The sequence below is a fragment of the Pholcus phalangioides genome, unplaced genomic scaffold (genome assembly GCF_987345545.1).
Source record: "Pholcus phalangioides strain wild (caught in Gottingen) unplaced genomic scaffold, Ppha-v1.0 ptg000015l_1, whole genome shotgun sequence".
Lineage (NCBI taxonomy): Eukaryota > Metazoa > Arthropoda > Arachnida > Araneae > Pholcidae > Pholcus > Pholcus phalangioides.
The window spans coordinates 10,729,133-10,801,221 of record NW_028301608.1 but is presented as its reverse complement, the minus strand read 5'-3'; the positions used below and the strand labels follow the sequence as shown (position 1 = coordinate 10,801,221).

The window sequence follows — 72,089 nt, the reverse complement described above, 5'->3', positions numbered from 1 at the left end:
AATTATTCTAAAATCCAGAGCTGTTCCATTTTCATCTCGAATATGAATATAAAATAGATATTTCATCTAGAATAACTGGAAACGAAAGTTATTGGTAATTAATGTAAAACGACTTCAATTATCTCAGTTTTTGAAATAAAATTTAGAATTCGTTTTCTGAATATTTGTGTTCTTTTTCCTTGCTTTTTCGTTTCATGGAAACTTGATATCTCAATAATTTTTAAAAATATGGAACGTTATCACTGTTTAAACATTTATGACTGCGCAATTAACAAAAAACTAAGCAGCATGTTCGTAACCTTTGGATTTACATGATTTTGCGTTGAGAATATCAAGTATTTTTAACGAAAAGTAGGTATTTTTTAAAACATATATTTTTTTACACATATATATAATCATATATCTCGAAAAGTTTTCATACTAAAACTTTCAGTTCATTGTTCAGAAAAATGTCTTTGTAATAATCTGTCTGAGAAGCATGTTGATACAAGCAGTATATTTTAGGGTGCAATGTCTAGCAGATCTACTGAAAATATGCTAATTTTACATATAAAATGAGAGACATAAATGATTTTGCCAAAATATTCATGAACTGACATTTATTTTCTTATATTTATGCCATATCCAAACAAAAACTCCGTGCGCTTTATCGAAAATGACCTTTTTTTAACAAAAGGGTTCCCGAACTAGGGCAGTTGCCTTAAAATATCCAGGTCGTACAACTTCGGATTTACTGACAATATTCTTAGTCAGGCATTTCCTAGTAAAATGTTCTATAGGAAAATGTCCCATCAAAAATATGCTATCGATGTCATTGTGACAGATTTTCGAAAATTAATGACCATATTACACACAAATTTTATATATGATTACTGGCTTCTCAACATATTTGAAAAGTTTGGAATAAATTAATAATATTGCATATATTTATTTTTTATTAATGTAACTTTCCAATTAGTTTTCATTAACACAAATAAATTAACTTTATTAAATTAAAATAATTATTAATTATTATTACGGAAACCCCTTCGCATCATTTAATAAAAAATTTGAAAAATACAATTTCTTTTTCAAATTTCTGTGTTCATGGTGAGAACAAAAAACAAATTCCTATTGAAAATCAGAATAAAATTTCTAAAAGTTCAATATCGGAAAAATCATAAAAATGATTTTGTAAAAAAAGTACAACGGCACTTACAAAACTTTTTAACTTCGAAATATGTATATACAACTTGCATATAACTGTTTCTTACAAAAACTTGTATGAAGATTACCTAAAAATGTTTTCTAAACATTTTAAAGATTATAGGCAAACGTTTTGAACATGTAATGTTAATAAGAATAACGTGATCAGCACGTATTCCCAAGAGATCGTTACGATCTGTCCAGGGAATTTGTTAGTAGACATCCATGCCCGACCCGGGATTCGAACCCAGACCTGCACAGTCAGAAGCTAGCTCCCTAACCACTGGACTACAGGTGTTTGCGCAACGCTTTCTTAGAAAAAAATTCGTGTAATTTTTATACACATTTTTGTAAGAATCTAACTTTTGGAAATCCATCATTTTTCAAAACTGAAATGTTTAATGAGTGACTTTATTTTCTTGAAATTTCTGTGTTCACAAAGAAATTTAATTTCTTTCAGAATTTTTCAAAAATTAACAATCATATCCTTCATAATTTCTTTTAAATCGCGTCCAGTTTTCGAATGTATTAGTTTAGTTCCAAAGTAGTTTCACACGAAATATTAATTGAACATTGCCGGAAAAATATTTTTATACGGTGTTCCCTAAGCACACGACCTCAGTCAGTACTTTTTTTAGGGGGGGGGGGCGAGCCAAATAAGTAATTTTAAAATCTGAAGCTCACCACACAACAAAATTAAATAACTCAATTTTTTTCAATCAGAATAGGAGATTTACAAAAATCGGAAAATAATAGTTTTTCTCAGCACAGGTTTATGTCAGATTTCGACGTAGTTTTTTTTTTTCACCAGAGCTTGGAACAACCACAGAGCTTGGAACAACCACAGAGCTTATTAAATTCATTTCAGAGCTAATGAATATTGGTAATTAATAAAAGAAATAATTTCAGAATAAATAAAAGTCTTTTCAACATGGCCTCCTATTGGCACCTTCCACTAAATATCAACATAAGTCGGTGGCTCGCGGGCATCGTGGGAAGTTTGAATTTGGTCTACCGTGTCTGTAAGGTTGAAACCCCCGGAGTAGAATCTCATTCCAGAAATTCGCATCGCAAAATGATGATGAATCCAAAATTACTTCTTTTTGGATCCAAATTTTTCACAAAGTAATTTTCATTGAATTCTCTTTCACTATAACCATATGCAGTAAAAGTCCGTTATAACGACAGTTCGCAATCAGAGGGGAAGTTGTCATTATAATGGACTTTATAAACGAATTTTAGTTTTTTTACAGTGTAGAAATGTATACATGTGAAATTTGCTTTTCTTTTTTCCTGTTATTTTGAACTACTTTTGCTGCATTTATAATTAGCTGCTTATGCATTTACAATGGTAATTGCATAACAAAATTTCGCAACTCATTGAATGCAGCAGTTTCTGCAACTTGAGTATTGGTTGCAGAATAAAAGTTTTCAATAATATTTAAGGCAGAGAAAATGAAATAAATTATTTAAGACCTGTTTGCCCGTATACAGTTTTACAGTTTTGAAAGATTCCAAGAAAAAGGGGAGGATTTTTCAAGGGAAATAACAATGATGTCAAAACAAGAAGTCTTGCCCCCCGCCCAACCAATACACCTACAGATAAAATTGTGTTTTTCCACTTCCTATATAGATAACAAGAAGATAAGATACAGCATGTGGTTTCTTATCTATGAGGATGTACTGACATGTCCCGTTTATAAACACTTATGAATAGTGTAAACAGATTGAAAAAGAAAAAAAAATGCCGTTCTATCTAGTCCATTTTATGCACAGTATTCTGAAAGAGAGAGAGAAAAACATGCTTTTCGAGAATTTCTTTGTCGTTATAGTGAATGTGTTCTGATTTTCACCCATAAATAACTCTGTGTAAGCGAATATTTTTTGTGTCTTTAACAATCACTTACGAACAACTCGTAATATAGCGCGATCCTCGCTATAACAGATTTTTACTGTTCTTCATCAGATGGAGAAAAAAATTGAACGTCAAACATACTTTCAAATTCTTATTCTTTGTAGATAACGGTGACAAATATGTGACAGAGTGCCATACAAAGGAACAGCTCGACAGATGATGTCACACGTAGCCGTTAATGTTAAAGCAAATTTGGAAACTTGCCTAAGAGTTATCAATAAGAAATTACGTAGGAGATATTAAAAAATTCATACTCTTGCCAAAGGAGGGGGGGGGAAGCTTCATGTTATATGCAGCAATCTATTTATTCCGAGCGGTTTGAGTTTTCATTTCGATTAGAAACAAAAAAATATCAAAACAACAGTTGACCCCGATAAATACGTATACAGTAAATCATTGTACTTTTTTTTTGGTTTTACTGCCCACGCTACACTCGTTCCAAGTTTACATCGTTGTCCCACTGGGTCATATTTATTTCATATACACATAACTGAAAGTAGAAATCTTTACTAAAGGGAAAAAAAGGAAAGAAGAATAAAATCCTCCTTAAAAAAAGCAATAAATCAAAAAATTGGTTTCTTTGGATTTTTGGAGATAGAGGGGGTAGCATAGCATTAATGTTTCATAGCTTTCTTTGGAGTTATGTCCTATTCACATTATTTTTTGCTTCTACATAGCTACATCCAGCATTGAAAAAAAATATTTAATAGAATACCAAATTTCTCTTTCAGTATATTTTGGTCGATATGAATGAAGTATAATGCAGAGATAAATGTCTTGTAAGAAAAATTACTATTGTGCTCGGCTTTCTTCAAGGGACGAGAGCCCAGTGTTCTTATAGTTATTATTCTATGTTTTCAAGCCATTCATCCGTTGGATAGAATTAGTTTTGGATGAAAGAGATAATAATTGGAATCGAGGAGCTTATTTTCAAAAGGGAATATCTCCCAATTTTTTTTTCCCGAAATGCACTTTTTAACGTTTTCTGAATCTTTGGTATGAGCTCTGTTGGATTATGCAACTGAGTTTATTCGAACGGGAATATTTGTGATCGATATTATAATGAAAATCTAATCGTTTCCACCAAAAGGGAACATATCCATCTTGTTGATTCACTGCGGTATTTTTCGTTCACAACGGACCATAGTAAAGCGATTGTCTTATTGGAGTTAAGGGATTTTTTTCAAAACGGAACTTTTTTAGAAGCATTTTATAAGTCGAATTTTACAGTAGAACCTCTTGATAACGAACAATCTCATGGGGCCGACAATTTTGTCCTCAAACGAAGAGTGTCCGTTAATGGATAGTCATTGATACATCATAGCCATCAACACATTGAGTAACGTCGACGTGATTCAAAAAGTGTCCGTTGGCGGAGGTGTCTGGAAAAGGAAGTGTCCGTTATAAGAGGTTCCACTGTAGAATGATCGTGTTTTTTATGTTATTCCCGAAAGAGAAGTACGAGCACCTTTGTTAAAAACGTGAAACCTGCTGGAATCAACGGGGTGGGAGGAGAGCATTTTCGGGGCTGGGAGATGGAGAACATGGTGAATGTGATTTTTTGGAAAACAAACTTTTGAAATTACTTTTTCGAATTTTGGAAAAATACCAATCATTCTAACATTTTATCGCCAATCATTTTTAAGTTTTCACTCACAGAAATGTGTTACGTTTAATTTGAATTGCTGCAGTTTAAAGAGATTTAGAATACACGCACTCTCGTATACAGTTTTCAGATGGTTTTACAAAAGTTTCTATTTCTGTTACCAATAGACTTATGGTGAAATTTAAATTTTGTCAAAATTTCTAAGATTTAAAAAGTTTAAGTTCTGTTAAATTCTGTTAACAAAAATAATTTGTTCAGAGTTCTCTAAATCTGGAGTCTTATTTAACTGGATTGTTCGTGATATACATGTTAAGATCATGGTTGTGTGTCAAATTCATCACAGAATTTTAATCAATTTTTTTTCGAACTTGATTCTATGAACGATGGTAATTTAAAAATATCCAACTAAGTTCGAAGGCACTTTACTATCAAATGGTAATGACGTGAACTTAAATAATATTATTTTGGTAGAAAGTGTCCCAAAATGTAAAAATAATAATAAATTTTGAACTACCTATTCAAAGTGAACTGCCAAATTCTGTGAAAAAAAGTAATTTTTATATTTGTTATCGGCAAAGTATGAAATCTAGGCATTCTAGGCACCCAAAGGGTCCCTGACTGCTAGGAGGTATAGAGAGTAGATTTTATAGTCTGTCCTATATTCGACTTTTCAGAGGCGCAGTTGGCCCTCGGTTCCTGTTCATGAACGGCAACGCTCGTTCACATCGGGCTCGTCTAGCCAACGATTATCTGGGAAGTGAGAATATTCGGCGTATGGATTGGCGATCTAGATTTCCTGATCTAATCCCTATAGAATATGTCTGGGACGCTCTTGGGAGGCAATTACATCTCGTCATCCTCCTCTGAGAACCATCCCGGAGCTGAAAACTACGTTGCTGCAGGAGTGGGACCAATTGCTTCAGGGATTCCTCAACTGCGTCGTGTGCAGTATGACGTCACGCTGTGCGCCCTGTCTGACTGTGAGAGGGCATTATACCACATATTAGACTCATTTTCCGTTCGATATCGTAAAGTGGATTTTGGACATTCCTGCAATGATGGGCTTTACTGACAATCATGCCTGCGTACTTACTATGACTTTTGTTAGGTACATCTCTTCCTCTGTTATAACTTTCTATTCCTACCAAATTTCATTAAATTAGGTTTTCAGATATTCGACATAATGTGCTAATTCTCTTAATTTTGCACACGAGTGTATTATTTCTTAAATTTTTAGTTCAAAGTTTTGCCTTTTTGTACCACACAAAACGCCGAAGTTTAAAATTGAATATTCACTTTTGAAATGAAATATCCAGCATCTCCGCGATGGGGTGATGATAACCAAAATCGGGAATGCACACACGCATTATTAAGAACTGGAATTATATAGGTAGCTTATATTGATGATTCTGGGGACATCGTTCCGGTTCGCAAGTCTCAAAGGATATCCGTGCAGGTCTCAGAAGAAAGACAGAAAATATATTGCTTCAGAAACCTTTTGCATAGATAACATCGTGTAATGTTTTCCGCAACATATTACTTATTACATGTACAGAATAGGGTTTTGCATGCATACATTCATTCTGTACCAGAAGTTCTCACTCCCTAATGGTTACCGTCCTCCATCTCTATATATACCCAGCTAAATATTATTGATGATTTTATTTTTTTCTGACTTGGTTTGTGACATTTTGGTGTGGAAAAGAGCGTTTTGAATGAAGCAGCTACTTTAATGTACGTACCTTGACTATCCAATGGGAAATGTACCTATGTTGCTCCTAATCTACTACTTAACCTGCATACAGCTCGCAAATATTCCTTTGCTGAATTTGTAAAGAAATGCTGCATGTTAGAACGTGTGTTTTAAGCAGGTCCAAGATGTTGATGACATCAGCATTTTTTGCATTTTTCTGTCTTTTTTTTACACTGTTAGATCTTTTTTTGGCATGTTCTCGATATTTTTTTTCACTTTTTAAATTTATTGACAACGCAGAAGATTAAAAATTAAAAAAAAAATTGTATGAATACACTGATTGCATTGAGAACGTATGAAAAAATATGCTTTAATTTGTCGGAAAATGAAATAAAAGATGTTTTCTAGCTTCCTAACCATAGACATGCGCATGATTTTTTCAGGGGTAGGTGGGTTCATATTTCGCTTTTTACGGCAAAAAATCATATCTTCCCTCCCCCCAGTACGCCAGTCTTGGGTCCTAGCATCTAGCCCACAACAGGGCTCGCCGGTCAGATTCTTCACGGGCCTCTCAATATGTAATTCCTTGTGAAAAGAAAAAAATGATGAGTCGTCTCAGCACTGGTGGGGCCCTGTCAGCCCCACCATTGGGGGGGGGGGCGATCACACCAGTGTTCCTAATGGATTCATGAATTGTAACTCGCATTAGAAAAATTGTGATTTTTGATGAAATCTAAAAGAAAGAGAGAGAAAAATAAATTACATATGATTTTGAGTATGTCAAAATTTTTTCTTTGGAATTTCGAACATAACCGGTTTTTTTTCTCCAGGAGAACTTCGTTTTATTATTTTGATGGCATTTCACCCAATTATTAAAGTATTTTATTTTATTTTTTTATACAAACATTTTTTTTTATACAGCATTTTAGGACAACAACATCAGGGGCTTAGTTAAAAGTGTATGCGTAGCCCTGACATATTTATGTTAATAGAATTATGAGTAATTGTTTCGTATTATTACTCGTGGTGCCATCTGTCTTCCATATATTAAAGTGAAAATGAGTGCCTGAATATTTCTCTCACGTAAATATCGTGTTGTCCTGCCAGCCTTCAGTGGAGGGTCTTTTCAAATAGGAAAATGGCTCGAAATTGGAAAAACGCAGAAAACCAAAATGTATTTGTAATACCAGGGATATTAGAATTATATTCTTAGCAAATTTTTTCGAATTCATTTTTTCTTTTTCTCTCAGAGCTATTTCGAGAAAGCAATGGATGTATGGTATCTGTACTTTTATTGTTTTCGTGCTTTTTCAGTGCAATAAAACTATTAATGGCTTTATTAAATACGGTAAAAGTCCAATATAACGGGAATCGTAGATATTTGAAAAGGGATTGCCAAATTTATAATGTTAAAGATCCAAACAAATATTCGGTTTTTCGAGTTGAAAATTAGGAAGCTTCTGTTATAATGTCAGAAAAATTCTCAAAAACACCAGTTTTTCCTCACTTTCTTTCAAGAATAGAACATAATGACTTATCATTACATGTGCCTTTGAGATAGTTCTAACAAAGAATGTCACAAAAAAGTGTACGTATATGAGAAATGATTCGTTTTGTCACCTCTAAAATCAGTCACTCATCTCCAATTGTTTACTCATGTACAATACACAGCTGAGCATATTTTACATGCAGAAGAATTCCTATTTTATGTAAATAAGAAATTAATTAAATCAAAAAACGATTAAGAAAATTTACTCGCTAACTGATGGACTGAATTTGATTGGAATTTATTTAAATATCTTAATACCTATATATTCCATCTTGTTCATAGTGAAAGATCCAAAAGAATAATCTTATACTCGTTAAAATTCCACAAAAACTAAAACTTTAATGCAAAGGAAACGAATGAGAATCAAACATTTCATCTTCAAATAGTTCTGTCAATTAAATGATGTTAATTAAAAGCCATTTATCGATTCTTTTCATTCTTACATTTTTTTTTAAAAGTAGCGATATTCAAGCTATAAATTGATAGATATATCGTTTTATTGTTGGCACTTTTTCTCTAATTAATTTGCAGCATCACTGCTTGGCATTTAATGGTAATATTCAGTAATTAACGAAGATAATAGCTTAATTATGATCCAAGAAAATGGTTTCAAAGTTAATGTTTACATTTTCTCTGATTTATGATATCTTCTTGACCAAAGTATGAGATTTGATTTTAGGAACATTCGTGAATGAAAATTAATGAGCTGGTTATTATTTAAACAATATCAGACAACGATGAACAGCAACGTGCAATCACACCAAAGAAGAATGTTTATTTCATTACTTAACTGGAATAATCAATCAAAATGATGAACAAACGCTTGAGAAATTAGACTGGATGAAATATTAAAAAATGTGTTGCAAAACCTCGATACTTCGAGGCGCAAATGCGCGCCGATTTCCCTGTTAGAAAAGTCTCGACGGGCCTATAACGGTACAGTTATTAAATCACTACACTTCACTCATAATTAGAAATTTTCATGGTAAATGGCAGCCGACACTACAAATCACAAGCACTACATTCAAATAATCTTCACGCTTGGTTAACAATATGTACACGCACATTCCAGAATACAACAATTCGTTAGAAATTGCGTAGAGGAATGTGTAAGAGGTGCATGCACGGTTAAGTATTAGTAGTAGTAGTAAAACCTCCATATAACGATACTCTGCTGAAAACAAAAAGTATCGTGGTAGAGAGGTTATCGTTATATTGAGAGGTAGCATTATCATCAGTCACCACCAAATTTATGCTATTATTGACATCTCTTCTGAATTGGCGTTATTCGTACCACTGCAAATTTAATTTACAAGCATTTATTTTCAACAGAAAAATATAATTGATTGGTTTATTAATATAATATTCACATCAGTTTTTTTACACAGAAAGTAGCTTCACGGCAACTTCATTTACAGTGAAACCTCGCTACAACAACACTCGTTATAACGATATATCCCTCTGCAACGATATTTTTTCGAAGCTGGTTTGCAATTGCCAATAATCTGATGTTAAACTCCTCTCGATACAACGACATCCTTTACTACGATAATTTCCGAGGATTTTTCGAAACCGCTCCAACGATATTTTTATATTTTACTCAAAATCGCCTTCAAAATATTTTTATGGCGTGGTATCCCAGGTCAATAACATACTCGCCTAAAGTACCAAAAGATGTTCAGAGGTGTCGCGAGTTCCATACCCAGTTCGTTCTTGTCAAAAAATTTCTTGACGTGGAAATACGGTAGAAATGGTGACAGCATGATTACAGGAAAAGATTGCTACTGCAGGGAGCCCCACACCAAGGGGGTTAGCACACCAACTTCTCGGAGAGTATAAAAAAGCAGCCTTTCGGAATCGGCAACAAATTGTAGGTCCCGGTCGCCCTCGGGTGCATAAAATGATAATCGCCAGTGCTTGTTCTTCCGAAGGTGTTCAATAGCATCGGTATTTTGCATGATCTACCCTTTGAAAGCGTAATGAAGTTGTGAAGCTCTTTTCTGTGTAGTACACGGGAGATTCGCGCAAGAAATAACTTCACAGAATGAAACGAAAAACTGAATTTCATTCATCAACTAATCAATATAGAATTTATCGCTGCGAATAAATACTTAAAAATGCATATTTTATTGTGGTACTGACAACGGGAATGCAGAAGAGATGACAACAACACCATGAATTTGGTTGTGACTGATAATGAAACCTCTTGATATAACGATAATTCCTCTACAACGATATCTTTTCTTGAGTCAGCAATGAATGAACGCCAGAACTTCGAGGCAGAGTCCGGAACACTTCATTTTGTATCAAAAAAAGAAAAAAAGAAAAAAACATAACATACCAAATTTTTACAATATATTTCTACAATTTTACAACCATATTTCTTGCTGCAGAGCATCGTTATATCGATGTTTCACTGTATATAGTTTCGGAGGGTAGAATAGCACAGAATACCGATTATATTGCACATCCCTCCATAAAATAACACTTGGTTAAGAATTTAAAAATCTATTGAAGTTGATTTTGAGCGAAATATATAAAATACCGTTGTAGCAGTTTCAAAATATTCAAAAAAATATCGCTATGGAAGAATGTATCGTAATTAAGGATATCGTTGTATCGAGAGGAGTTTAAAATTAGACTAAGCAATTCCAGACAATATTGGAAAAAAATATCGTTGTGGAGGGATTTATCGTTATTTAGAATATCGTTGTAGCGAGGTATCATTGTGTGTTTGTATATCAAACTTTATACGTACATTTTCAATAAAAAGAAGTAAGTTGTATATGTACGGTTTTTCATAATCGTCAATGTGTATAAAATGTTGTTAACTTCATTGTGATATATACAATACACATTAAATTAAAAGGTTCTAATGTGTAATAACGTAAATCATTGCATCATAAAATCCGTTGTATAAAAATGATTTTCAACCAAGATTCAATCAAGGATAACATTTTCGTTTCGTAGGGTAGATTTAGCGTAAGGTATTGTAGGGTAGATATTTTACAGGGTATTTATTTAACTTCGAACTTCAATAAGTCTCTATCATAATAACTGCAAGACCTGACTGACACAGCAGTATCATGATATAATTTTCGTCATAAATACACACACACAAATTAATTTTTTCAATTCAACTAATATGTATTTTAGCAACAAATGTGAGCTGAAAACCAATTACGCAGCCGATCATTTTTGTAACGATTACAGCCGTTAAAAATTCTCGAAAAGGAAATTTGTTATAGAAAATTAAGTATTGATGTAAATTAACACAAAAATATGAACGTTCTAAAATAAAACCACTTACACGAAGAAAGAATGGTTGTACAGAAACTGTACAGGTTGTCTCAAATTGTCTCTGTACAGTAGATATCACTACAACCGTTAAGTTTTGAAACATATACTTCCAAATATAAAAGTTTTCAAATCAATTGGAGTTACATAAAATCTCAAAATCTATTTGAGAGATCGTATACATAGAAAAATAATCAAGTGCGAGAAAGAACATCTGGATGAAAAAATCAAGTGCGTGAGAAACAACATTAGGGTCGTCTTAAATCGTGTCCGGAAAATTCACCGCCAGCAATTCACCGACAACAATTCACCGCCGGAAAATTCACCGACCAACAATTCACCGCTAGGAAAATTCACCGACCAACAATTCACCGCCATGCAATTCACCACTAGGAAAATTAACCGCTAGGAAAATTCACCGACCGACAATTCACCGCCATGCAATTCACCACTAGGAAAATTCACCGCTAGGAAAATTCACCGACTAGCAATTCACCGACAACAGTTCAATGCGAGGGAGTGAGCGATTGAGTTACTGAGTGAGTGACTGAGTGACCGAGTAAGTAAGTGATTGAGTGACCGAGTGAGTGAGTGACCCAGTGAGTAACTGAGTGACCGAGTAAGTGAATGAGTGACCCAGTGAGTGACTGAGTGACCGAGTAAGTAAGTGACTGAGTGACCGAGTAAGTAAGTGATTGAGTGACCGAGTGAGTGAGTGACCCAGTGAGTGACTGAGTGACCGAGTCAGTGATTGAGTGACCGAGTGAGTAAATGATTGAGTGACCGAGTGAGTAAATGATCGAGTGACCGAGTCAGTGAATGAGTGACCGAGTGAGTGAGTGACCCAGTGAGTGACTGAGTGACCGAGTAAGTGAATGAGTGACCCAGTGAGTGATTGAGTGACCGAGTGAGTGAGTGACCCAGTGAGTGACTGAGTGACCGAGTCAGTGATTGAGTGACCGAGTGAGTAAATGATTGAGTGACCGAGTCAGTGAATGAGTGACCGAGTGAGTGAGTGACCCAGTGAGTGACTGAGTGACCGAGTAAGTAAGTGATTGAGTGACCGAGTGAGTGAGTGACCCAGTGAGTGACTGAGTGACCGAGTAAGTAAGTGACCCAGTGAGTGACTGAGTGACCGAGTAAGTAAGTGATTGAGTGACCGAGTGAGTGAGTGACCCAGTGAGTGACTGACCCAGTGAGTGACTGAGTGACCGAGTAAGTAAGTGATTGAGTGACCGAGTGAGTGAGTGGCCCAGTGAGTGACTGAGTGACCGAGTAAGTAAGTGATTGAGTGACCGAGTGAGTGAGTGACCCAGTGAGTGACTGAGTGACCGAGTAAGTGATTGAGTGACCGAGTGAGTGAGTGACCGAGTAAGTAAGTGATTGAGTGACCGAGTGAGTGAGTGATCCAGTAGTGATTGAGTGACCGAGTGAGTGAGTGATCCAGTAGTGACTGAGTGATCCAGTGAGTGACTGAGTGACCGAGTAAGTGATTGAGCGAGCGAGTAAATTGGTTAGTGAGTGAGGGAGTGAGTGAATGGTCAGTAAGTGCGTGAGGGAGTGAGTGAATTGGTTAGTTAGTTAGTTTTTAACCTAGTAGTGTCACAAATGATTAAAAAATCCGATTGTTCCGATAACGAATTTATGATGAAGTATAGATTTGAAGACACTTGGATCGGGCGTCCTCTTCGTCGTCAGCCGCGCTTTGACATCGACATTTGGAACTGCTTTCAAGGAACGCGTAACGATTTCCCTAATACCAACAATTCTATAGAAGGATGGCATCGAGCGTTCCAACAGCAATTATCTGCTCACCACCCAGATATACGGAAGTTCATCGGTGCCATAAAAAGAGAACAGAGTTTGAATGAAGTTCGGATGGAGCAAATTGTAAGTGGACAAAACCATCACATTGATTAGGAGAAAGAAACACCGGGACTCCGCGCAGAGATTAACATACCCCCTGTGAGTGGCCACGAAAATTTTTAATTTTTATCAATTTTAAAACGAATAAAATCCAGGGCCCACATCCAGTAACGGGGACCCAATACGCAGATATTTAGTGGGGCACCCATACACTGGATTTATCTCGGACTTCCGCTGCTGAAAATTCTACAATGTTAAACGACAGAAAAGAATGAGATTCATCCAGTGCCCCCAAAATGAAACGAGACCCCTGACTCGGAAGCCAATCGGGCATCCCCCTGTGAGGGCCACTGCAAATATTAATTTTACCAACGAATAAAATCCAGCCCCCCCCCCCCCCCACGCAATTACCCTTGACCGAATTCGCAAATTTTATGGGGTCCCAGACTGGATATACCTTGGGCTTCCACTATCGCAAGGACCCCTGGAAATGAAACCTTTTAACTTCCCCATGAAGGTATATGTGCAATCCCCCGGGTACCCCGACCCTGTATGTTGGGAGCGCTGGTGATATATGTATATTTTACGTATACATACCTCTCGGCATGACCCCCACGAGGGCAGGGCTGGCAGGGGCCGGAACGTTTCTTATCGCTTTTTGATATTTTCACACTATAAATTAAGCACAGAGGGGCCCGTGAAAAAGCTGGTTTGGGGGCCGCCATCTATTTCAGCTTAGGGGACCTGCTGTAGGATGTGGGAAACTCGGGGTATATGCACATTACTTGGTCCCGATGTGTCAAATGAGTCCCGATATATCCAAGAGTTAAATGAAAACTTGATCCCAAAATCGTAACCGACTTCCGTAACACAAAAACGTAACAGATTTCCATCACTCAAAAAATCACCGACTCCCATAATAAAAAAATCGTCACTAATTTCCGTTGCATAGGAAGTATGTATATACGTATATAGTAAATATAGAGTACATATACTAGATACGCACTAAGGCGGGATTCCTGAAAGTTCATCACGTGAAATCGCGGGTAACAGCTAGTTCATCATAAAAAAAATCCATTGGTTACTGATGATCAGCGATGTTTTTTATAACATCAAAGTGATAACAGGAGATGATTTTAAGCATTTTTAGGAAGTTAATTAATCGCGTATCCACCTACTTTATTATCTTTTAATTCTGTTATTATCCCTTTTAACATTTCATTAGAAGTTTCTGAGTAAAACAGAGTTAATGGAATTTTGTTCAATATACTATCTTGTATTGGGCAACAGCAATTTGTAATTTATACAAATACAAGGCCACAACAGGCAAAACGCCCAGCGAGGTGGCTGAGAAAAATATGCCCACAATAAATATGGATGTCATATATTTAAAAAATACAGCAACCCAAATCCGTATCATCTGAATTTCTTCTCATAAAGTCATTATTTAAACTTTCCGCCATGTCTTTATGATATGGCACTTATTCACTCAATAGATCACTCACTTACTAGATCGCTCACTCACTTAGCAGCTCGCTCGCTCGCTCGCTCACGGACTGACTTACTCGCTCATTGAATCAGTAACCCACTCGGTCACTCAGGGCCGTATTCACCGACATGGTTTAAACAGTAGTCACAATTTTTGGATGAGATCACCATAGATTGGTTAAAAACCTGAATTTAACCAATCCGCGTCGATCTCTTATCCAAAAATTGTGTGTGTGTGTGTGTGTGACTACAGTTTAAACCATGTCGGTGAATACGGCCATCAGTCACTCACTGGGTCACTCAGTCACTCATTCACTCACTGGGTCACTCACTCACTCACTGGGTCACTCACTCACTCACTGGGTCACTCACTCACTCACTGGGTCACTCACTCACTCAGTAACTCAATCGCTCATTCCCTCGCTAACTGACTCGCATCGAACTGTCTTCGGTGAATTGCATGGCGGTGAATTGTTGGTCGGTGAATTTTCCTAGCGGTGAATTGCATGGCGATGAATTGTTGGTCGGTGAATTTTCCTAGTGGTAAATTGCATGGCGGTGAATTGTTGGTCGGTGAATTGTTGGTCGGTGAATTTTCCTAGCGGTGAATTGCATGGCGGTGAATTGTTGGTCGGTGAATTTTCCTAGCGGTGAATTGCATGGCGGTGAATTGTTGGTCGGTGAATTTTCCTAGCGGTGAATTGCATGGCGGTGAATTGTTGTCGGTGAATTTTCCGGCGGTGAATTGTTGGCGGTGAATTTTCCGTAAACCGTCTTAAATACTTCTAACATAGATTAGAATTCGCATATTCACACAAAGAATAGAATGCACGAGAAAGTCAGCATCACTCACGTCATAATCCTTTTCTTTTCACGAAACAGTCTTACGTCACAATCTCGGGTCACAATCCTTACTACAGGTTGGTCCGTTACACAGCCAATGAAAGTTGCCAAAACAGTGATAGGTTGCCAAAATCGAATTATTTTATGTTTTAGATATATTTGAAAATTACATTCAAAATAAAAATATATATTTTTGCGAATGACTTTTCAGAGCGGTCTTTCTACATTTCAATAATTGGAAATTGTTGCATACTATTTGTAGAGTTCCCCATTTGAATGGCCTCAAATGAAAATTTCATAAAAAAATCTAATAAGAATTTTTTGTGAAAATTTTTGAGTCTTTACTATTCCTTACTTTCTTTCTTTCAAGATTCTTAACTTTTCTTTCTAATTGAATGCTTGGCCAAATAAGGTGAAAGATTTTCATGATTAAAATGACTTCAACTGACCTTCATGGAAAGATTAGCTTGTTAAAATGAAATATTCTCTTATTGTAAATAAATTGAAGCAAAGAATGGCTGCATCTGGAAAGAATATATTACATAATGAGAAAAATATTATATATGGAAATAATAAAAAATGCATTATTATCTGCATCCAAGACGTACATTTTTCTGCAACTTATCCCCAGAAATACCGAAATAAAAGAAGAAAATATCAAAAAAGATGCGACAAAACGGTGGAAAAAAAGGGAAGGAAAAAAAGAAAGGTTTATTCCAAAGGTCCTGCAAACACAAGAAATGGAGTTTTTCTGTCTTGAGTCAGAGTCAGTCCTTCAACGACAGAAACATTTTCCTTTTTTATATTCAGAGATACCTTTTCTTTAATTTTTTTTCCTTGATCCTCGTGGACCTTGTTTTCGTTTTTCCAGTTAAAGGAAAAAAAAAAGTCCCAAAAGATTAGTGAAAGGAAATGTTTCTTTTGAGAGACATTCCACGTTTGACGATAACTATTCTTAATAGAAATACTAATAAAAAAAAAATCCTACTCGTAGAAAAATAAAAGTGTCGGGATTCGAACATCACTGTTTTGTCACTCTCACAAATGAGACTTACATGTTTTCTTTAGATGAACAAAATTTACTTAATTATCTGTTTTTTTAATGAAAGATTTTACCATTATTATTTGATTTCTCTTTGTGTATGAAGTACCAGGGGAGAAAAAAAAAGAAATCTTGGGAAGATTTTTGTTGCTGTGCATATATATATATATATATGGCATGTGAACCGTATATTTATCATACATATAATCATGCAAATATGTATCCAAGAAAAAACATTATAACGGTCTAATGACTTCCTTAGGAATTGTCTGGAAATAATTCTCATCCCATACATTATGCGAGTCTGGATCAAAACTTATGAATACATATTTTAGTTACCAAGTTATTGTATGATATTAATTATTATACTTTATAGGCACAAATGAACGCAGTAGAATATACACAATAGGTATTAAAAATAAATATTAATGACAAATGGAAATTGCTTGCAGGATTTTCAAGTATGTATATGTATATTTTCATTAATTCAAATTTCTCGGTATATATATATAATCACAAATATTTCATGTGTGAACTTTTAATCATGTAGTTTTGGTTTAATACATCGAACGAGACTGACACGAAGTTAGATTTTTTCGTATTGCATCCCAGAGAATGATGGACAAAACCAACTTCTGTAAGTCATTTTCATATTTTATATACATGGTAGTAAGGAAAGTCCCTAGGCCAAATTTCACCGGCGAAACATTGACCCTAGATGAATATTTCTAATTTAAAAAAAGTGTACAATTATAGTGAGTTTTCAATATATAGTGAGAGGCCAAATATATATTGTATAGTGCGTATCTGAGTGTATAACTCAGATACGCACTATACAATATATATTTGGCCTCATTCATCTTGCAAGAGGTTGCATAATTATAAAAATATACAAATTAATATAATATAAAATATACAAATACAAAGGCAAAAAGAAGGGGGGGGGAAAGAAGCGTAGTTCGTCAGTTTATGTTGTTCTTTCTCAAGTTTTTTGAATTCAAATATCTCAGTGAATACTGCACTTAGAAACGTGGAATATTTTTGTTGGCCTCAGGAGAGATAGGGCAACGACTAATTGTGTTTTTAAGTACTATACAACCCCCTTGCAACATGTATGACGTATCTGAGTTCTACATGTTATTTATATACTTTTTATAACTGTAAGTATGCCTGGAGAATCAACGTTTGCCGTAAAATGTAACCAAGTGACTTTCCTCACTATCCTGTATATGCAGCGTGTGTAGAAATTCCTCACTCAAATCTTTTCCTTCTCAGCCGTTCGTCGTCAACAAAAACTTCCATTTGCAAAAATGTTCAAAATCAGGTAAATAGTCATATTGGGGGTTCATTTTTATAAACAAATTTATTTTTCAGAAACTTAAAAATTTAATTTTATATTTTTCCCATGGCTATATAGTCATATTTAGAGGAAAAAAGCACTGTCAATGCTGTAATATGAATTTTAAACAAACAAAAGAGGTTTGAATACATAAAAATAGAATAATTACGCGAGATATTTGATTTCAAAGGTTGTGATATTTTTACAGTATTTCGTACTTGGGAGTCATCTTTTCAGCTGTAATTGAGGAGTGAATGTACAAAATATGAATTAAAGTAATTCAGACGTCCAATGCTTCTTTGTTTATGTCACTCAGTTATTTCTTTTCATGTTACTCTTTTGCGATTTCTGATACATGAAAATTTCTAACAATTTCGATAAACATTTGGTATACTTAAAGAAACAAATAAAAATGTTTGCAACATGTAATTTATTAAATTTTATTGATAATTTTTTTTATTTTTGAACTTACAGTAATACCTCCACTAACGAAAATAATTCTTTCCTGAATAACGTTCGTTAGTCGAAACGAAATTTTCTATGGGAAATCGTTTAATACAGGGTGGGCAAAAATACCGTAGAAATTTTAAAAATGAATAAAAACCGGAAAAATAACCGAAATAAAAAACGGTTTGCAGGATTAACATCGGTAGGTCACGGGAATTTTTTTAAGACAGGAAAAAAGTAACACAAAATCAGCCGATAGGTCACGCTGGTATGAGAGACTTCGGTGGAAATATGCAAATGAAACGGTTATAATAACTTGCGCTCCTAATCCACAATTAGTTCATCGCTGTAAACCGCGTATGCGGACCTGATGCACTCTGCCGTTGCTGGATTTGTGACTCGCCTGAAATGTGTTGATCCCTGTGGTGATGGTCATGTGGAACACATATTGCTGTAATGAACGATTTGGAGACATTCTGTTCGTCATTTGCGTATCTTTTCTTTGAATTGCGTACGTCAGCGCCACTCATCGGCTGTGCTTGTCATTTTTTCTTTTGTTTTAGAAAAAATCCCGTGACCTAGCGATGCTAACCCTGCAAACCGTTTTTTATTTCGGTTATTTTTCCAGTTTTTATGAATTTTTAAAGTTTCTACGGACTTTCTGCCATCCTGTACTTTATTTCAATCCATAAAAAGCCGAATTGTTTTTAAAATACGATATTAAATCACCATGTAGCGCTATAAAAAGACAAAAAGTTATTGACGGTGGAGCTAACAAACTTATAATTTGACGAAAAATAATTCAAAGGAAGATGAAAAACTAACATCTTTCCGAGTTCACCTCAGCAAAATATCCGGAAATAATTGTTTCCTTGATATCTCGGGCTGAGAAAAAGCCAACTATCTCACACTAACATCTTTCTATTTTACTCTATGTAGGTTATACAGTCGAGTTCGTGAGTCACGTTAGAAGAAAAAAGTGAGTTGTGTTATGTGAAGTTAGCTCATTTCTCTCTCACGCACATACAGATCTAAAAAAATGTATATTTAGTGTTCACTTAGGTTTTAAAAGTCTTACCGTATCCATAGAATCATTCAAGTCTAAGTATTTTTTGCTCTTTTTTGCTTTTTTCTTTCAGCTTAATTATTCATTTTACGAAAAATTATTAAAAATCTTTCTGAAAAAGAGAGGTACAGCCTATATACATATATGGAAAGAAATTATATTATTAAAGTAAATTAATCATGCTCAAGTGACAGTTATGCATTGGAAGCATTCTGATTGGCACGAAAAATTAACTCGAGACACAGCTGTTCTGTGCTGCCACGAAGTTGGGTTGAAAGAGATCTCGGCATCGGGATAAGTCCAGTGTCAAAATTCTGGCGTTCATTCATTCAGCTGTTCTATGAAAACGCATGCATTCATATCAATTGAAACGTTCATTAGCCAAATCCGTATTTGTTAGTCAAGGCAGAAAAACCTCGGTAAAAACCTCACAATTCAAAATCTCAGCTGCATTCGTAGTATGCGATGAAACTTGTTCTGTTTTACAGATATCCAAAAAGGGAAAATTTTTCTTAGGTATCGATGTAGGGATAAATAACCAGGGAGGTATGAAAAATTAGGACTTTCCAGCTGTGTATTTATAAAATATCTATATCTATATATAATTGTGCAATATATTTTTTCCTATACAATGCTTCAAGTGTCCTCTATTTTGTCCTTACCCTGTATCTCGACTGCATTATTTCACGGCATTTCCGTAATTGTGTTTATTGTTGAAACTTGATCGTTTAGTAATTAACCCCATGAAACGCGTCTCTATAAAGTGAAAAGAAAAAGAAATCGAATGCAGCAAAGAGAATCGATAACCCACTTCAATGTACAAATGGGAAGTCTCACAATCCGATAGAACCGCAAAAATTGCTTTTTCGTGTGTACGACAGGTGGGTAGGCGGTCGAAAAACAAAGCCATTGTTGAAACATTTTATCGCTGTTATGGGAATTGTAACACACGCAAAGGGAACAACAAACTTGTGTCTCTCTCTCACGATGTCCGTCTTTTAGTTTCCGCAATTCTTCGTCGTGGATAACTTAGCACGCGAACTTATATGTATCATGGATTTTCTCTGCTTGCCCCGAAGGTTAGAAGTTTTCGATTTCCGATTCTCCTATGTGACGGTTTCCTTCAAATAGCGTTGGGATATTTTCCACCCACGATGTACTCCGTCGCGAAAGTAAAACATGGAATTCACTGCCAAAAACTAAAATATCGCTATTCTTGCTCATCATAAATTGGAATTGCCGACAGCTAAGTTCCATTATACCAGTCGAGAAATGATATAAGGGGTATATTCATTTCAAGGAATACATCAGTCGAAGAGAAGAAGAATAAACCATCATATCATATAAAGTAGTTATTTGAAATGGTATTTTTTTAATTTGTAGAATATTGAATATAAGAGTTATTATTTTAAATAATCAAACTCGAAATTATATCACTTCTTGAGTCAACCTGAGTACACTTTAGTCGATGTCAGTTAACCATCGCTAACACGTTTAGTTCTTTAGCCACCATCATCATTTTATAACGTTCTCGGTCAAAGCCATTTTTTGCTTCATGACATTTCTAACGCACAGGTCAAGAAATAGTTTAAGAAATGATTCTCTCACTGCGGCAGCGTAAAAACGATTTTCCCCTTGTTTTTGCAGTTGTTTTTTATGAAAGATAGATGTCACTCAAACTCATGTGTTGCAGATATAATACAATCTCGAAAAAAGGTGTGATACAAACAGAGAATCTGATTCGAAACTTGCGAGCACGGGGCAAGGGGAGCCACCACTATAAATATTCACTGACTTTTCTGACACAACTCTTCCTCTTTTTAGGTACTTTGCATCAGTCCGGGGTTGTGACCGGATCTATCTATCTATCTATTGGAGGAAGGCGGAAATTCTACAACTACGAATGTACACCCATTCCGTAAAGTACAAGCAAACCTGTCAACGAAAGGTTTGCTAATAATATCATGTCAAAAAGAAAAAGAACTCTAGGCCATGATAAGTACCTCAGTGCAAACATTGTGTCTTTATGCCAACTGGTTGATCTATTGTCAATAGTTAAAATCTGTTCAGGACTTCTCGCCCTCCTTATATTTGTTTCCTTCTTCCTAGAACAGCCCAGTTGCAGTATATGATACCATTTTGAACCCAGTTGCAGTATATAAGAGCCCATGACTGCACCAAGCTACTAAATATCGGAACCGTAATAATAGGTTAAATTACGTTCACTGCATTTTCACTATGGCTGTCAAAGAAAGCATTTCTGTGAAATTTTACGTATGCGTCTAGGAACACTTGTACTGTATTATGATCGATGAAAAATTTAAAAAATAAAATTCCCATAAATATTTTTATATGCCCCTCAAAAATAAAAAAAACATGTCCCGGCCCCTGGCAATAGGCATATACTTGGCCAGCCCTACTATTCGTGTTTTCAACTTCAGTCTAGAGTACGTTCTATTGCTCCAAATGCGACAAAGTTTGAACTACAGATAGTTCAAATGATGTGCTTGTCATTTCAAATAAAGAAAAAATATTGAATTCGCTCGAACGTGTAAATTTTTAATATGTAGCACTATAAAACTGCTCAATGAGTTTCCCTTCATTTTGAAGAATTTTCTCTAATCGCACAGGACAAAATTCGCGCCACGTTCTGGATGTTTCGGCGGACTCACTACGTTCAGGTGAAGGAAATATGGTTTTTGCGATTATAACGCATTGTTCGAAACGTATGGAGACATACTGAGAAGTTTTAATGCTGCATATATCAGACCCATATATGTGTGTAAGCATTTTAAAAATTTATACGTGTGCTCCAGTGATACCTATGAACTTTTGTACTATTTTTGACACGAATACGTCTTTTAAATTAACTGACAATGCTGGGAGTATTCGCAAAAAATTGCGCGATGAAGATATTCAAACGTTTATATCTGAAGTACTTGACGCAAGTCACACACACACACACCACCAGCGGTGCCAGATGAAGATCAAGATAAAGAAGTAGAAGACAGGTTCACCATGAGTAACATAGCGCGAAGGCTTCGCACGTTCAAATAAGCAATGGATTGTGTTCATGGCATAGATCCCCATATGGTACGCTCTTCACATTTAGCAAAATTGGTAGAGGAAGCCTTGGCATGATATTACAACATACTTGATGATATGAAGACACGACAAACAGAAACACACACACACACACACAAAAGCAATGCCATCGTCCGATGCACATTGCAAAGGTGCATTCACCGATATCATTTCGGTTGGGTTTTTAATATATCTTCCGGTCTGTTCACCAGGCCCACTGCCCTGATTCGTAACAAATTGTTTTTCCGCTATATCTCAAGCAGTTCGTAACAAAAATAAACGAAACCAGTATTGTTTGTTAACTATTTCAAACACAAAGCCGATGGTAATGACAATGTTATTATCCTCGAACAAATTTGACTACACTATTGATGCAGTCTCAATCGGTCGTGTTTCTGTTACCGAAGACCTTGCCGTTTTCTTTGACTCCAAGCATACATTCACCGAATACATACGATCTCACCAATAAGTGCTTAAAACTGTTATTGCTCTGAGCAGCAGCAAAAATTTCAAATCAATTGTAAGAATTGCGGCTTTTTTCAGGATTTATGTGAACCCGAAACTGGAATATTACGGTATTATATGGAGTCCACACAAAAATTTATTTTCACTGATGCTAGAACGAGTTTTCTACGTTACATGTTTTATAAGCAATTCCAAGTTTACATTAATGATATAAGTGTTACTGAACTGCGATATATTTTTTAATTTTCAGTCTTTGGAATGCCGAAGAAGGTAACGATCTTATTCAACTTGTAGAGATCTCTGTACCAGCTCGAAATACGTTTGCTCGATGGACTTTCCGTCTGCCTACACCTCGAACAATATTTTGCGATCGTCCCCTATTTTCGAGATGTGTAATGTACATAATCAATGCCCTGTGAAACCCGATATGTTCAATTCAAGTATAAGAAAATTTCTTAAAAGTTATGATATATGGTTATTGAGTGTTTGAATATATGCCATCCCGTTCGCCTATGTATTTGTATTTAACTGTATTTCTCTTGTCTTGTCCATATCTATAACTATGCAATGCTTGCCTGTTTAGATGTTTATGAATGAATAAATAAATTATATCGGGACCTACCACACAATTCAAGCCATAAAAAACGTATTCACGTCAATATTTGCGTAATTACGTAAGACTTACGTAATCACGTCTATGACACAGCCTACTCACATTTGTTATTCAATAAGTGGCAAGCGAATGATTTGAGCTTTTGAGCTATCCATAGTTCAAATTTTGTCCAATTGCTCGGTGGAGCAAATAAACTTATTTTTCGCTAACCCTGTATCTATTTCTCTTGTGTCCAACATGCACAAAATGCATTTGATGAAGATATAATACGACACACTTAAATAGATTCAAGATATTCCACATTCGTATATGAAAGTGGAAACGTCAAAAATTTTTCAGAGAATTTTTCAGAAATGTATGAGTGAAACCCACCATTAAAATTATGAAGCAGTCAATTAGGAAAAACTGAACGAGAAAAAATAAATCTAAATAAAGTAGCAGAAGTCGATGTACGTTGCCGATGATACGTTTTACGCAAATGATTCTTCTTTGGCACACAGCGTTACTTTAACTGCGCATAAGTCGAGTACGAATAATAAAATGGTGTTTTATTCGGCCGATCACGTATTAGGAAGTCCGGCGGAAGACAAGAAGCGGAAAATTATTGCCCTCATCAGAGCGGATCCCAGCGTTTGCGACAGGTAGCGATGCAATTAGCGAACTGGAAGTTCGTTCTTGTGCTGTGCAACCACGTAATACAACAAGGAGAAAATAACTAAGAATAAAACTAGAAGAATAAAGGAGCTTGTCTTTTATCCTTATGTTCTGCGAAGCCTCTATTCTCGTTAATAGCCGTTGACTTTGACTCGTTGCCGAAGCACGTGTGCACATATCGATTGCATTTAGCGCTTATGAAGCTACTTTTCGAGCAGAAAATCGCATAGAAGGATATAGAAAGAGCAAAACGATCTAGACAAATTAGCATTTCGTTTATGAGAAAGAGAAGGTTGGGATATTGCACAAAAGTGTGTTTTTATTTCATTTTATTTTAATGCAGTAGTTGCTCCTTTTCATTATCGAAGGTATTTCGCTGAAGTTTGTTCAGTTTGGTATCGAATACCAATTGAACCGAATGCATTGAAATGTTTGAAAAGAATTGAGGAAAAAGAGAATTTTTTTTGTTAATAAGTAATGAAGTGAACAAAGCATATTGTTTTTTTTAAAGTGTGTGTATTTGAATTCAATAATTTCATGGTCAAAGCACTTCCGAAAATTTCTGGAGGAATTCTGAAAAATAGCTGAAAAACAAAATACGCCTATAACATTTTTATGTAAAATTTGTTTAAAGAAATGCCGTGTTTATTTGGCGAATGCGGTTTACTTCAATCTACAGTAAGGCTGAGCAAATTCTAGGTATCAGGTCACCACGCCGACTAAAAAATTGGAATTGGCGCCTAAAATTGTCTTTGTGTATTTAATAAATTGCAGGCTGATAGCAGCACAGGATGTTTGAAATTTATGGCAGCACATCTGCATACATGCAAGGGGGGGGGGGAAGAGTCGGTACGTATTGAAAAAGTCAAAAGAAATATTATTTTGGACCTTTTTCTTCGGGTAAAAATTTTTTGGTGCCTAAAAAAGTTTTCTGGCAGATAGATTTTTTGCGATTTGTCCATCCCTAATCTATAGGATTGTTTTTGTGGTGGAAGAAGACATTTCACAAATGTATTTTCACCGATTTACGAACTATTAATTTATGCCTCTGATGTATGCAGTTTGCCCAAGGAAACGACTGAGCTGCTCAAATGTTGTAAATTGCACGATTCCTGGGTCGAAAATTCCTATTCGGCCTACTTTTTAAGCACTAATGCCGGGACTGTCGTACGTGTTCGAGAAAGCACATATTTATGTCTATCGCGAGCATGTTATGTATTCCAAATACAGCAGACTTTCGCTAATCCGGCACATATCAGACAAGGGTGTACCGGATTATTGAAGTCATCAGATTACTGGAAGTCAATAGAAAAAGCCAATCTAAATAATGTCTATATATAAAATTGATTTTCCGTGTGTGTGTATATTTTCGATACAAATCTACAATTTTAGATCCACCAAATTTTGTATATATACCAAACTGGACCCGCCTTGAATGATAGGCTACATTAAAGTTCGTCAGAGGTTGAGGGAAAAACATTGTAGGGCAACAATGGTTTTTGGGCCTCAACAATCACTTTCAGAATGTTTACTTTGTTATCGTGGTCCCCTAGCACTACGTTTCAGACATGCATGTGGCTTTAGAATAGTTTGTCACTTGAATTTGGTAAATTAATCTGCTAGCATAGAAATATATATATGTCACAGAATACCGTCGAAGGTTTGAATATTCGTCATTTTTAAACTTTAAAACCAATTCTCGTTCCCGCTCGATGCATCCTAAAACGGATGAATATCTTAACATCAAAAATGCGATAGAGAAACGACAAGATCGAAATATCTTATCTCAGCCGCCCAATACAATGAAAAAGACTTTTCCCAGATATTATGCCGAGGTAAATCGCTATTATATTCACAAAAAGTCTGTTTACTCCATGTATTGGGATGAGAAAAATCATCTCACTGAATTAACTCGTACTTTTTACATTACGTGCTCAATATTACATTAAGTTGCAGAAAAAATGGTACAAACGAGTGTTTGCAAATAAAAGAGAAATACAACGAAGTAACATAACTCGATGTTGTCAGCAGCAACTATATCAGACAAAATGTAGCTAGGGAAGATGTTAGATCGGGTTTTCTGCTGCTGAAGAGGCAGGATATCACGATTCTGTGACTTTGAACGTAGCTCATTAGTATTAGTAGTCGGTGCTCGTGATATGGGTCACAGCATTTCCAAGGTAGGGTTCAAATTCGGATTTATAAACACAACCATCGCAAGAACGTGCCTTAAATATACAGAATCCGGAAAAGCATCAAATCCTCGACAAAGCTGCCAGGAAGAAAAGACCCTGAAGTCCACTGACGCTGACAAGAATCGTTTCACAAGATAGACGTGCAACACTGCTTCAAATCTTTACCGATTCCAATGTCGGGCATCAACGAGCGTCAGCATGCGAACTGTACAACGATCTCTTCTTCATATGGGTTTTCGGAGCTGGAGGCCTACTTGAGTACCTACAAGACGAATACAAGTTACAAAACTTTGCACCTCGCCAGCACCGACATTGGGCTGTTGACGGCTGAAAACACGTTGCCTGGTCTGACGAGTCACGTTTCAGTTGTATCGGGCTAATGGGCGTGGACGAGTATGGAGAAAAACTTCATAAAAACATGGACCCCGCACGTGAACAGACGGGTGTTCAAGAGGGTAGAGACTCTCTCATGGTATGGAAGACATGTAGTTGGTATGATACGGGACCCGTTATAAGGCTACAAATGACTGAATTCTCATTCTCATTCAATGACAGTACGTAAAAATCCTTTCCGATCATGCCCTGTCTAAATTCCGAAGGGCTTGGATAATACCAATAGGACAATGCGATGCCTCACAAGTTGGAAGTCGGTACTAAGTGGCTTCAATAAGACTCTTGTGACTTGAGCATCTTCCGTTGGCTATACTACCAGACATGAACATTATTGAGCACATATGGTACTATATATAATACCTTGCTACGCGCTGTACAAAATCGTTTCGCGTCGTTTTGGAATTGTGGACTAGGGATGTACCATTTTTTTGCTACTTCAGTGTAATCCACGAAGGTGTATGTGACCTTCATTTAATTGGCACAAGAAGAACGTGGATCACAAAAGGTCAACAGCCCCTTTCCTAAAAGCTTCAGCTGCTATATAGGAATGCCCGAGTGGCGTGGTGTTAAGATGCTCGTCTACCACCGTTGAAGTCACTGTCCCGGGTTCAAGCCCGAGGGAGGATATAAATAAGATATTTTCCCAAACGAACTTCAGGTGACCAATAGACAGCAAATGACGTTACAGTTGAATAACTAGATATTTCATTACATGGGGCCTGTATAAAAAGTTGACTAATTTATATTTTTATATATACGACCCCTCAAATAAATGTTGAGATTTTAAATAATTGCACGTCATTTGAAAACACTTTCATACTTCAAATCATGCTTCTTAAGTCAACGGTTACAGAGATATATCTGCTGTGCAAATAATTTGGGACAGCCTGTATAGCCCTTTGAAGTTCAAGTTTGACCGCATGTGTTCGAATCACCCCCATAATAACTCGTACAAACAGCGTCACTAGAATGCACATTAAATAATTTTTTTATTTTCTGAAACTTTCTGAAAACAATTGGTTTAATGTATTTTACCAAACATAAAAAAAAATAACGATGCTCCGCTAAACATAACCGAAAAATACTTACTAAAATAATAGTGTATGCATAACAGCTCTTGAATACATTAGTCAGACTAGACACAGACATTAGAGAGAAAAAGAAACGTCGATAAGACATCAATTAGTTAGACTGAATATGTACAGACACTATGCATTTTTGTAGAGCTATTCGTAGATGAGAATAGCCATTTTCGGCTTACTTACCGATACTCATGGTGAGTATCAATTATCTTAATCAATATCAGCATGTTCTGAAAATAAAATCTCTTTTATCATGTTTTTCTTGTTCAAGATATTACTCTATACACGTTGAAGTTTTTGATGCCTGAATTTTTCATAATTAAATAACAGACTTTAGTTAGTAAACCAAACTTTGGGCTGTAGTTTGAAAGTATAGACTTTTTCGGTGTATAATCGTCTCTTACTTATAAACTTATAATTCTATTTGAGAAAGATATTTCATGTTGCGTGCAAGTTAACATTAATGAAGTGTGATGTATATTGCGTTGTACAAAAATGAGAAAAATAATGTATCTGGACATTATTATGATGGGCTTAAAATTTAAAGCTTTAATGATCTTTTTAAAATCTTTTCCCAAAGATAATTATAGCGTAAAACGCGGAAATGATGGTGAATATTTTCATTACTCTTTATTTTTTATGTTACTTTTTTTTAATCATCGCCTGGAGATTATTTCTTGAATTTTCATCCTCTCTAAATTCCAGGAAAAGAATTTCCTTTTTTTTTCGAACATTTATTTCTCATATTTTATTATTGATGAAAATACATCAAAGTTAAACATTCATAGAGCCTAGAAAAATTCAATAATTAATATTTATAAAAATTTCTTTGAAAACTTGACACCACACATGTACTCCTTTTCTTTCCTTTCTTTTTAGAAAGACTCAAGAACTTTCAGGCATCGCGTTATAAGAACAAAATATATGCAACCCAACTATAGGGCTGATGGTCTATTGCATGTTTTTCAGTGCAGAATTAATGCTAATACCCGGAATTGAAATATTTCTTGTATTCCTGGATTCACTCATAAGTATTTCATACTTTATAACTCATCTAAAATAGAGTATACTCTGGTTTTCAGGTAAAAGAAATAGTCTTTGCCTCTAACTAATACTAAATAAAAAAAATAAATATACCATCGAGATTTCTTACTGTCGTTTATACAGGGTGATTGCGTAAGTTGTTTTGCCACATTTTACTGGTGAACCTAGAGCCAGTTGATAATAGAGGCATACTTCCAATTGAAAAAAAAAAAAAGAAATCTAAATAACGTGTAGAACTCAGATACGTCATTCATGTTGCGAGGGGTTTTTAGTTATTAAAATAAAATAAAAAATATTTTTATACGGTTCCCCTGTATTGTAACTCCCGATTAGAAAATTGCTGCCATTCGTCTTCTGAGGCCAACAAAAAAATTCCATGTTTGTAAGGGAAAAATTCTCTGAGATATTTGAATTCTAAAACCGGAGGAAAGTTGAGGAAGAACAGTTTTTCCCAACTTTTAGTCATCCGTTTTTGAATTAAAATATCTCAATGAACATTGCACTTATAAACATGGAATATTTTTCTTGACTTCAAGAGAAACAGGGCAACAACTTTGCAATTTGAAGTTATATGATATAAAAATTATATGATATATAAGTTATCATAACCTAAACTATAAAAGTTTAGATTTTCTTATTTTGTGACGCACTGTATTTTCACTCACAGAGAGTGATTCCTGATAACATTTTTAGAATTTTTTAAGTTAGAACCACACCTATAACGGCTAATGAGATAAAGGCCGAATCAGGACTTATGGGACAGTCTGTATAGGATTCCTTTCGATTCCATTATTGATGAATGGAATTTTCATATGTGGGTTGTACGCTACTGAGCGCTATACAATGAGACTTTTTCTCTAAATACCGAGATTTGCATTCGTGCGGATCGCATTAAATTGCGGTAAAAGAAAAAAATTATTTGTAATTTATGGAAATTTTCCGTGACGCTTACAGCGGCAATCTCGAGATATTTCGTTAATCTTGATTATGTTTATTTCAGTTACTACGAAATATCTCGGGTTCTTGGAACGTTTTTATTTGGGCATCGGGAAGCCCAAATAGGCGTTGAAGTTGTTTTTATAGTCAAACATGTCTTCCAGTCAATCTTCAAACTTCTTTAAATGGAGATTCACATTTTCACAAAAGCTAATTAAAATATTTTGAGAACAGCATATCAGAAAAGAGCTAAAGGAGCTGAAAGTAACTTTTAAATATTGTAAAAAGCACGATTTTAGTATGAGAGATCATGATAGTTAATATCAATGAATCGGTTTAACATATAGGAAAATAATCGTATATGTAAGTTCTGTTGAAAATTTACACATGTAGAAAAATTCAATATGTTAGTCCGTTATGCACAAAAATCCAAGCAAAATAATGTAAGATTTTGATTATGATAGGGTATCATTGTGTATAACACTCTATGACTCTATAACATTTATTTTCAATGTAAACTTGACTTTTTCAAGGAATAATTTTCCATTTTGTCCGAAAACTTAACATTTTTCTACCCGGCATTGGAGTAAATCCTTTTTCATTGCCGAAGAAATGCAAGGGTTACGAGCAATCTCTGGCTGTCGGAGAATTTCAAGTTGCTGTACTGCTTGTGTATATCTGTTACCTTAACTTCTTCACGATCAAGGACGTAATATTGCGTCCAAACGGGAGTGAAATAAATTCAAACAAGTTCACTGTTTTCTTTCCTCTCACCTCATCATCGCTGAGCTTTGAGGCAACCCTATAATTTTTTTCTCTTGGTTTTTTTTTTTTTGTATGCCCTGATAGTGATTCTCCCCCCACATATGTATCTTTCTTATAAGAGTGGAAAGAAAGAACAGGTGGGGTGAGGATGAAAAGGGAAAACTGACTTTGTACCTACATTCTTAACTTCTCTATTGTAATATTTTACTGCTCAATTTAATTTTTTTTCCTTCTTATCCTCTTATACTTTATTCATCTCTCTTTTTTCTAACGTGCGGCTAGGTTTCGACAAGCTTACCATATTTATTGCCGATTCGTCAAATAAAGAGCATCCGAATTTCTTGCGAATTACTTGTAAGCGTAGGGGTTAATGTTTCATTATTGATGAATAGGTTATATGCTTCTATGGACTATACGATGAAATTTATCTCAAACTAGCAAAATTTGCATTTCTGGATCGCGCGAAATTGCAGTAAAACAAAATCATCATTTGTAAGTTATTGTATTTCCCAGTTAATAGGCCACTGTGATGTCCAAAAGTCCAAAAGTCGCATGAAAAAAATGACCGAATGAAAAATATAGTTTCTACAGCACAACTTCGTATAAGCCCAACGTAATTTTCATATTCAAAAATATATACTAACATTTGAATAAAAACAAATACCTTTTAGGCCTTCTTTGAGTATTTTATTACATTACTGATTTGACATTCGACAGTTTTTTTGGAGTGTAAAAATAATTTTTCCACACTGCATTAAATAGATAATTATAACGTTGAATTAGTATGATTAATAAATTAAGTTCATGATAAAATTTAATAGTTACATAATGAAAATGTGAGGTTTTTCGTAAAAATTACGCTGGGTAAAAACTTATCGTATGAAAGTCGGTTATATATACTATATGATCATGAGAAATCCTCAGCAACACACGATAAGATTTTGATTATGATAGGGCACTGTAACATTCCTTTTCCATATAAACTTGATACTTTTGAAGAATAATTTCTTCTTTTCTTCCAGAGATACATCTTTTTCTGTCCGACACTGAAGTAAATAACTTTTTCATCGTCTAAGAAATGCAAGGACTACCAACAACCACCACCACCGCTGCTCTGGTTGGCGGAGAGTTTCAAGTTGCTGTACTGTTGTGTGTATAGGTTGGTAGGTAGTACTACTTCCATCTTAAGCCGAAGTGAGTTTGATGTTATCGTTCTTTTTGAGGCAGATGGGCGAACGTGATCGTTTTACGTCTAGGACAAGGAAAGAAAAAATAGAAATCGATGATCGAAACAAACTCTTGAAGACAAAAAAAAAAATAAAGAAGTCTCTCTATCACTAGTGATCTTTATATTCTTTAACAACACGAAAGATAGAGATGTAGAGAGTACAAAATATATAATGTTTTTCTTCTTATTTCATGAAAGAGTATCTGGTCCTCACGATGACGAAAGCATTTCTTTTAACAAGGAAACATGAGTACATCGGTATAAAAGTTTAGAGATTGTAGAAAAAGTAAATAAGAACAATGAAATCAGGTACTATTTTTACTTCGAAGACATAAGGCTATTTCAGAAACAAATGCATCAAAATGACGATAAAATGCAATTTTCGAACATTTTTCTATTTTCTGTGGTTTTTTTTTTGTATTTTTTTACATTTTTGGTTATTGCATAACAGCAAATCATTGTTACGTATTATTTTTTAAATTTAAAATCTATTAGTGGTGTGTTTTAGAAAAGAAGTCATTATTTGTGTAATCGGATGAAAAATTATATTCTTGTAAAAATTAATTCACTTTAGTTTCAAAATTTCGGAGAATGATTTTGTAGGTTTATTTATTTTGTTTCGTTTTCTTTCAGTACAGAAAGATATATTACGTTGACTGTGGTATTCTTTGAAAATTTGAAGTGAGTTAAAAATTGTGGTTCCACCTACGTATAAGACTTTCTAAGTCTTTTGAGTAGACGGATTTGGTACAATTGGGGAGATCAGAATAATTTGAATAATTTACTTAATTGAAATCTAATGTTGACTGTTATTGTTAATACCCTAATTTTGCATTTAATCTTCCTTGTCGAAAATGAAAGTGAGATTTTTCGTTTATGACTCAATAGATCGAGAAATTCAAAGATCATTTAACATTTTAGAGATCTATATTTCAATGAAAAATGAAGGTAAAGGAAAGAGTTAAGCACAGTACGAAATAAATGAGTTTTTACTCGATACTGACTTCCCAATGCTGTTGAAAACATTGCACTATGAATACATGTTAAGCTAACGAATAAGGGCCGCCATATTGGACATTTGTTATGATGAACAACGCTTTAGCTGACACCTGAAGTATTGAGATCGTTATTATTAATGTGATTTTCTCGAGGTAAGTAATGTGCATAACGATAATGCTAACTGAGTTTTGGATTACTAAGTAAGTATTCCCAATTTTTAACTATCTTTGTTTTAAACATTCAACAAATGTATATATGTAGTAGATAACAATAATTGTAGAGTTGCGTCATTATTTTTCGATATCAGCAAAGATTTTGATACCGTGAATCATAGTATTCTTCTAACCAAACTAGAATATGCAAGAATTCAGGGTTTGCCACTTAAATGTTTCAAAACATATCTTACTAACAGAGTTCAGAGTGTGAAAGTAAATTTCGTTTGGAGTACTAAAGGACAAATTACATCTGGCGTACCTCAAGGATCAGTACTTGGACCTATTTTATTCCTAATATACATAAATGATCTGTGTAACTTTAATTTGAAAGTAAAAAGCACTGCTTTTGCTGATCAATTAGCTCTTTGTTACTTTGAAAGCTCTTCAATAAACGTGAGGAATAATATGCAAAATGATCTGAATTCAATAATATCTGGTTTAGAAATAATAATTGAAAATTAAATATAGATAAAACTGAATATATGTTATTTGGTTCAGATACTTTCAATGATTTTGGTGTCCTAAAATATCATAGTATGACAGATGGTTGTATCTCGGATTGTATGTGCACAGTTGTAAATAGAGTAGACACCTTTAAAGTATTTAGTGATTTTTTAGACTCAAAACTATCCTGGAAAATGCATATTAATTATTTGAGTGTAGAATTAAATCGCAACATTAGGAAATTTTATTTTATCAGGAATAAATGTTCCCAATCCATTTTAAAACTTCTTTGTTTTGCGTTAGTAGAATCTAGATTGAGTTACGGCATTTCATGTTGGGGTGGGATATACTTCAGCAATCTTTCTTCACTTTTTGTCACACAGAAGTCTTTCATCCGTATCATTCTGAGTAAAAATAGACTCACGCATACATTTCCACTTTTCAATCATTAAAGCTACTCCCTCTACAACATTTGTACGTTTATAAAAGTTAAAAAATGTTTTATAAAAGAAGTAGCCATCTCAATCTGAAATTACATAAATCTAGAATGCAATTTCGACGTCATACTATACAGGTACCAAGTCCAAATAAAACTCGTTTCCAAAACTTTTTCCTTTATTTAGCTCCCAAAATATTCAATTTACTTCCTCAGTTAAAAGAACAATCTTCATGTACATATTTTTTATCAATTTAAAATCTCTTGGTTGTTAACTCCATAAGATTTAAATTATCTGTTTGATATTGTAATGTAATCTTCTTTTATCTTGCATACGGTGCTAAATGCTAAATTTTTTTTTTTATCAATTCCATTCCTGTTGCCACTTATTTCTTGGTGTTATATATATGTGTGTGTTTTTTTCTTTCTTTTTTTCTCTCGTTATTATTTATGCCGACAGATATGTATCGGATATTGTTTTGTGGGCTCACAAGCTTGCTTACCCCCTAAATGTTTTGTAACTGTGTTTAAAAATCTTAAATAAATCTAAAAAAACAAAACAAAAAAAACAACAACATTCCATATTACATTTTCCTTAAGTGCCATGGCGTTGGTTATGTTATCTTAAAATTAGAAAAAGGGTATGACATGTATTTGGTTATTCTCAGAAGACACGACACAGAAGCAAACACTATATATATTATTCAATTTCCAAAATAGTGTTTTAATATAATCTGAAGTCAAAAGTAATTGAATTTAAATGACAGAAAACTCCATGTTTTGCAGATACTCACGGGAGTAAAAAATTTGTTCATAAGAGAAGGGTGACCGTATCTGACAGGGAGACTTTAAACAGTAAAATATAGTATTAACAGTAACTAAAATGGTTAATTTTTTGAAAATAAATAATATTCTGATTATATAAGATGCGTTTAAAGCCATGAAAACATATATTTCTTCCAATGATGAAATCTCAAAACTAATATTATACAAAGAAGTTTAAAACTAAATAAATTCCTGGACAAACCATACGGATCTCTTGGGAATAAATGGGGATTATGTGATTTTAAACCTGAAAGTTTAAAGTACTGAATTTACATTTTTGGATAAACTAATCAATCGATGCTTGGTGGGTTTTTCTGACTAATCCAAGTTCTTCAAAATGTATTTTATGCTGTGGGACTAAATATTATGTCTTTTCGTCAATGTTTGCAGGCCAATGTATTGAATCCGTCCAGTACAGTACTTTAAAATTTTTTTTTTACTATCCCAGGACACGCTTTCTTTCTCCTCACACTCTATTTTTTCCATATCGTAGTCTTTCTCAGATGACTCCAACATTGCTAATTTCTAAACGATGTCCGATATATCTGTGTGGTATGTGATCTTCTACTTTCACATTATCACCTCAATTATCACATTATCGAGGGAACACACGTAATCTTCCGCCGATATCGTTGTAAATCACTGTATTTGATTACATCGATTTTTTTTTCTTAGTGATAGAGAGCGACCGTGATTTTTAGTGCATAATTTTTTGAAATATTCGTATCTTATTGCATAACATACGGTACTTGGAAAATGGTGGCAAAATGCAATAATTTAATTCGTAGGGCTACTTAGAAATACGTTATACCCCTTGGGGTCCAATATGATTACTGTGTTTAAGTCTTGTCCTTTCTATGTGGTTTCTGTTATTTCTTTTATATGTATTTTACATTTGGTTTTAACAAAAAAAAAAAACAAAAACAAAAAAAACTAGAAATATACCAAGCTGCTACGTAGTGAGCATAATTTGAACCAAAATTACAGTCATTGGTGTACGTATAAAGGATTTAGTTGAATGGAACGAACAATATGAAAATGATGTCTGTGACTGTATCCGGCCGTAAAACGAAAGGTTTGATATACAGCGATACCTACGTTTTTATCGATATCCGCTCGTAAACAATCGGCGAAACCGACGGAAGCCGAGGTAATTATATCCATATGAATCAATGTAAATCCAATTAATGTGTTTAGTTCCAGAAACTCAAAAATTATATCAAAAACACAACTTATAGAGAATAAATGTAGTGTTTAATTCTAAGAATAATAACAAATTTATATAAAATGAATATAAAAGACCAATGTGAAGAATACATAAACATTTAATATGGGATTTACATTTCCATACCTTTCTGAAGACTGTTCCTGGCGTGTTGAAGACGGCGAGGGGAGTGCAGATAGTATTGTTTGAAAGGGGAATTCCCCCTCCTTAAAGGCATTAGGTATCAAGGCACTGTCTGGGGTCACTTCCCTTTTTTGTTCTTTTGGCACTAGGACCAGCTTCCAGGCACTAGGACCAGAGTTAATGGGCACATGTCGTACAAGAAAGCTGTCCCAAAGGGGGGGGGGTCTGTTTTTGCCACATCTTTAAGATTTGCTTAAAATAGGGCAAGACATTATCATTAAACAAGTTGCAGACTTCTTCAAAGGACTGCCGGCTCTGAAAACTTTCTTTAGTCCAATGAAATTGTTTAGCTTAGACTTAGACGCGAGGGGTGATGCTCAGACAACCAGGAACAACGCCACATTGACTAGGAGAACGAAAATTAGCAACGAGATCACGTGAGCACGGCGACAAAATCCGAGGCAACCGACGAAAACCGAAGTCCACATAAACCGAGGTATTACTGTACATAATTTAAATAGACATTTTGCCGGGAAATTTTTATTTTTCCGTAAAACAGGTATGACCGTTAAGAGAAGTTTTACTGTATCAATTCACAGTTTCGAAGTTGCGTTTCTTCAAGATCTCTTAATGCCTTGATTGAGTAGTAAAGGGGTTTCTTTTTGCGTTTTCTACGTTTCACTTCAATACTTCACAATTCAATTCTACTCTCTTTTTATTTATTTTCTTGAAACAAATCGCAACGATCACAACCTGTTTAAATTTTGTGATTCTTTTTTACTAGAAGAAAAACATTATTCTACCAAGTTTTCTTCACCGAAATCAAATCGATAACATTACACCTTCCCTTTGAATTATACATTATGTTAACGTAGGATAAACTCACGCATATATATTCTTAATTGAAAATCTATCTCTCGAAACAAGTGCCAAGCAAATCGGTCCTAAGGACACCCGAACTGCTTAGTTTGGATACGTGCAAACATGTCTTCAAATTCTAAAGAGAGCTTACGTCGTTCCCTTAGGAAGCTCTTTGGAGCATATTCATAAAGCTGATATCCACCCCTTTCAGAATAATGCATGAAACACGCGGACACGATCTATATATCTTCGTATCATCAGATGCTCCGATTCACCGCTCGCCATTCTTCATTCCCCCCCACCCCCCCGAAACACCATCTTTTGCAAGTAAGAATCTTAGCATTTTCTCATTTTCAACAGCCGGTCGGTACCAAGTTAGGAAATGCTAATTTAGTATTTCGCATAACACTTAAAAGCTCAAGTAACATTTCGCATAATGCTTGTTGATTGTCATTTTGCGTGCCTGCGCTCCAGTAGTTCTTGAGAAATGTCGTCGAAGCCTTTGAAAGCGGCAGTTCAAACTCCTCCGAATCTAAAGGACCTTGGGATACGTGTAATTTACACGTGGTGTTCAGTGTCTCAATAATAGCAAGTGCCATTAGCAGATCCTCCTTATAGCGAATACTCTATCTACGACTACGCGACTTCAGTATTTCTATAAATTTCGTACTCTCCTCTATGCTTTCAATAATACGCATGCGATTTCAGTATTCCTAAGGTCCCAGGAAAGTAGATGCCGTTATAAATAGACGTGTCCAAAATATTATATCTTTATGATAGATGAGAGTTATTACTCTCATTCTAAAAATATTAGATTTTTCAAAAAGAAAAAAAAATGGAAATAACTAGAAGGGTGTTTGCGGAATTGGCAATTAAAAATTTTGGTGACAATTCGATTTTGAGCTTCGCCAATCTTTCAGTGCCTGTAGCTTGCCATTAAATCCAGATATTTCAGTAAAATTGGTTTGACCTTATTGTATTATTATTCTGCTCTTTCCAAATATGTGCTTAGTTTGCACGAATAGGTCTTTCAGAAATTTCACAAATTCTATTTTTTTAGACTTGTCACATTTTTTTTTCATAATCGATCATCCACCATAACTCGAAGACGGTTCGAGATAGGTCAGGATTGGTGGGGTGTTTCATGATACACTTGGGCTACACTCTACCACTATTGCGTTTGGCAGAATAGATCGAATTCCCCCTATATATGTATGATACATCGCTTAAAGTGAAAAGATAGCGAGAAAACAAAACGTGTATTACATCCCATAAATCTTTACAATAAAGTAATAAATTATCACAAAAATGAGAAACTTTGCAATTTATACAAAAATTGCCACGTTTTTAAGACAAATAAATTCAATTGGTCGAATGGTCGACGCGTTTCGGCTCTTCAATGGAGAGCCGTCATCAGGACCTCGTGGTCAGAATTCACACGAATGAGTCGTGGAGGGTTGATGTTTACGTCTGGTCGTCCGAAGAGTTCGCCTTTGTATTTGCTGCGTCCGAGTGGTCTTTGGATGCGAATTGGGGAGCCATCTGTTGCAAAGTGTCGAACGTTTTGTCACGACTGAGGTGACAGCTTGTTCCTCAGCTTGGACAAGCTTTATTAACCACCTCAGTCGTGACAAAACTTTCAACACTTTGCAACTGATGGCTCCCCAATTCGCACCCAAAGACCACTCGGACGCAACAAATACAAAGGCGAACTCTTCGGGCGACCAGACGTAAACATCAACCCTCCACGACTCATTCGTGTGAATTCTGACCACGAGGTGCTGATGACGGCTCTCCATTGAAGAGCCGAAACGCGTCGACCATTCGACCAATTGAATTTATTTGTCTTAAAAACGTGGCAATTTTTGTATAAATTGCAAAGTTTCTCATTTTTGTGATAATTTATTACTTTATTGTAAAGATTTATGGGATGTAATACACGTTTTGTTTTCTCGCTATCTTTTCACTTTAAGCGATGTATCATACATATATAGGGGGAATTCGATCTATTCTGCCAAACGCAATAGTGGTAGAGTGTAGCCCAAGTGTATCATGAAACACCCCACCAATCCTGACCTATCTCGAACCGTCTTCGAGTTATGGTGGATGATCGATTATGAAAAAAAAATGTGACAAGTCTAAAAAAATAGAATTTGTGAAATTTCTGAAAGACCTATTCGTGCAAACTAAGCACATATTTGGAAAGAGCAGAATAATAATACAATAAGGTCAAACCAATTTTACTGAAATATCTGGATTTAATGGCAAGCTACAGGCACTGAAAGATTGGCGAAGCTCAAAATCGAATTGTCACCAAAATTTTTAATTGCCAATTCCGCAAACACCCTTCTAGTTATTTCCATTTTTTTTTCTTTTTGAAAAATCTAATATTTTTAGAATGAGAGTAATAACTCTCATCTATCATAAAGATATAATATTTTGGACACGTCTATTTATAACGGCATCTACTTTCCTGGGACCTTAGGAATACTGAAATCGCATGCGTATTATTGAAAGCATAGAGGAGAGTACGAAATTTATAGAAATACTGAAGTCGCGTAGTCGTAGATAGAGTATTCGCTATAAGGAGGATCTGCTAATGGCACTTGCTATTATTGAGACACTGAACACCACGTGTAAATTACACGTATCCCAAGGTCCTTTAGATTCGGAGGAGTTTGAACTGCCGCTTTCAAAGGCTTCGACGACATTTCTCAAGAACTACTGGAGCGCAGGCACGCAAAATGACAATCAACAAGCATTATGCGAAATGTTACTTGAGCTTTTAAGTGTTATGCGAAATACTAAATTAGCATTTCCTAACTTGGTACTGACCGGCTGTTGAAAATGAGAAAATGCTAAGATTCTTACTTGCAAAAGATGGTGTTTCGGGGGGGTGGGGGGGGAATGAAAAATGGCGAGCGGTGAATCGGAGCATCTGATGATACGAAGATATATAGATCGTGTCCGCGTGTTTCATGCATTATTCTGAAAGGGGTGGATATCAGCTTTATGAATATGCTCCAAAGAGCTTCCTAAGGGAACGGCGTAAGCTCTCTTTAGAATTTGAAGACATGTTTGCACGTATCCAAACTAAGCAGTTCGGGTGTCCTTAGGACCGATTTGCTTGGCACTTGTTTCGAGAGATAGATTTTCAATTAAGAATATATATGCGTGAGTTTATCCTACGTTAACATAATGTATAATTCAAAGGGAAGGTGTAATGTTATCGATTTGATTTCGGTGAAGAAAACTTGGTAGAATAATGTTTTTCTTCTAGTAAAAAAGAATCACAAAATTTAAACAGGTTGTGATCGTTGCGATTTGTTTCAAGAAAATAAATAAAAAGAGAGTAGAATTGAATTGTGAAGTATTGAAGTGAAACGTAGAAAACGCAAAAAGAAACCCCTTTACTACTCAATCAAGGCATTAAGAGATCTTGAAGAAACGCAACTTCGAAACTGTGAATTGATACAGTAAAACTTCTCTTAACGGTCATACCTGTTTTACGGAAAAATAAAAATTTCCCGGCAAAATGTCTATTTAAATTATGTACAGTAATACCTCGGTTTATGTGGACTTCGGTTTTCGTCGGTTGCCTCGGATTTTGTCACCGTGCTCACGTGATCTCGTTGCTAATTTTCGTTCTCCTAGTCAATGTGGCGTTGTTCCTGGTTGTCTGAGCATCACCCCTCGCGTCTAAGTCTAAGCTAAACAATTTCATTGGACTAAAGAAAGTTTTCAGAGCCGGCAGTCCTTTGAAGAAGTCTGCAACTTGTTTAATGATAATGTCTTGCCCTATTTTAAGCAAATCTTAAAGATGTGGCAAAAACAGACCCCCCCCCCCTTTGGGACAGCTTTCTTGTACGACATGTGCCCATTAACTCTGAAGCTGGTCCTAGTGCCAAAAGAACAAAAAAGGGAAGTGACCCCAGACAGTGCCTTGATACCTAATGCCTTTAAGGAGGGGGAATTCCCCTTTCAAACAATACTATCTGCACTCCCCTCGCCGTCTTCAACACGCCAGGAACAGTCTTCAGAAAGGTATGGAAATGTAAATCCCATATTAAATGTTTATGTATTCTTCACATTGGTCTTTTATATTCATTTTATATAAATTTGTTATTATTCATAGAATTAAACACTACATTTATTCTCTATAAGTTGTGTTTTTGATATAATTTTTGAGTTTCTGGAACTAAACACATTAATTGGATTTACATTGATTCATATGGATATAATTACCTCGGCTTCCGTCGGTTTCGCCGATTGTTTACGAGCGGATATCGATAAAAACGTAGGTATCGCTGTATATCAAACCTTTCGTTTTACGGCCGGATACAGTCACAGACATCATTTTCATATTGTTCGTTCCATTCAACTAAATCCTTTATACGTACACCAATGACTGTAATTTTGGTTCAAATTATGCTCACTACGTAGCAGCTTGGTATATTTCTAGTCTTTTTTTTTTTTTTTTTTTTTTGTTAAAACCAAATGTAAAATACATATAAAAGAAATAACAGAAACCACATAGAAAGGACAAGACTTAAACACAGTAATAAAATAGGGCACAGGACTACTCGGACGCAACAAATACAAAGGCGAACTCTTCGGGCGACCAGACGTAAACATCAACCCTCCACGACTCATTCGTGTGAATTCTGACCACGAGGTGCTGATGACGGCTCTCCATTGAAGAGCCGAAACGCGTCGACCATTCGACCAATTGAATTTATTGGTCTTAAAAGCGTGGCAATTTTCGTATAAAAGTAATAAATTGTCAGAGAGATCTATGCCACACAACAACATCAGAACAGGAGTGCGACTTTAGTGAGACGTAATATATATAAATCTTATTATACTCAAGCAGTATTGCTACTAGTAACTTTAGAGAGTCTGACTGACATTTCACGTACACTTTGACCCTAATGCTTTCCGAACAACATTGTAAGTCAAAATTGATTTCAAGTCCATAGAGTAGAGCATGAGGTATCAAGTCTTCTGCATCTCATCTAGGATTGTAATACCTTTAGAAGATTTGAATTCGATAACATAATCTTATATTCTGTCGCATTATGAGATTACCGTGAATTGATGTAAAATCCGAGACAAAACGTTAATTCGACTTTTATCGAAATCCTATTGCAGTAGACAAATAGTTTATCCAGCAGCAATATATATATGGTAATAGTGTTAGATAAATCAGAAATTCAATATTTAATCTCCTCTGAATAATAAAATCTACAACATTTGTAACATCCTTGTATCTCTGGCACAATTCAATTTATTCTAATTAAAGTCAAAATACGAAAATTGACTGTCCGAACATATTCTAATCGAAAACTGCGAGATGCCAACGATTATACGATGCTATTTGGATTAGCTGAACGTCACGCTTTTCGAATCAAACCGTGGAAAATTAGTGATTCTGTTGAACTAAACGAATCAGGGTAAAGGAGCTCTCCAGGCTAAACATGGCTTCCGTGTCGATTCATCTATTTTGCAGTAAATAACACTTAGTATTCGATATGATTAATTAATTCCACTTTGCTCATGTTTGCCAACATCATTCCATTTGTCGTTCAAGAGCCATTTCGTTTGAGTTTTTCAACCTGACAAATTAGTCAGTTTAACTCCAGTAAATATAGAAAAGAAGATCTTCAAAAATGTAAATACCGATTGCTCATCGGTATAATTAACCAGATAATTTTCTACCCAATTCCAAAATACACACAATTTGTAATTTATAACCTGTATATGAAAATTTTTTCCTTGACTAGATGAAATTTCCTGATAATTCGAGAATATACAGGGTGGTTATATGTTTATTATTTGTTGATGTTTTAAAAGTAAATAAAATTAGACAAATTGGCATAAAAAAGTGCAGTTAGCACAAAATTACTTATCAGGGTGTCAAGTTTTTTTAAATAAAAAGTTCAAAATTCTTGCTCACAGATGGCACTGCATCACGGAAACCTCGACAAAACACATTTATGCAACACAAAAAGCGCATAATCAATAATTGGTACGTTTTGCGTTATATGAAACTGCAACCACATTTAAATATGAGAGCCTTTTTATCTCAGGCTACATGTAAATGACTGAAAAGGACTCATATTCAAGTGCGGCAGTGCTATGTAACGGGAATCGTAATGAATATTAACTATGCACTGTTTTTGTATCACCTTATACGAGTCACGCCGAGTATTTATCAACATCTGCGACTTCTCTTAACCAGAACATGGCTCGCCGTTCTGTCTAAATGCAGACATAATCAGGTGGTCGAAGATGATGTGGGCCGTACTGGAAAATGTGCATGTAAGTGTGTGTTACGGATCTACGATAAGTAGATTTTTGTGTGATGCTTGTGATAGTGCTGCCACCTGCCATTAATTTTTCTAACTATGAGTGAAGTGTAATGATTTAATATTTGCACCGATTTAGGCTCGTCCTGTTGCTGTCTGTGGCGACACATTTTAACGAGATCGGCTCGCATTCATCTATGACTGAAAGTTTGAATTTTGTTTCTTTAATTTATCAAAAAAAAAAAAAAAAACTGCAGGCAGGCCATGATAAGGTTTAGTGCACACCGTATCTTTTTCCCTTTTTCTGTTCATTGGCTGATTTTTTTTTTGAATTTTTAAAATGTGTCTAGGACATCTCGCCAACCCTGAATTGTGATGCCATTCGGAAGTTTGACGACCGTGAATTCTCAACTTGGAGCTTTACTTTCATCAATTTGGGATTGTATTTCATGCTCATTATTATAATACCTCTTTAAAATTGATTTTGATAACGAATAATCAGATAATCAATAATTGCGAGATTTATCTTGAGGTGATCCTAAAAGTAATTCCAGGTTAATTCAGAAGGGGATGATTCTATTTGTAATTTGAGATTATTTTCAGTAGTAATGAATGTTATGATAGTAATTTGAATTTAATTTTTATGTTCATATTTTTTTCCTAATAAATTCATGTTAGTTTTCATTTCGATAACTATTTTAAAAATTTGAAGTAAATGATGATGTGAATTATGGAAATCAAGATAAATTTCGATTGATGATTCACATCAATTTTGATAAACACAATATGTTAAGTAATCTTAATTTATTATTGATGTTGAGGATTCCAACGATAATTCCAAACTCATTTTGATGTTAATACTTCGAAGAATAAATGAAGAATAATTTGGATGCTTTTATACATCTGCATACGTATATCTGTAATTCATATCTGTTTAACATTTGAATATAACTTAGCTAAATTCTATACAAAAGAATGCTGAGGCAAACAAAATTTCATAATAAAAACAATTTAATAATGATAATTAATAATTTAAATAATAAAAGCCTGATAAAATAGGTTGAAATAAATCTTGATAATGATAATTATATATAAAATTATTTTGAAATTTGATTTCATGTTCACAATTATAATCATAATTTAAATTTAATTATAATATTAATTGTCTAAAAATAAATTCAGATGCTGGTCATTCATGTTTACTCAATATGGCTTCAGAAAAGCTCAAACAAAAGAATGTGCGTGTTATTCCAATATTAATTTTAGGTAAATATTCTCAAATTTCAAATGAGACCAAACAGTTTCTTATTTAATGACAATTTTTTTCAGTACGATCCAATCTTTATGTGTCACTTATAACATATATAGCAATACATTTTTAATTTATTTGCGTATATATTTCATAGTATATGTCTAATTCTGATCACCATAATTTTAGTCATTAATACAAATTTATTTTGATGAGAACTTTGACAATACTGAGAATAATTTGATTTCAATATTTATACACTGAGTATAAATGAACCGATGCTATATAACTGGAATAATTTCTTTAAATCAATTAAAAATATCTTTTTGACCATAAAATAAATTATATTTTATTTTTTTTGCGCATTGCTGCTCAAATACTTGAAAACTCTTGTTTTTCAGATTAAATTGAAACGAGAAAATAAGAACAAATCGTAAAAAATGCTGAAGATTATGTAAAATGAGGTTTAATACTGGAAAAACATTCATGATTTTATTCTCGCTAATGATACTTTTTTTTTTTTGCACAATTCAATACACATGGATTTTTTTTCTTAAATAGCGGAACTATTATGGTGATTGCAAACTTAAAAGAGATGAGGGAAGTGAAAAGAGAAAATGTCTTTTCTGAGTCATTTATTACACGTTACAAACCCCTTAAGGAAGAGCATACAATATATTGAAAAAAAAGTAAAATGTATTTGCTTTCAACGACGTCCAGAATTTATTCTTGTTGAATCCCACGCGGCATTAGTTGCTTTAATCTGTACTTTGCGTGTGTTTTTACGAACTTGCGAAACTAAGCAGAAAATTCTCTTTCATCGTAAGAGAAATTCTAAGAAAGCATATAATGAAGAAAAAAACAAGTAAATAAAAGATATGAGAATATTGGCAAAAACTATTGAAGAAAATAACAGCAATCATCATATTTTTCTATAAATCCATTATAATTTAGGTTTGATGATGAAATGCATTATATTTTCTTCTCGGAACAAGGCATAAAACTATCGAAAATAACGATATTATTTGTCTGTAGTTAGTAAAAACGATCTTACGTAAAGTATTATAAGATATTACATTGCAGTAGCGTTTAGGACATGAAATTGAATTTTCCTGATAGGTGTCGTTTGACTTTAGTTGTAAGAACTCATTTTTAGAGTTACTTTGAAAAATATAATTTGAGTTGGTAAATTATATTCGAAATATGAAAACTGAATGGAAGTCTTTAAAGTTGGAAAATGTACGTATTTCTGGTTATTTTACCATATAAAATATTCATTTGAGTAGTACGAAGAATTCAAACTTATGTCAATGCAAGCATAAGTTTTTACCACTATAAGTTATTACCCCTATAGGTAATTTAGGCATCATTGGTTAATTTAACTATTCTAATGCTTGCATTGACATTAGTTTGAATTCTTCGTACTATTCAAATGAATATTTTATATGGTAAAATAACCAGAAATACGTACATTTTCCAACTTTAAAGACTTCCATTCAGTTTTCATATTTCGAATATAATTTACCAACTCAAATGATATTTTTCAAAGTAACTCTAAAAATGAGTTCCTACAACTAAAGTCAAACGACACCTATCAGGAAAATTTCGAAAATATTCATTTTTTTAATTCAAACTCTAAACACAAAGAAAAAAACCTGCAGGTTAAATTGCAGTGGTGCATAATCCACCCACGCAGGAAAATGTATTGAGGAAAAATTATTGCACACAGAAATATGACTGCCATATAAGAATGAATACATTAATACTTTTTTTGCACCGTATTTCATTAGTAGGAATCCTATTTCTTTTTGCACGTGCCTTTTTTGTTGAAATTTATGGCAACAGAAAGTAAAAACGATTTCATGATTTAACAAGTTTCCCACGAAAGTTTTCCAAGAAAAAAATTCCCACCACAGCCAAATGACACCACAGATAGAAATTTTCACTACACTCGTTTCTGATGTCCCCTTGTCGAGGCTAGACAGACATTTTACTGAATAAATGAACGCCAGAACTTTGCCACTGGACTTATCCCGTTGCCGAGATCTCTGAAAGAGATCTCGGCAACTCGGCGAGATCGCTTCGTGGTAGAGTCTGGAACACTTTATTTGTGTCAAAAAAGAAAAAAAAACTTGACATTGTACTGTATTTCCCCGCATTGGCCGGCATGCTGTGAAACTGCGAGAGACACCAGAATGCCGAAAATACCAGTATTTTCCTGCATGCCGGGAAATTTGAATTGCAAATGCCGGAAAATATCTGCACTATAAGAATCAATTGAATTGGCTGATTTGAACCAAGTCTGTTCTCTGCATTTTATAATCCATTCTGTTTTACTAGCTATGTTCGGAAATTATATTATGCTTCATGGTTGATTTTGATACTACAATTCTTGATATATCAATAATGTCAGATACTAATCTTATTTATCAGCGTAGATAAAATAATTAAACGGAAATATAAGTAGACTGCGAAACATGTTTGTGTTCCTTGATCGCATACGTACAATTGTAATTAGCAGAGCGAAAAATTAATGAATTCAATGCAAAACATGATATTATAATGCAAAAGCGACGGCATATTTATTTAATCTCTGAACATGCAATTAAAAAAAATTTGTGAAATGTTTGTATTCGTCATCAGTTGACGATAATCAAATTAAACAATAACTAAATATTCAATTTTCATTATGGATATCACATTTCTTTGCTAAATGCAATTGCTACAATGAAAATCTATCATTTTATTCTGATTCGCATATCTATTTAGTACTTACTATAAATAATTGATATCAGTCTTTCAAATTTTTTCGGTGATCTTCACATTAAACCTCGTTTTTTTCCGGCATGCCAGGAACGGACCTGACTGTAACATTTAGAAAGCTGGCGTCTATTTCTGACTTACAATATGTTTATTTATCTTATTTGTGGGGAATGCTCACATTTAATACAACTAAAAGGGGTACTAAGGTAGTTTATTACGTTGATCCTGATTAAATAAAAACAGAATAATACAACAAAAGCGTCAGTGTGGGAGGCCACGTCTGGTCTCACCCACGTACACGTCGACGTCTGCGTTTCTCAACTCCGTATACATCGTCAGAGGGCGCTCGTATCTTACCGTGAAAGATAGGACGTCTTCCTTCCTACATCGGCCATTCTGATCTGTAGCATGCGCCCTCGCATGTGCAATACTTATACATATAATGTACACACAAATAAGCAAATAGACAAAAACTTGCCAGGAAAAAAAAATGGACATCAAAAAATTAAAAAAAATTCGGCATAATATGGTTAAACGGCAATAATAATTATAATAAAAGGCATATTAGAAATAATAATAACTAAGCACATCCGCAAACAAAAAAAAATATTGACTCATAACTAAAAATTAAAACACGTCAAAATAAAAATCAGCGACAAAAACACACCATGAGAAACATTATCGAAAAATAGAAAACACGCTGAAAGAAGAAAATATATGTACATGAACACACAAAAAAAAATATTACGTAAGTTTCGAAATAACACGTCTATTGAAAAATGATAATACGCCTAATCATGAAATAACACGCTCATAATCATAATAATCATCTATCATTCATGGAAATACGAAATCAATAGGATCATCAATAAAAAAAAATCAATCGCATTAAAATGAAAAAGGAGAAAAAGATATATGTATATACATAATGAAATCAAAAAGTCAAATATTCATATTATTGTAACAACGTCGTTCAGTTTGTATTTGAGTGGAGGTCTTCTACGATAGTTATATGTCAAAGGTTAGAAAGACGTATGTTTAAAGTTTTTGTTGGACGTCGGCAGATGTCCAAGGTGATTGATATGGTAGGTGTTCAAAGGGGTATCGTCTTTTTGAAGGGAATGCAAACAACTCTGTTTGGCATTCTTTCTATTAGGTTTCCGAATAGCTCGATGAACGCTGTTGGATACCCAAAAAGATATAGTAACGGCCAAAATTGCAACGAACAGGTATGCTGCAACACTTATATATGAGAAATATTTTAGAGATAATAGCAAAAGTAACACCAACACAAACACTATATCACTTTCTTTCACATCTGTCCAATGCATCAATTCGGCAACTAGAGAGAAGAAACAGCAACAACTTTCATCATCAGTGCTGTTATCAGGTTCAGCTTCCATGACGTCGGATGCTGTTGAATGTTTCACCACCTTTTCGTCATCGGTGTTGACCATATGCACAACCAGCTTATCGCACACAGGAATCATCTGTTTCTCATCATCAATATCGCCTTCAAGCAAATCGAAGAATTGTTCCTCATCAATATCACGTTCGATGAAAGGCTCTCTGGGAGAATGGCACATCGGTTTGTCGTCTGTGACCATGATGCAAAGTTCAGCATTCGTAGTTTCGGTTTTAGTAGCCACATCAGATGGAAATAATTGGTTACCGTCAGTTTGGGTTTCTTTCGAGACTAAGGGCGAAATGTCAATTTTAGGGTTTTCTTCAAGTATCGCATAAACAAGTGGTTTATGTGCATCGTCAGACGTCTGCTTCTGAAGATTGGAAAATATCACACCATCGGGTGTAATAGTAAGTTCGGCTTGGTTTATGACATCACATCCTAGGATAATATCAAATATCATGGAGGGATTCGGCACAACGTGTATCTGAGCAGTAAGTTTCTGGTCGTCGATAGAAAGCGTCGTTTCAAAAGAACCAATGACACGAATTTTTGAATAACCAAATCCAGTGAGAACACCAGTATTCGTTGTCAGCTTTGGTGATCCCAGATGGATCCATGCATTTTCTTTCATGAGAGTCATTTGGCTTCCTGTATCAACTAGACATTTTATTTTAGCACCCATGAGTCGAACATCTTTGCACATTACATCTAGCGGAGTAGCTTGGTAGGTATTATTTACGTCAGCGGCATAATGCAAGGATTTTTGGATGGTTTGTGGACACGCGTCAGATTTATGACCAAATTCGGAACAAGAAATACACTTTGGTCCTCGATGTTTCTCTGGACATAGTCTAGAAATATGACCATTTCCATTGCAATTAAAACACGTGATCTGCTTCGATTGCCGAGGTGTATGAAAGTTTTCGAAATTCGGGTTTGGCTTTTGACTGCTTAATTTCCTGTCGCGCTTGTGGAATCGATTGTTTACGTCAAGAGTATTAGTTGGATGATGGAATCCAGTTGAGGATCGGCTACGGCTTGTTTCATTAAAGACTTTTTCATACATCATTAATTTCGGTTTGAATTCGGCAATCGTCTGGCACCCATAGAGTAGAAATTTATTTGCCGGTAAATCAGAAATGCCGTTTATACAATAGTCTATAATTGACGAATCATCGATAATACCATTGCCATGGCTAGCTAATTCTCGAATAGCTATAAAATATTCGGAAAGGGTTTCTGACGGACGCATTTTCCGTTGTTGAAGTCGTCTGTGCAATTCGGCACTGTTTATCTTAATGCTAAATTCCTCAAGTAGCGCTCCCTTTAATGTTTTCCATGTCGTTAGCCCTCTTTGGGATTGCACGAACATTTTCGAAAGGCCTTCAAGGTTTCGTTTTACGAGCATGATTTTTTGTTGTTCAGTGAGGGAGGGAAAAAGCGAAAAATTCTCCTCCACGTCCCCGATGAAAGCATTCACACCATATGTATCTTTCCCCGAGAAAGACCTCATCGTCTCTTTCAAGTCGTTCAAAACCAGCCAATAACTTCCGTCTTGACAGCTTTGATGGTTTTCGAAGGGAGGGTTCGGAATCGTCGTCACAACAGCATTTTTGTTTACATGCAGGGGATTCCGTGGGGTGAACGAGTCTCTGTTCTGCTTAGTGTGAGGGTGGATATGTGGTGGGGTCGCGTCGGTGTGGAGTGGGTGTTCTTTTTTCTTTCCATGAACTAAAGCCTGCGATATGGAGGTTTTGGCGTCATCATCATCATCATCACTGTCATCCTGTGAAGAATTATTATTACTATTATAATTGTGAAAGTCTTGCACATTCGACAAAAAATTAAAAATTTCGTCGCAAATCTGTTCCTTTGTTTCGGGAATTTCCAAATGCAGGGCATTTCCAACTGAAATTAACTGGGACAAATTAAATGATTCTAGGACTATTTTTTTTCTTTCGGGAACATCAACATTCCAAGGTAATCCCTTGAAAGCTCGAAGCTTTTTTCTGCTGCTTCGATCGAAGGGTTCGGCAAAAATGATGTCATTTAAGAGCTTTATGGTTGATGATTTCTCAAATTTTAGAGTTTGAGCAATGGATGGAATTTCTCCGAGAGAAATCTCCATTATGAGAAAAAGAACTCACCCCGTCTGATGAAAACAAAAAGTCTGCTAAATAATCCAGATGCACACACACAGTATCACACTCGCGTTGGACAGCTTCTCGTCGCGTCTACCAAATGTTACTACACTCGTCATTTATCTAGGGGATGGTTGGGTTTAAAGGGACGAGCCCCCAAATGTGGGGAATGCTCACATTTAATACAACTAAAAGGGGTACTAAGGTAGTTTATTACGTTGATCCTGATTAAATAAAAACAGAATAATACAACAAAAGCGTCAGTGTGGGAGGCCACGTCTGGTCTCACCCACGTACACGTCGACGTCTGCGTCTCTCAACTCCGTATACATCGTCAGAGGGCGCTCGTATCTTACCGTGAAAGATAGGACGTCTTCCTTCCTACATATTGATAATCGTAAACACTTTTATCCACTCGACAGAAACACTCTTTTGCTAAGAAAACACAGTAAATCATACTATTATTAACAGTATACTGTAGATCCGTGCACCCTGTGACCAATTGTATACTGTTCAGTGATTTCTCGGCTAAAGAAGATAATTCATTCCAGAATCACGTTCGTTTGCCGAAATCTTCGTTAACTGAAACACGCTTTCCCATAGATTTCTATGGAATAACGTTTTATTAGTTCCACATATGGCCTAAAATTTAAAGATAACTTTAAAAAAAATAGCATACACTATTAAAAAAGATAAAACCTAATCGAAGGCTAAAATGAGCAGCCTACTAAAGTCTGTTAAAGCTTTTTTGGCACAACCCAGTCGAGTTCGTAGGTACCCCCATCCATTCGTGAGGGTTAGCTCATTTCTGTGTAGGATGGAGTTTGGATGGATTTGCAGATAGGAAAGATAAGAGCTCCTACATACAATACCCAGACTCTTCAGTTTTGATGCAAACGTCTTGCACTGAATCTTTCATTTTTACATGAAATGGTCCAATCCTGTCGGAAGTGGATGTGCATCCAATTGAATTCAACTCCCGATGGCTTTTTTATGTTAGCACGTGCATCAACATCAACTAAAATGTTCGTTAGCCGAATACTTTAGTAATTCTTAGCCGAGGCGGAAAAACCTCAGAAAAAAATCTTAATTAGCTGAAAAATTCGCAAGCTGAGGCGTTTGTTAGCCGAAGTATCACCGTATTTAGCCAAGGTCTCTGAATATATCTTACAAAAATAAAAGTAGTTGAATAAGCAAAACAAGTACAGCAATTTGATGTGTTTGTACATTTGAATTCATCATCAAAGAGTTAATTGAGTAACCCAAGTGACAACGTCGTCATCAAGAAACGAAAATGAAGGTTCTGAGACATCTCTCATCACTTTGTCAGTGTTGAGCTTGGATGAATCTGAGACTTCGGCATTTATTATTGTATGGATAGAAATCTTTATAAATGCAGTCGTATAATCCTTCTCTCAGTGCTTCCTTTGAAGATAATTCTGATAGAAAAAGAAGTAAAAAGGGAGTATAAAGTTCAGAGACCATTTCCGTTAGAACATTGTTATAGAAATGTTCTGAGGAAAAGAAAGGGTAGGGTGTAAGGCTGAGCTTTTAGAAAAATGCAGTAAAAGTTTTTCGCGTGGAGGTGGGAGAAGAAATCGTTTTTCCTCAAAGAAAGTTTAAAAGCGGAATAACTCACCTGAAAAGAGGACAGCGTTAACGTTCTTCTTTGAGCCCCCTTGTGCTATAAAAAGGATCCTGGAATTTTTACGTCGCAAATGTTTCCAGTAAACTAAGGAGGACAAAAAAAGACATTCTGCGTAACATTTTCTGTTCTTTTCCGTCTTTTAAGTAGTTACATGGATAGAAACGTGCTCAGCGTCAGTACCTTGAGTCACATATTGTTTTTTCGCTCAACGTTAGTTTTGCCTTATGCTGAATCACAGCTACGTTGTTGCATTTCTTCGGTGTTATAACATTACCGGACTAACACTTTGCTATAACAGTATGTGGGGGAATATATTGTCTAATGCATATCTCTGAATGCGTTTAAATTTCATCTTAATATTTGTAACGGGTACGAAAGACATTTTGAATATTTAGATTTGAATATTTAGCAAAGAAACGAAATTTCTTCCATTTGTTTAAATATTTTTCACACTTTGATTTAGCATTCTTTGCAACTTTTCTTATATTCATGGAATTAATAAACTATTTAATAAAAAAAATATATTATCACAAAAAATAGAACTTTTTTTTTGCCTGGTTTTAATTGATACAAAAAAATCGACACGCTTTTAAGAAAATAAATAAATTTTTAAGAAAATTTTAAATAAAATTTTAATTGGTTGACTCGTTTCGGCTGTGCAATGGAGATCCGTCATCAGGACCTTGTGGTCAGAAATCACACAAATGAGTCGGGGAGGGGTGATGTTTGTGTTTGGTGGTCTGGAGAGTTCGCCTTTGTATTTGCTGAGGCCGAGTGGTCTTTGGATGGGAACTAACATCTGTTGCAAAGTGTTGAAAATTCTGTCTCGACTGACGTCAATATAAAGCCTGTCCAAGCTGACGAAAAAGAAACATAATTTCGAACTGAATTTTCTCGAGGGATACTTCATCAGAACTTGCCAGGATTTCCTCGTTAATGATGGAAGGAACACGCCACCTATTTCGTCAGCGTGGACAGACATGCTTTATTAACCACAGTCGAGACAGAATTTTCAACGCTTTGCAACAGACGGGGCCCCGATTCGCATCTAAATACCACTCGGTCTCATCAAATACAAAGGCGAACTCTGCAGACCACCAAACATAAACATCACCGCTCCACGACTCATTTGTGTAATTTTTGACCACGAGATCCTGATGACGGCGCTCCATTGTAGAGCCGAAACGAGTCGACAAATTAAGTTCTTATTTGTCTTGAAAGCGTGTCAATTTTTTGTATTAAAAAAATATATATAATGGTTAAAAACCTCCAAAATCTTAAGTGAAATATTATTTTGTGAAAATACCACCAAACTTACACAAACTAATTCAATAAAAATGATGGAAAAAACGGACAGTCGATAAACAGTAAAACTCAAAGTACCTAAATTATCTCAAACTAATCTCTAGCATTACTATGATCATTGCAATGATTTTTCCTTGAAGAAACAGATATTCTCACTATCGTTAAAATTTATTCAATGCATTTCTCATTAAATTTTCTTTCAAATTATCTCTTTCTTGATTTCTGCCTTCATTTTTTATGTAAATGGCTACTTTTTTGAAATTGTAAGAGATGTAGAGATAATATCTAAAAATAGGCTGTATATCCGTAATTCCGGTATGCAGTGTTCACTAGTGTACACGCATCAGCCCGAAATTGTTCGACAAACGTAGTCACAAAACGTTCGCCTATCGTACCACAGGGCCGTTCAGACTTTTTGTGAATTTGATACCCGCTGGGACATCCTGAAAATTTATATTCCAGATAAACACTTGTGGAGAAGAGTTGGCGGCAACTGAAGAACATGCAAACCGAAACTGGTCCACACGGTGGATAGTTAGCACACATGCAAAATATAAAGTTTCTTATAATCCGGGCAAATGAAGTGGATTACAAATCTGCATGTTTCGTTACAAATCAAAAGTGGATTACAAGTTCTGCATACGACTAATCTCCTACCAGTAACAAAATTCAATTTTTCTCTAAAACTAATGTTAGTCAACACGCTATGACATAATCAAATGCAAAGCCACAACAGTCAAAATGCCCAACGAGGTGACTGAGACCACATACCAAGTTGCACAGATTCTTTCAGAAGTTCTAAAATATTTAGGTTGTGGAAATATTAATGATCTATTTCATTATTATTCTAGTTTGCATGAAAAATATACATATACGAGTGTATAGAAAATGCAACTTCTCAAATTTTAGAGCATGGATTGATATTCGATATTCAGTAATTGACTGGCAGAGCAGAAATCACTAAACCCCCCTTTAAAAATGAATTCTATTGAGAAATCAAATTTACGCAAAAAATATCTAGGAATGTCATTGATAAAATAAAAATAAAACGGTTTTCTTAACCAGAAAATATACAGAATCACCTTATAAGTGCATTTCATGCCTTCTGGGGTTATTATTATTATTATTGTAAATTATTATTGTACCCAAAAATTAATATGCGAGTCTAAACAAAAACTGCAAGCCGTTGCTCAAGTTTTTTAACGTTATATTATTTGTTAAGCTCACAATTCCATCTACGAGAGTGGTTACAAAGGCATTATGTATATGTTTATTTGGTGCTTAGGTTTCACGAAAAAGAACATTTGCATTATATCAACAACGGAAATGCCGATTTTTCTTTATTAGTGAGCTTGTAGCGAAATCGCTTTAGTTTCAACGGCTGCTCGAATGTGAGATATAACATGTCAGCAGTTATAGTATAGACGAAGATTGTTCGTATTGTAGTTGAAACAGTTTTACGATGAGTGTTCTGGATGCGAAGCAGATCGAAAATCTGTATGACTGGCTGGACTGTATACCATTTTCTCGGCCGAAAAAGAACTTGGCGAGGGATTTTTCAGACGGTGTCCTGGCGGCGGAACTCATCTCGAAATTTTTCCCGCAGATGATCCAGATACACAACTACACAGCCTCGAACTCGAGCGACAGAAAAAAAGCCAACTGGGATACGCTGAACAGGAAAGCTTTGAGTAGGCTAAACTGTCCCGTATCAGACCATACCATAAAAGAGCTCATCGCAGCCAGAATGGAGACCACGGAAAACTTCCTGCATACGTTACGCTGCCGGATACAGGAGAAGTTGAGAAAAAACTCCCAGAAGATGCAAAATAGGCAGAGACATAACCAGAACGATAACAGGTATTTTCCGTCGGACTGTCCAGCAGCGAAATACATGGAATCATACGATCAGACAGAGCCCATCATACCGAGTAACAGGACGAACATCGGTGGTCACGGCAGGCAGCTTCCGAACGATTACACTGACGGCGACGGTATGTATCAAACGAATATCAGAGATACCACCCTTAGAAAAAACGGCCCAGAGTCCAAGGGTTCCAAGAATGTCGGCGGAGCCACTTACGATATCAGTAACGATGACGATGCGTATGGACCGATTTCGATGCACCCTACTGTTATATACGAGCAGAAGCAGCAAGAGATGCTTCTCAAGGAGGAGGCAATACAGGTGCTGCACGCTAGGATCAGAAGGCTCGAGCAAACTGTACATGTGAAAGACAAAGTGATAAATGATTTGAGGAGAGAATTGGGAGGAGGAGAATACCAAGGAAATGAACCGGAGGATCCGGACCTTGCATATGCTAAGATGTTGGCGTCTAAAAAGGGCAAAAGATAGTGACTGTTGATAATATGCGCATCAATCGCAATCGAAAAAACATGAAAAAATTGTCTTTCCGATACTTGTTGTATGCGTTCAGATTAAAGTTGATTAACCAATAAAAATCAAAACGTCATCCACAGACTTGATTAGCGATCAGTTGAAAATGGTGATGGTGATCAAATAAATGCGTTAAGTAGAATGTGAAAATCGTTAGATCACCACGTTGTAAAGATGCTAGAATTTCGCTGTTAACAATATTTTTTATTTATCTTTTCAAGTGCAAATACGAACGTGTTTCACAACTAGGGTTCCGAGAGAGACAGTAATGGATATCAGTATGGGTGTAAGCAGGGTCAATTTCTGGAGAGGGTACGCAGGGTTTGAGCAGGGGAACCTTAACCTGAAAAAATGGAATTACTGTCCTCCAAAAAACATTTTTAATTAACAGAAATTGAGTAAAATACTGAAATAAAATATCTTTACATGTTAGTTTTTCACAAAATCGTCTTGAGAGGAAGGGGCACCATCTCCTCATGTTCCTCTCTACGTATGCGCCTGTCTATCAGTGATAAATGACCTAGTAACTTTCTAGAGAGCTTTTTCATTGTTCGGACCCAGTCTACAGAAAACACATAATTGGTCCTACAGTATTTAAAATTCACGCGAATAACATGATTAAGCAAAATAATAAACCATGTTGTTGCTTCCGAATTCTAAACAGAGATGGCATGAATACGTGACATCATTTCTCAGAAACAAACTTTACGTTAGGTACATACATTGTACACTCTGACATGCACCGATGTTCCTCAGGGGAATGTTAACGCATTGACGAGATATCTGACCATTTCACGCTTTTTTATGGCAAGCACAAACATAGTGTAAAGCTGATTTCTCAATGGAACACGTTTTCCTATCCCCATTTGCATGCCCTGCCGAAAATAGGAGAACCTACTGTATTAAAAGAAAAGAGACATTTCACAGTTGGTTAAGTATTTTCTGCTATGCCGGTTAAAGACAAAATATTAGTATGTAGGGATTTCATATAGATTTCCTAGAGCAGGGGTTTTCAACCCATTTGCCGCGGCCCAAATGTGTTGTCCCTCCGAGTTATTTTTTCTTCTTCTGCTGTCCTCCGACGAGCATTAGAAAATAGCTACTTTACATAAAAACACGAATAAATGCCAAAAAAAAAAAGAAGAAAAAAAAACACGAAAAGAAATTGTTTAAGAGCTCTGGCGATTTAAAATTTGTACTCTTGTGTTTGGAACTGTTAGGTGCTTTCCAGATTCAATTGTGAATCTGTGCATTTGATACATTAAAAGGGCCGTCGTAACGGAATCGGGGGACCCGGAAGCAAAACACTTTTTTCAGGTCTACGTTTTAATTTTGGCTTTATATTTTGAGAGGCCAAATTCGGCAGTTAAAAGGTATACATACTTACAGAATTCTCAAACAAATGCTAAAAATCATCTTAATTGAAAAAAAATTTCAGAACTACGTAAAAAAATAATTTCATAATTTATAAAAAAAAGCTATAATTAATTTAAAAATGACGACTGCAGAACTACTGAAAGAAAGAAGCACAGAAGCATCGAGAGTAAATTCATAATTGTTAAAAATAATAATTCATGAAATTAAGAATTTTTGGCAGAAATATTTTCATATTTGATAAAAATTTAAAATTAGTGGAAAAAATATTTTCAGGTTTGTCGAGCGAATTTCAGATTTCATAAAAGAAATAAACAATTAACATCAATCAATTCATTAAAGAATTAATAAAAGGAATTAATGAATAAATGAAAGGAAATTATTTGAAAATAAATAAAAACTGAAATTTAATGATAGAAGTAATTTCAACGTAAATAAGCGTGTTCAATAAATTTGGAGAACTCTGTATAGTTACCGAGAATATGACGGTATGACTTGGTGGCCCGCGGGCTTCATGAAAAATTTAATTTGGCCCGAAGGTTGAAGAGAGAAGTCCTACAATATAGATATTTATTAAGGCTATCAATAAATATATTATTCATTAGCAATAGTAAACACAGCTGTGCGGTCATGTGGTTAAAGTTATGGATCCGCATCGTGAGGACACGGGTTCGAGCTCCACCAGCGAAACAGTAGGGGTCAGCTTAAGTTGTTTTCCTTTGCTTCCCACTTTCGTGGCGTAGATGCGAGTCGATTACCCTATCAAAATGTCTCGGCGAAAAGCATAACAGACTTGCAACGGCCATCATCATGAATTGCACATCAGTCCTAAGACTGGTTCGCCTCCATGATCTCTGTCTTGGGCTTCGTTCTTTAGTTGGTTATAGCTGGTACATTCTTCGTCCTTTAGTAGCGTTGAGATACAGGTGATCCTGGGCCTTTTCCCTTCTTTCCTGCCTTCCATCACATCTCGTAGCACCCCGACGCGACGACGAACATGTCTCAATCAGTGTAGGCGTCTGTATTTAATCTTTTTCAGGATTTGGTGACTCTCTCCAACCTTGCAACGGTACAAGTATTCAATCATTACACTCAATTCCTGGTTTGTAAAACAGTTGACAGCACTAAAATATCCACGCACAATAGTACACACTCAGACTATCAAGTGTGCACATACACACTTCCGGAAAAATTCATTCGGTAGTACGTCGCTAATGACGATAGACTCTTGCTCAGTTTGAAGGAAAACAATAGTAAACAGGTTTAAAAACGCTAATATAGATCATCCTGAAGTGTTATAAACACTCATGATTTCTAATTTGTGAACACATTTTGATCCAAGAACTGTATGGTCGATACTAAAACACCCAGAAACAAATACGTTGTGACGCATCTTCATTTTGCAGCAGTTACTGAAATATTAGACATTCATACACTAACGAAACTCTTTTCGGGTTCAAGTGGGGTTTACGAGAACGATATAGTAGAATCGCACATTGGGAAAAATATCCAGAACATCATTTCCCTCCTCACGATACCCATGTTTCGACGTAACGAACGTAATTTATGGAGAAGGTCGTCCAAACCCTTCACACTTGGATTACTTAACGCTGCAATCGGTACTAAATCATTTCGTTCCGCTCTTCTAATGACCTCGCCTGATAAGAGGAAAGTTGGCGAAAATGGTTCGAGGCCTCTTATACATCATATCAACTCTTCATCCGTTATAGCTATTTCATTCACATTACAACTCGAATTTTTCGAAGAAATCTATTGATATATTAAGTCTGTTAAGTGCGAATATACGTACTTACAAATATTGAATTTGAGGCAAAAAGATGCAGTTTACTTTCCAGGGAACGACGGGAGATGGTAAGCGTTCACCCTGAGCCAGAAGGCGCATGATGCTTCGTGATAATTAGTAAGAGTACAAATAGCTTCTATTAATATATGTACTTTCTCACTCTCCAATACACATTTATAACGAAGTTGCTGATTTTAGTAATTTTTAGCTCTGGGGCCCATGCATGCTCTTCAGGGAGAAACGGAACGATGTGAAAACTTGAAATATTTAGCAACATGTGTCTGAATGTCTTTTTAATTATAAAATCCGCGCGATACAAACAGAACTCAACCGAAATTCAATTTATTTTAAATAACACTGTTCCTGTCATTGCTATTAGTGAATCGGTGTTTCGAAATCGTTTAATTTCTTCTACGCATAAATAAATGATCGGAACTTTTCATGGATGGCAATACTAACGTATGAAATCTTAAGTAATTTAAAAGGAATGAGTGTTATATCTATTTAATATATAAAGTTTATTCAATGACGTAGAATTGAAGACGGCTTTCGATGAATACCCGATAGTCCAATAATCGCAATCTATTTATAACGCTTCTCAGGATAACATCATCACACACTACTCGTACTTGGACCTAATAGGCACAATAAGATTATTGGTTTTTTTTTTTTAATTTTGTAAAATATCTTTATCGAACTTTTATTGTGCAATCCCAGTCTAAGGTCGGGATTGCACAGTATAAGTTTGATAAAAGCTGTTTTATAAAAGTTCAAAAATGCAACCTTAAACTTATCGGTTGCATTTGCTTCAGTGTAACCAATAAGTTTTTTGGTTGGATTTTCAAGTTTCATCAAAGATATTTTACAAAACTTTTATGAAACTTGTGAAATGTAATTAATAAGGGCATCGGTTAAATTCAAGCGGGTGTAAGCAATAGGCTAAATTCATTGTTTTCTTTCCTCAAGTTTTGCAAAAGATCTTTTTGTGCCGGGCTTATATCCCGGCCTAACAATAATTTTACTGTCTCTCAGGTACTGCGTTTTATTTATTTTTGTTTTAAATGAGGCCAGGTGGGGGAAGGGGGGTGCTGACAAAAATTAATACTAAGGATCAGCGAATAAGCCCTTATTTCAAAATTAAATATCTCTACAACAAAGATCAATAGAATTATGCGGTAAACGGTGCGCTTATTAGCAAAACTGTAAGAATGTTGTACAGAAATTTCGAAATTCTTTTTTTTTTTTTTTTTTTAATTTTTTAAAATTAAAAAAAAAACAAAAAATCTGGAGATTTTGGGGTTCCGAAAATTCTCTTTTTTGTGAAGAGAAACCACTGCATTCGCCTAAAGTTATTGCATGGGCTGCGGTATGCGCCAGAGGCATTATCGGTCCTTTCTTCGTGCGAGAAACGATTACTACTGAACGTTACGTTACAATTTTGGAACGATATAAATTTTAAAAAATTAAATAAAAACTAAATTTTCAAAATTTCTGTACAACATTCTTACAGTTTTGCTAATAAACGTACCGTTTACAGCATAATTCTATTGATCTTTGTTGTAGAGATATTTAATTTTGAAATAAGGGCTTATTCGCTGATCACCCAGTATATAGGTATGTAATATATATTTTTGAAGTTCTCAATGATAAAACAGAATATTGTGTGAACATGTGAGCACAACAGAATATTCCCTCTAAAATTGAAGAATAAACGTAAAATCGAAATAGCCGGAAAATAAAAAGAAAGCACTTTTACAAAAAAAAGTTTGAAAATAAGCAAAAAAAAAAGCATTTATGATTTTTGCCTGAACCTCCGGGCCCCATATATAACATATGTTGAAGGAAAACACAATTCCCAACAAAATAAAACATGAAGATCCACATGGGTTGAACACTTTTCCTCAAAACATTCCGTCTTAGCTGCTTTACTGAAAGTTCCCCGACAACAGTTCACTGCCAGGAAGATTCCCCGACAACAGTCAGTGAGCCAGTAAGTGAGCGAGAAATGACCGAGTAAGTGAATAAGTAAATGTTACAGTAGTTAGTGAATGAGTACAGGTTAGTGTTGGTTATTTAGCATATTAATGAGTCAGCGATCTAGAGATACAGTTAGTGACCTAGTGGACCAGTAAATGACTGTTGTCATGATCAGTGGATGGCTGAGGGGATCTAGTGAGTGAGCGGGACACAGAATGAGTGAAGTAGTCAGTAAGTGAACGACCTGGTGATTGAGTGCGAGTGACAGAATGAGCGACCTAGTCAGGGAGTAACAAAGCGAGTGACATAGTTAGTGTACAAGTGAGTGAACTTGTAGGTGAGCGATGCAATGAGCAACGTAGTGAGTGACGGAGGAGCGACCTAGTGAGTGAGTGATGGAATGAGCTACCTAGATTGACTATCTTGTAAGTGAGTGAGCGAGAGCGTGCTAACTCTAGTGACAGGCCGGTTTCGCTCATTCATTCACTTGCTCATTTGTTCATTCGTTGATGTCGAACTGATGTCAGTGAATTTTCCCAGTGATGAATTTTCCTAGCGGTGTGTGGCACTGCGATCGTCACGAGAAAGCACGTGCTTCCGTGGAGAAAGAAAAGGAATTATTGGTTCTTTTTCCCTCGCTCGACAAGGTTGTAACACCTCTGTGTGAATAAATTTCTCTTTATCTATTTTGTTGTTTTGTGAAGCAACAGTTTGGTGACCCGGACGTGTCACCACTGGAGGGGGGGGGTACTGTGGCGCGCTTTCTCGTGACGATCGCAGCACCACAGTAGCCCCCCTCCAGTGCGGATCGCACGAATTAATTTCTTTCTTTTGTTGTCAATAATTAGTTCGTGCGATCCGTGCTGGAGGGGGGGGGGGGGTACTGTGGCGCTGCGATCGTCACGAGAAAGCGCGCGCTTCCGTGGAGGAAGAAAAGAAATTATTGGTTCTTTTTCCCGCGCTCGACAAGGTTGTAACGCCTCTGTGTGAATAAATTACTCTTTATCTATTTTGTTGTTTTGTGACGCAACAGGTGAATTTCATGATGGTGAATTGTCGTCGGTGAATTTTACAGACACGGCCTAAGCTAGACAGAAATATAACGAATAATAGACTACTCGAAAACATTGGAAATAATGCCAAAAATTGTTTAAAAAAAGAACAACATTTATATAAGTGTAGTCTTATCTAAATATATACAAAGACTATAAGATTCTGTATCAACGATACAGATTCACTACTTAATTTCACAAAAATTAACTTATTTTTACTGTTTTCAATCGTTATTCTTGAACAGATCTTCAAAATCCAGATTGGTTGATTGCTGTTATTTCTTTAATATATATTTTTTTAATTTTTGTTGCCATGCTTTTTTTGTTTAATCAAATTTCCTGATACACCCATCTTCAGCGAACGCTTTGAAATCTTCCTTTGAGATCTGAAGCGAAGTGTGTTTTTAGTCCTTCAATGTTCAATGTCTAATTAGTAAAGCCTTTTCAAAAGTAGATTTGAATAACGCAGTTTAAAGCTTAATAAATGAGGAGCTAATTTTCAGAAGGAAACATTTCCATTTGAAAATTAATTAATTGTAAAAATTTACTGTTGAAATAAAGAATAAAAATAAAAAACCTTTTCTTGGGAAAAGTGCTTTACAAAAGTAGAAAATTACCCAATAGGTAGCAAAAGAGAGTGTCATAAAAGTATCTGAGTATTATGTGTTTCTTGATTGACATTCAAGGGAGTTATCTGCATTTAAATTTTGGAAATGTTCCGCTTTGAAGGAAACTTAGTGGTCTTCTTAATATTCGATCAAAACTGGAGCTGGTTAGGTCTGAAAATTTTTAAATTTCTACGCCACCCGTTGATTCCAGAAGGTTTCACCTAGCCAAGTAAAGTACTCTTATTTCCCGCCCGTGAATAGCATAAAAAGCATGCTACATCATTCTACTCTGGAACCTCCCATAACACTCCTGTTAGTAGACAACCTCCACCGACGGACACTGTTCTTTGAACTATGTCGATGGGATTCCATGTGTTTTACTCTCCATTGATGGATACTCCTCGTTAGCGGACAAAATTTCACTCCCCATTGACGCACACTTCTCGTTAGCGGATGAAATTTTCGGTCCTGTGGGTGTTCGTTATCGAGAGGTTATTCTGTAGAATGCGACTTAACGAGTGCTTCTGAAAAAGTTCAGAAAATATAATTTTGAAGAAAAAAATCCTTAAACGTCAGTAGAACAACCGCGTTATTATGTTCGCTGTTGAATGAAAACCAAAGTGAATGAACAAGGTGGGAATGTTCCCCTTTGGTACAACCAACTAACTTTACATTGTAATCTCTAATGCATAATCCGATAGGAGCCCATCCATGGCCCCCACATCTTAAAGCAGGGCCCCTAGGCTGAGATCTTTTATGGGCCCCCCGACCAGACTTTCACGGGGCCCCCTTTATGATGAATTTATAGCGTGAAAAAAACAAAAAAATGATTAAAATCCTCTCGGGCCCCAGGGCTGGAGTCTTGTCAGCCCACCCCTTGTGGGGGCCGTGAGCCCATCACAGAGATTCAGAAACCGTAGAAAAATGCATTTCGGAAGAAAATAGTGGAATTGTTCACTTTTGAAAATAAGCTCCTCAAATGCAACAACACATATTGGAAGAAATGCACTACACTTAAATGAGAGAATAAAAAGAAGAGAATAAAATCGTTTCTGTACAACTAATTTTTTTCACGCATTGCTCTATAGTGTTATTTCACACCAGTGAAAATGCACTGTATGCAATGCAATTCATAATTACGCACTAAATACATGCCCTGGCAACAGCGAGTATTTGCAACGATCTATTATAATATTAATATCCTACGCATCAATTACCTGGAGAAGTCTCGTTCGCTTACTCGGGGAAGTGGTAATAAAATTATAATTACTAATGGCAATCAAATCCCAGAATAGCACAGTAACGAACCAAATACATATAACATTGTTTTGTGGCCTTTGATAAGCTCATCTAATTATTCGATGAGAAATTCTCTTCCCTGGTCACGAATCGAAAGACCAGAGGCGAATTCATCAACTTGCATTTGAATTATATGATATCGTGCTGTGTGTAATCGTTTGGCCGAGAGACCTAATAGAGGGATTTTCAATGATGTAATAATAGATATTACATGGTAAACGCAATACATTGGTTACTATACATAATAGCCGGTTATTATGCATAAAGGACTTTAAACGCTAAAATTAATACCATTTTTTTTAATATAGGTCCAAAACAAATTACACGACACAAATCTGGTTATATTTTACGATCACTACTGTAACTTGAGGGACGTAACTAAATTACCAACACTTAAAATATTTACCCATGTATCAGATGATTATCTGGATCCATAATTTGATAGAATTACTCGCAATAAAAATCGATACGATCGGAATCTAATTTTAACATTCATTTCAACAATTAGTAAAACATTATTTAAACTTAACAAAATAATAAGGATTCAAATCATGTTAACATGTTAAGGCAGTCATCTGCTGTGAAAGCGTGTGAGTGTATTCACACAACAAAAACGTGAAATTTATAGGTTAATTGCAGTTCTACGAAATATACAAATTACATATTTTTTGCTTTGCACCGCAACATTATCAAAAATACAAAAAAATATTTTGGTGATAGCAAAGTAGTCTCCTGCATTTTCACTAAGGCCAGCATTACACTGTGAAAATTTTATAAAAATGCTTATATAATACTTGACAAATGCAACCAATAAACTTTTCGGTGGAATTTGCACGAATGCAACCGATAATCTTATTGGCTGCATTTCTCAAGTTTTATGAAAGAGCATTCATAAATATTTTATAGTGTAATTGTGGCCTAAGAAGTAAGTAAATCTTGGACTGCATTGAATTTCTGATTGAGATAAAAAAATTTCGCCGATGTATGGTGCTTTAAGCAATCTCACTTGTAAAAATACTATATATAATTAATCTTAACTTCTTGTGAAGTTAGACTTTTCACTTGAAAGACCATTTTTGCAGCATAATCGCACCATCGGTCAGTCAAAAAGAACATTACATCTGATGTGCGTGTGTGACACATTTGGGTAATGACGTTGTCACTGATGCACAAATTTTGGTATACCGCTATTCCATGCGGCTACTAAAAGTTGTACTGAAATATTGTACATTTATTTTCTTCAGACTGCCGTGCAACCCATCAGCAATATTGGTAACAAATTCAGAAATCATAACGTTCGAAAATTTACAGGCTTTTCGGTACAAATGAAGGAAAATTTCTATCGCCCACCACGTATTAGTTAGTCACCTTCAAACCCATATGGTAGCCACGACATTAAAATACGTCGAGACTGGACCACTTCATATTTCAATTAAAATGTGAACACATTACACATACCCAATTAAGAACTCCAAAATCCCTCACGTTGTACCGCATTTAAAACTTTTAATTTATTAACTTTTAATTTATAAAACTTTTAACTTATTAACCCGTCATACACATTTTCATCAGGTAATTTATCAGTCACAGATAATTAAACAAACATTTTAATTAGGTATTAGATTGCAATATTTTACACAAATAAAAGAAAATATCATCATGATGTCAAACACACCTTTTGCGTGTGTTCCTTTGCATTCAATACTCGGCTGAAACGGTCCTTTGAAATTTTCCCTATTTGAAGTGGGAGGGGACCCCTGCTAGAGAATCATGAGTGGGGGATCAGAGAACTACCTAATACGTGAACCGTACATACAAAAAGCCGCAAAGAAAGTGACATATACTCATACGCTACAGAAAAAAAAGCTCTAATCTGGTTGGTTAATTGAAGCGAATTGGGAATGTTATTGAATTTTTATCTTGTTTTTTTAGTGTCTGGATGCCATTCACTAAGAACAAAGTCGTGGGTACACCAGTTTCAATAATGCACGTGAGAAAAATATGATAGACGATTGCGAAGTAGTAAAAGCAAAAAGAGTGCTTCTTTATGATTAAAATAAGAATAAATTCTGCCTATGCAATTTCAGAAGTTTAGATATATTGATAGCCGTTCCTAAGACACGTGCAGGAATTTTTTGAACACCCTGTATAACGAGCATGGAATATATTTCATTTTTGTTTTATCTAATTTTGTACATTATCAATGTCGCGATTCCTATATTATTTTTAACAATCAATAGTACAACTTGTTTACATGCAAACAAGTAGCATAAACAGGTAACATTGCATCTGAGGAAAATGTGCGAAGAACGGTTTTACATACGAAAATACCGTACATAAAAACTAATTCAGAGTTTATGATTATGATGTTCATTTTCAATGGATTTTTTTATCGACATTTATTTACTGTGTTATCGACATTTATTTACTGTGTTATCGACATTTATTTACTGTGTTATCGACATTTATTTACTGTGTTATCGACATTTATTTACTGTGTTATCGACATTTATTTACTGTGTTATCGACATTTATTTACTGTGTTATCGACATTTATTAATTGTTTTATCGACATTTATTTATTGTTTTATCGTTATTAATTGTACTGATTCGTTTCCTTATTTCATTAAAATAAATATCAGATTTAAAAATATAACCAATTTTAAGAAATTTCAAGCATCTAAAGATCTAAAGCATCTAAAAATCATAATAAATTGAGTCATTAAATATTTTTATACATGTTACGGTAAATGTGAAAATGGTTATTACCACTACTTTTCAAACGTCTTGGTAAGTTTGATAAAATTACCAATTTTACCACCGAATATGCATAATATTTATGCGTCGTTGGTAAATATGATTAATACTGAAAGAATTATCACTTTTACGAACGATTATGCATAATAACCAAGTGCCTTTGGTAAAATTGATAAATACTTGAAATGTATTGAGTTTATCTGTGAATACGCATGATACTCTAGCGTAATTGGTGAATTTGATACATATGAGAGTAATTCCAAATGAATATAATATGTGCAATGGATATAGTCGGACACCGATATAATGACAACAAATTTTACGATCGTTTCCCGATATAATGATAAAAAATTTACGATTGTACCTCGATACATCCGTGCAATAAATTTCAAAATTTTATTCAGTTTTGAAATATTTCAAAATTACGCAAATTACTGTTAAATTAGCACATACCATTAATTTTTCGGAAATCATATTTTTATTTCAATGGAGAAGAAAAATTTCTTACCGTCCAAATTTCTTGAATAATTATCAATTATTCAGATTGCTAACATTTACCATTGATATCAACATATTCGTGATTTATAGTTTGTTTACGAAGGTATCATACAAAAACAAAATTAGATTATACATTTCTGAGCGTTCTAAAATATTCGGCGTCAGCACAGAACGTCCTTCGCCATAGATACTTAGAATAATGAATAAGATATACCGCTTAACTTTCATTTTTCTTTCTCAAATATAGCTAGCTATCTGTATATTTTTGCCTGGGAACTTTGTGTTTTTATTTTGGCGAATTCCAATAATTTTTCATGTCACGTGGCAAAAGAGAAAATTTTTACAGAAAAATAATGAATTAAGCCGAGAGTCATGCATCATCACTGGGACATTGACGGATAATCGCGTGCGTATATACACGTTATTTTTTCCACTCTCTCACTCTTCTGGTCTTACATTGCACATTTTAAATATTCATGCCTCGGATTTTCTCCTTTCCTTATATATATATACATGCTATTTTTTTTTCCTTTTACTTTTACACCCTGATGAATGACATCGTCCTAGACTTTTATGTCTTCCGTAGGAAATTGGGTCCACGTGCGTGAATGTGTGGCTTCAGTGTCTCGGAATGGAAAATCCATAAAAGTCCCGGAACATTTATCTTTATTTCAGCATTGTAAATAGATGAGGAAAACCATCTTTGCCCGAAAGTCAGAAAGAAAAAGAAAATACAGGAATAAGATGATGGCGTGTATGTTATAAACGGTGCTAAAGTAATTTACTCGCTCTCACTAGTCAAATTTATGTCACTTTTTTTTTTCTTTTACTTCTTTTCCGTAGTCATAGAATTAACCGTGAACAAATATGTATGTAAATATTTATATCCTAATTTCTTTTCCGTTCATAAGCGTTGAAATTATTCTTTTATTTCATATTATTTTTTACCACATAGATTTTATTGCAACTTATTTGACGAAAAATTTACTTTTCACATTAAAGATATTTTTTGATGAGTTGTGAACATTTCCTGAAAATAGAGATAGATTTAATGGCCTATGATTTATATTTTATCTTTGAGTTACTCACTTTTTTATGTGAACGACACTTTATTTATACTGCCATGAATATATAAAACATGATAAAGTTAGGCACATTTATACGTATAGTCTCGGAGTAGGACTTAATGAAAACATAGCGGCTATGTCGATCTTTAAGTTTATTATAGTTGCTATTTGAAGTACGGAAGTAAATGATAATTTTTGAATTCAAATAATTGTTAGTATAATCTCAGAATATATTTTTTACAACCAAAATTATTTATTACAATTGCATTGCATGCTTATTAGCAGTTGTAGCTAATCACTGCAAAATATAATTAATTGCGAATTTTGTTTTACGGTGCAATATGGAATGCTCACAAACAATCCAAAAGTGTTTTTATGTATAAATAGTGTCATCTTTGCTCGAAAGTCAGAAAGAAAAAGAAAATACAGGAATAAGATGATGGCGTGTATGTTATAAACGGTGCTAAAGTAATTTATTGGCTCTCACTAGTCAAATTTATGCCACTTTTTCTTTTCCGTAGTCATGGAAGTAACCGTGAACAAATACGTATGTGTATATTTATATCCTAATTTATTTCCTGTTAATAAGTATTGAAATACTTCTTTGATTTCACATTTTTTTACAGCGAAGTTTTTATTACAGTTTTTTGACAAAAAATTACTTTTCACATTGAAGATACTTTCTTTCGATGAGTTGTGTACATTTCCTGGAGATGGAGATAGATTTAATGGTCTTTGATTTATATTTTAGCTTGAGGAATTCACTTTGTTTAAGTGAACGGAATTGTATTTATACTGTTATAAATATATAAGACGAAATAGATTTTTGGAAATATTAGAGCAAATTATTTTCGGTGTAATGTTTAATGACGACATAGGGGCCATTTTAGTCGTGAAGATTTTTAGAGTTGGTATTTAAAGTAGGAAAGTAGATAGTGAATTTTTTGGATATAAATATATACAAATATAATTCGAATATAATTATATAAACAACTATCTATTAAGTTTAAATAGTGTTCCTATTAGTAGTTGCACTAATTTCTGCGAAACATAATTAAATGCATAAATTTCCCTTCACGGGATACGATTAAGTACTCGCTAAAATTGGAATGATTAAAGAATTGAAATATAATTAACGCACTGAAAAATTGCACTATTTTCGAAATAATTTTTAATTAAAACGTTTGACTGAAAAATTGTCGTTTATAACGACGATACACACACACACACACACACACACACACACACACATATTTAAAAAAAAAAAACATTCGAATTAAATATAATCGATTCTCTCTCTGACGTTTGTTTTTTTCTTTACTCCCTTATTATAATCAGAAATATATTTATTCAAGAATATATATTTATTACACTGGATGTTTTTTGTGGGAATTTCAATAAAAAATATTTATAATTTTTGAAGAAAAATGTACTTATTTTTGTATGAGTAAATAAAAAAAAGTAAATAAATGAGATTTTTATGAACCATACATGTTTTTTCTTGTATATCTAATTTCAAAATGCTGTTAAAAATAGAAAGCTTTCTGAGCTATTCCCAGGTAATGTGTGAATAATGAGAGCAGTTATTTATTTGATATACATCACAATAGACATCAACCCAATCTCAGTGGAGAAGGATATATTAACAAATAATAACATATAATAATACAATAACATATAATAACATACAATAATAACAAATAACACATAAACAAATAATAACAAATAACACATAAACAAATAATAACAAATAACATAATCATTAAAAATATTATTGATACTACTTTTTACAACTGCTATTCAATTAAAATTTTGCATTTGGAAGAAAAAATTATGCGATGATATGTTTTTGGTAATAATTAGAAAAAAAAAGGGGCGATGCATGCATAAATATGTGATTGTCGAAATGAAATTATTGATTTATTTTAAATTATGATTTTTTTAATCTAATGAGAAATTAAATAGAGATCCAGTAAAAAAAGTATTTTCATCATACAGCAGCAGTAATAAAAAATTATAATAATATCATCAATTCACGGAATGAATGCAACTAATAGAAACGGATGTTTCAAGTTGACTGTTTCATAACAACAGGATGGTTTTCACATTGTAATATGTAATTTACAACGCGGACAAATGTTCTTAATAGAAATGAAACTTATGAGATATACATGATCAATAATAAATATTTCGTTCTCCTCGACTTTCAATTTAACGCGCCAGTGGTTTCGAATTTGATATTAATGAAGACAAATTGAATAAATGGTGCATGAAATTGATAGTTTAATTCGTTCAGTCGTAAAGGAAAAACCCTATTCTACTCGATTCGATCTTTTCCATTTCTTCAAATAAAAAAAAAAAATGAAGCAAAAACAAAAAGGAATCAATTACACTAAAGAATGAATGATTATTAACATCGGTCAGAAGATTATTTTTATTCTTCTGGCTAAAAACATTTTCAGAAACGATGTCGAATAAGTATGATGGTTCGATATTAAAAGGTATTTTCTATAGTTTGATATCACACAGTCCGTTCCAAACCCGCCATCACAGGGAAATTGAATTAATGTTCGAAACTGGAGTCATCGATCGGAAATTACCGGTACCAGTGAAAGCCATTAAAAGTATTGAAATTCTTGAGAAGAAACAATGAATTGTTGGAAAACATTCATCTCTCCTCGCCAACATCTTCACTCAAAGTTCATTTCCGACATCCGATTTTTCTGGGTTAATGTTTGGCCATAATCTCTCTCTCCTTCTTTTAAAGTTTTTCCATACAACCATAATTAGTTTGTTTTATGTTTGTTATTTATTTAAAAATCAGAATTGTATCAGATGCACTTAAACTAATTATGGAGAATGCTCTAAGCTTTTCCAAGCTTCGTATAAAGGGAGAAAATAACGTATGAGATTTTTGAAATTATATCAAAAAATATCCTCAATGCATCCAACTTTACAATACAATTTTTAATGACAATTATATAGATCCATGATATCAATTACATAAATTTCAATAGAAATTACTAAAGCAAATCATCGATTTACTGAAAAGCGGCTTTTCTTGAGGGGGGGGGGAATTTTACAGCAGCAATTCCGCAAGGGAAGGGGCGGCAAAACCACGTTTGTCCCCAGTGTGAAAAATTTCTAGTAAAATCCTGCTTTCATTCTTAAGAGGCTGTCTCTGCGTTCTCTTAAAGTGATTCTCGAATTTTTCTGGGTCTTAGTTCGTCCTGGATTGGAGTATGCCGTAAAGATTTGGTGACCTTACCTACAGAGTGATATTGGCTTGGTTAAAGAGGTACAAACGAGAGCTACGCGTACTCTTGTTTGTGCAGAAGGCTTGAGCTATGAAGAGAGACTTGATTTCTCGAATATTTTTACATGGGAAGAACGCAGGTGTTGGGGGGGGGGCATGATCGAAGTAATTAAACTTGTCAACGGGGTGGATAGGATTGACAATGAATTATTAATACGATATCAATCGACTGCTTTGACAAGGGACACCAGTAT

The 72,089-nt window shown here is 34.8% G+C and overlaps 1 protein-coding gene across 1 annotated transcript; it reads left to right on the top strand.

Moving 5' to 3' along the window:
* The first annotated feature begins 55,207 nt into the window (after positions 1-55,207).
* On the top strand, positions 55,208-56,101 carry LOC149075439 (sperm flagella and cilia-associated protein 1-like). Its single transcript, XM_089245414.1, has one exon. It carries the CDS (start codon positions 55,208-55,210, stop codon positions 56,099-56,101), a length of 894 nt encoding a protein of 297 aa, XP_089101540.1.
* The last annotated feature ends 15,988 nt before the right edge of the window (positions 56,102-72,089 follow it).

What these genes read in the sequence shown, in the direction of transcription:
- LOC149075439 (XM_089245414.1), top strand. Translation starts at nt 55,208, where the DNA reads ATGAGTGTTCTGGATGCGAAGCAGATCGAAAATCTGTATGACTGGCTG.